The following is a 60,948-nucleotide window of genomic DNA, read 5'->3' on the forward strand; positions in this document are numbered from 1 at the left end:
GGTTCATTAGGTTGGATTTGTTTTGCTGAGGGTTTTATGTTCTCATTGATTTTAGTTGATTAGTTTGCTTTGGTAGCTGATTTAAATTTTTTTTTTGGTTGCTTACATTTATTTGTTAGTGGCTTTATATGCCAAAAAATGATATGTTATGATGGGTTTGATTTACTTTTTTTTTTATGTTTTGTTGATTAGGTTTTTTTTTTTGTAGGGTAACTATAAGAAGGTTGATTTTATATTAGTGGTTAATTTAGTTGCTTTTGTTTTATGTGTTGATTATGTTATTGTTATTGGTTCGATTGGTTAATAATGTTAATTTTATTTTTGGTTGGTTAAGTTGCTTTTTGTTATCTATTTTGGTTGGTTAAGTTGATTCTAATAGTTGTTCACAGTGTAGTTTTTTTGCCAATTTATTGGATCGCACTACACATACAGTTTGAACAATTTTTTAAATCACATCCACACATCATAGACCTCAAACCATATTACAAAAATACAGTGTGGTACAGTGCGATGTGAGTGATTTACACATACCACCAAATAATTTAATAATAATATTATAATAAAAATTCATAATAAAATCCATAACTAAAGAGAAAATGTGATATAGAAGTAACTTTTTTAATTAATAAGGAATATTTCTAGGTTGAAGTAAAACATGTTTTAGTATCTTATTAAACATAATAATTTTTCTAAATATTATGTATATTATACTGTATAAATACATAGCATTAAAATCAAATGTGGTAAAATTAAAAAAATTGATATGTTTAACAATGCGGTGCAATTTAAGCTGCAGCATAATTTGACAAAATGTAATTCATAACTACACCACAAAAAGTTCCACACTACCAATTTTAGTGTAGTATGGACGATTTGTACAATGTGAACGGTTTGATCAATACTCCTAATTGACTTTGTAATTGTTGATGGCATGAAAGAAAATGAACATCAACCAAATCAACTTTTAAAGCGTAGAACAAGCCTTTTGAACAATATCTAAAATATAACAATATATTTTTATTGAATGTCTGTCAACATGTAAATACGTATAATGATACTAATGATTTGATCTTCCATAAAAAAAAGCTAATTATTTTAGTATAATATAACTAATCTAATTAACACTGAAGTTTGGTCAACGGTCACATCTCTTTTCTGATCTCCTCTCTTTTTTTCTTTTTCTTTTTTCAAAAGAAAAAAAAAAAAAAGAAACAGTTACAATATAGCTAGCATATAATTGATTGACAACATATCTCAAGCATCAAATCAAATTAAAGCGATCGAGGATCTAAATATTGACCCCATTTCAAGCTTTAGTAGTATATATGTACAAGAGGAAACTATATATAATATATATATATATATATGAGCTTGATCATATTTAGAGCTCTCCATCGTTCACATTGGGTTGTTCTGAAGAGACGTTGCCGTTTTGCTTTGACACATGAAGCGAAAACTTACACGCGTCTACTGCGTCCTCCACTGACAGATAGAAATTCTCCTTTCCAATCTTCTCTATGAAGTTTGACTGTACGAACTTCTCCATTACCCTAAGCCTCGGGTTCACTATCGTCATCTATCACAATCAAATACCAAAAGATAATTTTATCAAATAAATATATGTTTTCTTTGAAAAATAAATAAATAAATAAAGTTATATAAAGAGCCTGTTTGATAAAAATTTTATTTTTAAATTTTTTAAACACAAAAATAAAAATATTATTTTATTTTTATTTCTTTATTTATAAAAAATAAAAATATATTTGGTAACTATTTTTGTTTTTTGTTTTTAAAAACAAAAAATAATAAATACAATTAATAACTTTAAAATTTTATTTTCAAAATTTAAAAAAATAATAAATAAAAATAAAATTACCAAACATATTTTTTGTTTAATTATTAAAATTTTAATTAATTAAATAAAAAACTATTTTATTAGGTGTTACCAAAGGACTCAACAGCTTCTCATGATTTTTTTTTTTAAATTGAAGAGTCGATAGATTGAATTGGATTGAAACTAAGGGCTTACCTTAATATGTTGTGAAAACAAGGATCTGCAAACCTCGATCAATGTTTCAATGCCAGTCGCATCAATAGTCGCAACTCCTATCAAATATGACAAAATTTCAAATCATGAAACACTGCGTTAGCCAAAGAGATAAATGTGTGTGGGACCTAAAGAAAGACCAAATATTTGTCGTCTTCGTTCTCAACATTTTGGTAGTGGCGGGAGTTCCACCACTAGACCTATATAGATAGATAGACATAGAAAGATATATAGTTCGATTGGAATAAATACTTGGTAACTAATTAAACAAATACACTTTAATACCTGTCAAATCGAGCAAAACATGCTCAATCACATCCCCTGAGTTCGAATTCGACTGCTCGTCTCGGATCCACCTCAAAATCCTAATAATAACACAACACAAGATCCAAGTTCAGCAACTAGTCATAAATATATATATATATATTATACTATATTTTCTTTTTGTTGTTGACTATTACCTTTCCCTTATATAGTTACAATTTGCAAAGTAAATAGGGGATCCTAGTTGCAGTACTAGTATCCCCGGGACAATTGTCGAACCGGGATACTGCTCGGTGTCACGATATAGTGTCGCGTTTTCTACTTTGCCAAGCTTGCAACTGGCGGGTCTAGCCACGTATAGAAGAGCTCTGAGTAAGCCAAGTCCCACCTAATTAAGTAAAGTTAAAAAGAAAAAACTTTGTGAAAAGACTGAAAATGATTAATCTGTATACACAACAACTCAAGTCCAACTTGATCACAACATTACTAGGGGTAGGAAGAATATATATTACTTATATACAAACTTCTATAAAATGACTCGATACACTGGTTATGTTTTGGAATTTAATTGTATAGTACTATTTTAGTTACCAAAGTGTAAATGAATACGAAATGTTTATTAATTAATTTGATGGATGGATAAGATTATAGTACTTACAGAGAGCATGAGGCCGATGTCCATGCTAATAAAGGCAACTCCTAAGAAGCCAACCATGCAAATACAGAAATCAAACTTGTCGACTTTGAAGAGGTGAATAGCCTCTTCGTAGTTGATGAGGCCAAGCATGGCAGACATGATAATGGCTGATAGAGCAACCAGCGGCGTGTGGCTGAACAGAGGAGCCAAGAACCGTAGCGTCAACGCCATAAACACTGCCATTATTACGTTCGACATTGCCGTCTTCGCCCCAGCGTTGTAATTCACCGCCGTCTTCGAAAATGGCCCTTCATTGTATAATATATAGACTCATGTTAAACTATATATATATACATAATTAATTAATTCATTCATTTATGTGTCACCAAAGTAACATAATAATTAGTCCATTTTTATTATTCAGCTCGTAAATAAAAATATGTTTTAAGTATAATTTTATTTATTGATGAAAGATATATATATATTTATACCGGTAGTCAAATAGCATGAAGTGAAAGAGCCAATAATGTTCATGAAGCCAAAGGCAATCATTTCCTTATTCCCATCAACTTGTAAGTTATTCATGATAGCAAAGCTCCTTCCAATAGCTATTCCTTCCTGCAAATATAATTAAATAATTGCTTAATTGACCACTCATCTCTTCTTCTTTATATTTTCTTAATTTTTAGAAAGAAAAAATTACTAAGGAAAATTTAACAATTAGTAGAAATATATTATGCTTACAGCCAAAGCAACGAAACCCGTGACAATCCCAGCTTTCAGAACCGCTGGTAGATATTTGGAGTCAAAGTTCAAATAATGAATGGAAATTGGATTTATGCCTTTCTTCAGATCACCCACCTAAACCAACAATAAAGTTGGAATTGATTGTCAGAAGTGGATATATATATGATGAAAATGATTATCTTTTAAAAAAGAGTGTTGCTATTTGGCACCTTAAGGTGCCCAACACTACATGAGGTGTCGCCTCATGATTGGTTAGCGATACCCCATAATCCTTATTGAATTCAAATAAGTGGAACCCGATATTGGATTGCACCAATAACAGTATGCCACCTACTTGTGGTGTTGGGCACCAGTAGTGCCCCTTAGCAATTCTCTTTAAAAAAGAGCAATCTTATTTTTAGCAATGACTTATTTTGCGAATAAAAAATTTAAGTAACAAAAAAAAATTGCAGCTGTGATTAAATAGAACTTAGTGATAAATTATGACTAAATGTTACTATTTAGTAGAAAAATTATATAGTTGTACTAAATAATACTTTAATTTACATTTTTCTTTTAATTATTGCGATGTAAAATAAAAATTGCCAACTATATATATATAAGTATATTTTTGCAGGTATTGTTTGTAATCATATAGTTTTTGTTGGCATATTTGTAATCATAGTCAATAATATATAATAGTTGAAAAAATTAAATTAAATGAAACCCCCAATATATAACATCAATAATAGCATAAAAGACGTCAACTATGTGATGATTACATTGTTACAAGCTAAACAATTACAAAGCTAATATAATATATGGTCTCATAATTAATTCAAGAGAGTGTTATAATTTCTTGGTGCCTCAAGACCAGACAAGTGTTATCATTTAGAAAGTGGGTACGTAAATTTTACTTCAAAGTTTGGTAGCACATCAATTTAGAGAGGACACAATTCTGTAGTTAGGAATAAATTCATTGTTGCTAGCTATGGTAATAAGAATTCAAAGTTTGATTAGCTTAAAACAAATGTTTTGGTTTGGGGATACAATAAACAAATTGTTTAGAAGGTTCGTCTGAGAGGAATAAGAGGATCACAAAATAACTACCACCGATTTGTTTACCAAACATCATTTAATTTTAAGGGTTTTTTTTTTTAACTTTAACGAAATATACTTTTAAAATAATTAAAAATAAATATTTATTAATTATATTAATATAAATTTAAATTTTATAAAATATCATTATTATAACTAGATAATTATTAATTATATTAATATAAATTAAAATATTATAAAATATCATCAATAAATATTTAATAATTATATTAATATAAATTCAAATGTTATAAATATAATTATAATACAATGTATTAAGAATAAACAAATATTTTTTTCAGGTGTAATGATTTGAATAATTTTATGAATATTTTATAATAATTTGTTATTGTATTATTTTTTTAAAAAAAAACATAAATATTTTTTTTTTAATATATTTATGTTATTCTTTTATATATAATATTATTTATTTATTTAAAATTTATATGATAATCATAAAAATTTAATAAAAAATAATTAATAATTTTTTAAATAAAATTAAACATTGTACTTTGCTTGCTGAATATATTTTATTTATATAGTATTATTAGTAGAATAAAGTAATTTCAAATTAATCACCATATCAAATAAAGACACTTACGGTTTGTATCCCATGCTCCGCTCCATGGATCAAATAAGCAAATACACCGCCAACGATAACGACCACCATAGGGCTCATCGCAGAAACCCAAAATAACTTTGGCTTTTTTTGCTTCTGAAAGTTTGTCGTATATATATATATATTAATGTATAATATAAATATAAATAGTAGAAACATTATTTATTTATATATATTTGTTAAAAGTGTAGAAAGAGCTTACAATATATCTGGTAAATTGAAGAAAAATAAGGAAAATTGTGCCCACTAGTGCACTCTCCCACCTCCACTGCAAAAAGAAAGATTGGCATTAATTAATTGGCAATTATTATTATTTTATAAAAAAATTATTTATAAATTTGTTGGGTAATAGGTAGTAGCTGAATGTTGATTCAAACATAGAATACCCATAAGACTATATATATATATATATCTGCTCACTTTCTAGAACAGTTACGATACAATATTTTTTTTTATCTTAACAAATCTTCCAATTTGTCATGATGGAGTGGGTAATATGGTCATATCATACTATAGCACTAGATCATGTGTCCATATTTCAAGACTTCTACTAAGTACTTTTTGCTTTAGATATAATTATATATTTCATTTAATAATTATATTGTGTACATAGATAGCACATGGTCAATTTGTTTATGGTAAAAAAAATCACATCGCGCCGGGTATAGTTATTCAGTGCCAAACCAACACTTTTTCAAGTTTTGTTTTTACCATAAGCTTCGGATAATTGAAGACAAACAAAAACAAACCTCATGTCGATTAATGATGATTGCATGAACCACAGATACGACGTTGGTTTTGGTCGTGAAATGTTTCAATCCCAAGAAGCCTTTGAGCTGTTGAAGGCAAATTATGATGGCGGTTCCTCCCATGAAGCCAGTAATAGTAGAATGCGATAAAAAGTCCACCAACACTCCCAATCTGCAAAACTTTATTTATTATTAATTTTCTAAAATTATATAGGTAATTAAAAAAAAATATTGGACCACCCCCTTCGTGATTAGGATATTATTATCATTTAAAAATAAATAAAATATAATATTGTTTTTTTTTGCTCAGGAGATAAAATATTATGGTTATTTTTTTGTTTTGCTCAGAAGATAAAAAATATTCTGTTTTTTTTATTAAAATATATATATTTATATATGTGTGTGTGATTGTTTTTACTCGTTAAAATCGGTAATCTGAAATTGTCATTTTTTTAAGGATAAGATACTAGCCTAGTTTTTAAAACTAACCTTAGAAATCCTATAAGTGATTGAAAGATGCCGGTAACGAAGGCGGCAGTAAAGACCAAATGAAGGTACAATGTTGGCTCCAAAACCGGCGACGCCACCTTCCCGATGGTTTCAGCGATGAGCAATGAGCACGCGGCCACTGTCCCCACCGCTAAATGCTTTGAGTCACCGAACACCGCGTATATAAGCGGCGGTACAAAGCTCGAGTCTGTTGTTAATTAATCAATAAAGATAAAATATATATAATTAATATTTAAATCCATATGAATAAACAAATCATAAAATTAATATACTTTTTATGTTGAATTGAATGCACGTGTGTTGAAATTTATATATTAAAAAAAAAAACTTACAAAGACCAATGATGGCAGGAATGTTGGCGAGTTTGGCGTAACTGATTCCCTGAGGGATAGCAAGACTGGTGATGGTGAGGCCAGCAATCAAGTCCATTCGAAAAAGACGCAAATTATAATTCGGAAGCCATTCGAAGATCGGAACGAAGTACTTGGCAACTTTCTTGGCGCGACGGAGCGGCTTTTCTTCGTCGCGAAAGCGGCGTAAGGGGTCGTCGGGAAAGAAGGTCTCTTTCAGATCGGATCGGAGGGTGGTGGCGAATCCTCTCGGCTCAGAGAAGTTCACCTTTGCCGCCTTGTGATCGAACTTTAGTTGAGTTTCCATGTACGGCGAATGCCCTGCTGTATGTGATGAGGACGATCCAGAAAATTAAAGTGAGTATGGCTAAGAGCTGGGCAGGGCTGTTGGAGATGAAAGAGTAGTAGTAGTAGAGGATCGTTTGGGAGTATTTATAAGGAAAAAATAAAACTTTGTAGTGGGTACTGGGCGAAAGAAATACGTGTGTTATGAGGTGGCATTCTTTTCATTTTTGATAAAACTACCCAGAGGTGGCATTACTATTTACTATTGAATAATGATGCGGGTCACATATCCATCTAAACATTAGATATATTTACGTGTCAGTAGGTTAACCAATTATATTTATTAAAATTACTGTAATTTTAATGGGTAATATTTGAGTATAAATTTTAAATGCATATATATTTATTCTTTACTATTTTTGTTTTGAAAATTAAAATGGGTTACTACTTGATTTGGTTTTAGGATAAGTTTAGTAAGATTAGGAATTTTGTTTTCTTTGGACAAAACTAACCTTGAGGAATTGAGTGGAATTCTATCGTGTTGGGATCTGTGAAATATTTTTCTTATTTAATGAAATTAATTGTACTAGGACAATTTAGCCTGGCAGGTAGTTCAATTTGAGTTGGTTTCGTCTAACTGAATAAAATAACATAATATAGATTTTTTTTTCCTTAAAAACAAAAGAAAATAACATAGGTTGGTATTGTTTGGTAATACTTAAAAAAAAAAAATTTTTTATTTAATTAATTAAAAATTTGATAATTAAACAAAAAAATGTATTAGGTAACTTTATTTTTATTTATTATTTTTTAAAATTTTAATTAAAATTTGAAAATAGAATTTTTTCATTTAAAATTTTTTTTTTCTTCTTCAAATCAACACTTCATATTGTTAAACAAAAAATAAAAATAAAAGTAATCAAACGCGTTTATTATTTTTTATTTTTAAAAACAAAAAACAAAAATAGTTACCAAACATATTTTTATTTTTTTAAAATAAAGAAATAAAAATAAAATTTTATTTTCATTTTTGTGTTTAAAAAGTTTAAAAACAAAAATTTTACCAAACGGATCCTTTTATTTTTGAATTTTTTAAACACAAAAATAGAAATATTATTTTATTTTTGTTTCTTTATTTTAAAAAAATAAAAATATGTTTGGTAACTATTTTTGTTTTTTATTTTTAAAAACAAAAAATAATAAACGTGTTTGATAACTTTTATTTTTATTTTTTGTTTAAAAATATGAGGTGTTGATTTGAAGAAGAGAAGAAAATAAAAGAAAGAAAAAGTAGAAAATGGTGTAAAAATTTTAAAAGTGAAAAAAATTATATTTTCAAAATTTAATAATTTTTAATTAAAATTAAAAAAAATAATAAATAAAAATAAAGTTATCAAACACATTTTATGTTTAATTGTCAAATTTTTAATTAAATAAACAAAAATCTATATTTTTTTTAAGTGTTACCAAATGCAACCATGGTAATTCATAAAGGGGAGTTGAAATATTCGGTCGCCAATGTGGTTTTTTTATTTTTAAGTGACACATTCTTATTTGTGTTATGCATAAATAATTAATAAAGTTAATCATTTAAAATAAAATAATATTTCATTTTATTACTGTCAAAACATATTAAAGATGGAAATATTAGAGATATTATGTTGGCATCCAAAATATTACACACTTATCTACTATTAAAAAAATTAAAATAAAATAAATCTTTTGAAAATTATGCATGTTGACGCCGTTTTTCGTCAACAGATAAAAGAAGAGCACAAAAACAATGAATGATAATGGCCAAACGAAACAAACAAATCAAACACACGATTTTTTACGTGGTTCAGCAGTTAAATCTGCCTAGTCCACGAGTCTCTGTTATTAATCTTAAGATTATCTCTGAAAAATTCTTTAGCATGAATTCTCAAGGATCAGAATTTCGGTCCTTTACAATGGTGCATGGCTTCTCTATTTATAGAGAAAGATGCAGAATACTATCCCACATATTTTGGGTAGTTACTCTTTTGTGAATAAAATAAATGACTTTAAATGCCTATAATCAGATATAAAAGGAAACGTCCCTGAAGACCAGGAAACGCATAACTCACCAAATAATATCCCACGATTCTTGGGGATTTGCATTAATAAATGAGGATTACATCTCATATTTATAACACTTGTAAATATTCAAGGTGATTATCGCGTATCTCTAAGGCTTTAGCATCTCAGGTCTCACGTCATTGTTCGAGCTAATGGCATCTCCCGAGATCACGTGTCTTTCGAGATCGTACGTACATCTAGCTCGAGACCCCCGATCCGAAGTCGTCCCCAAAGATGAATGTGTTCTCAGAACTACCTTTCGAGATCGAGATCGTTTCAAGCTCATATATTCGAGGTCATATATCGTACTTTGCAGGCTCGATATACAATCCTGGAGCATACTTCAATCCTTACGAGACCATTTGTTGTGAATCCATCTTAAGGTCATATTTATCATGGCTCGAAATCTGGGTATAACAATGCACATATAGTTTTACGTTCTCCTCCATATTCTTTAAAAATGCATATAAATACTATTTTGGTCTTGAGTTGTGAAAAGTTACAAATTCTCTATTTTATTAAATAATAATTATGACATTATATTTTGCAAAATAAAACAAAATAATACTATAAACACAATTTCGATAAAAAAAAATTCAAATATAACTAAAATACCCCTAATTTTTATTAGTTATTGAATTATAGTTTATATTAAATTAATTTTTAATATTAAAAATTATTATACTATAATCATTATGATTAGAATCTTAACCACGCGGACTAGTTAAAGGTCTTATAAAAAATATATTTTAATTTTAACATATTTAAATAGATCAAATATTTATATTGAAATCTATTTAGTATATTGAATATGAATGAATTTATTTTAATAAAATATATGACAACTATTTTAATCTTTTAATATTTATGAACACTTTATTTGTATAATTTACTAAATATTATGATACAATTTTTCTAATTCACAGTACTTTAAAATATACGGTTTACCAAATACTCATTAATTTTTCGACACACAACTGCAACCTGTTTTTCCCGACAACACAATTGTAGCAAACTAGCCTATAGTATAGGTCCTTCTCTACAAATCAACCTGCCCAACTTAATATCTTAATCTGACAGGTCGTATTAGAGTTTTTTTTTCTTTCTTTTCTCTTAAATCAAACACATTACAGAATAATAATCAAAACTTTAGTTGGGGTGTCCAAATCGAACCAATATTCATTCAGAGAAAAAAAATTGAATAATGAATAAGAGAAAATATATATGTTGGTGAAAGAAAACAATAACACTGTTTCATCATGAACCCAATCAAAGAGGTTGATAGTTTCCTTTATTTAAAAAATAAAAAATTCTCACCCAGAAGCTTTTTAGTTCCTCTAATATAGAGTCCGCATACATTCTAAAATTATACTGTATTTAGTTTTGATAATTTATTTTAGAGTCTCTTGGCAAAATAATTATTTTGTAGTTTAGCTTAGTTTTGATAATTATTTATAAAATAATTTCTAACAATTTAGACAGCTAGTCGAAAATTTTAGACATATGATCGAAAAATTCAGACAGTCAGTCGAAAATTATAGACAACTGATCAATAAACTTAGACAATTGGTCGAATTTTTAGATAGCGATCATTTTACAAAAAATTATTAAAAGTAAACTAGAGTACAAAATCACTTAAAAAATACGTCATTCTCACTTTTTTTTTCTTTATTTTATAGTATGCTTCTCAATTATAATTGGATGGATTTCATTATTAATTATAATACTGTTCTTTGGTGAATAAATTTTCTTGACCAAATAATAACAAAAAAAATTGCGCCCAATATAATGATTATTTTAGCCCCAACATTTAACCGAAATTTCAATAGAGCTTTTTTCATAAATATATATATTTTTTTGGCGTTTTTTTTTTACTTTTTTAAGATTCTTGATTTTTTTTTTCAAAAATATTACCTTAAATTTAAAAAAATACGATTTTCAAAGCTTTTATTTACAAAAATACGATGTCAAAAAAACAGTTAGACATCAACCCACTACATACTCACACATTAAAAAACAACAATTGTACAACAACTATACATCAACACAACAACAGAACAATTATACATAAACTTAAACAACTAAAAAATAACATAAAAATAACTACACATAAACTTTAAAAACTAAAAAATAACACAAAAACAACTAAAAACAACACAAAATATGAAAAACATGCAAAAGGGTAAAAATGTAAAAATTTCCTTAGCAAAATTAAGTGTTTTATGTATTTAGAATTTTTTTTTGTTTTAATTTTTATTTCTGAAATGATCTTTGTGTTTTGTAATCCACTTAAAAATAATCTATTAAGTTTGAATTTGATCAAAATATTTGTAAATTATAACTAAGATAATATTTTGAATTAATGAATTTTATTATAATTCCACATATATACGGGAAGGATACTTTAATTTATGCATTCCCACTCTCTTCAAAACATTTATAATAATTAAAATTGAAAAATATTTGTGATTTTTTTTTAATTTTTTTAAAAGGATATATAGTTGAGAGAAGAATCATTCATATGTACACATGGATTAATGTTGAATTAAATATTTTTCTTTACTTGAGTCCTATTTTTTGTATGGAGAGGTATAATACAACAAAGCTATGTTTATGGCTACAATTTAATATTAGTTGATAATATAAACCGCGCAAATGTGTAAAATAATTCTAATATATATATATATATATATATAATACATAATAAAATTGAAATAGAATAAATTTAAAATCTGATCATATATTACTTAAAATAGAAACTAAGCTTAGCAAAAATTGAAATAATGAGAAAAAAGATAATGATCTCTAATAAAGTGAATAAGATTGTTGCATAAAATAAGTGGAGGATCAAGATTGTGTACCTGCAGTTATTGATTTTATATTGGTAATTTTGATCTACTCACTTTAAATTTGCAAAATAAAATAAAAGAGAAATTCTAAGAATAAATATACTTATAAACTCTCATAACTTTTTTAGATAGCTTAGACTGATACTATATATTTAAATTGGTGAGACTTTCCATGTCAATAAGGATTTGAAATTAGGTAACCTGAATATATATATATATATATATATATATATATGCACGGATGACTTTGGTCATCCTTCTTTTTTGTTTTATTCTTATTTTGTTTTTTTTTTTCAATTTTTTTTTATATTTCTTTAATCCTAAAAATCATCACACGTCTACATATTATGTATTACATTATTTTATCTTTTTACTGAATAAATAAATATTTGACACTTATCTTTTATCGTTAATGTTATTTACTTATTATATTTGTTGTTACCTTATTTTTGTTTTGTCAAGTTTTTTTTCCTGAAGAACCATCATCCACCATGTATTTGTTTTATACTATCATTGTATACTTTTGTTTTTTCTTAAATTAATTACTTAGTAAAATTTACTCAAATATTTCTATTTTTCATTATTATTTTTATTCCCTTTCTTCCCTTATTTTATATTGAGGTTTATTTTTTAATAGTATTTTTTAGAATTAAATAATTAAAATGTGTTATCTTGTCATCATTTAAATAAATATTAACATTATAATATGATATATATTAGTTAATTATTTAATATCATATTAAATATTTTTCAAAATATCATATTATTTTTTTTATAATATTTTCTGTTATCCAATAAATTAGCATTTGTGACGTGGCAGATAATTCTCTTGACACGTGGCTGATACCTGGAAGGCGTCTGCTAGAGTATCGACTAGTATGCACAGCAGAAGCAGAACCAGCCTATCTTACCCACGACCAGTCTGGTCGGTGGTTCCGCAGCCAAGGCAACAATTATGGAAGATCTTTGTGAATCCCGAATTTATCTCATGCAATCTTCTGGATATCCGATTTATTCAGGGAGTAATATCTGTAACAATATTTTGTAACCCTCCTTGAGCCTATAAATAGCAAGAGATAGCTCAAGGGAAGGGAACCTTTTTTTTGGACTTTTTGGCTTCTGAATCAGAGAGATATAGAATTTCTCCTAGTAAATTTGTATTGTTTGTTGGAAGTGTTGAAACTCATTGAACTCAAGTTCTCTGATCATATTTTTGGTTCGTTATTAATATCATTCGAAGTGGACGTAGGTCATTACCAGATCCTGGGGCCGAACCACTATAAATCACTGTGTTTTCTTTACTTTTGTCATTACGTTATTCTCTATACATTCGTCTATATCATTCATATTTTGACTCCGTGTCAGTTGGCCAAATCGTGGGTCAACATTCTGGTGCTTTCATTGAGAGGACGATTCATTGCTATAAAAAACTGATGGCGAAAGCAGGAAGGAAAGTTGGCCAGACTGCCGCCGCTGCACCGTCGAATCCACCACCTCCTCCTCCACCTGCAAGCATGGCGGAAGATGAGCCGCAACTAGATTTTGAAGAGGAGGAAATGGACGATGCAACGCTGAAGAGCACCCTGGGCGCGTTGCAAGAAGAATTGGCTAGTCGGAGGGCTAATCAAGAGACTGCCGCAGAAGTTATGGCGCGACAGCAGCAGGAGCTTGATCGTCAGCGGGCGGAGTTGAGCGAGAGACAAGCAGAGGTGGACCGCTGCCAGACTGAGGCCATGGCAGCCCTCGAAGCAGCCTTGCTGTTGGCAAGAAATTAGGCCGCACCTGCCTCGCAGCCTAACCAACCTGAAAATGGGCCACCTCAGAAGGGTCCCAATCCTAGCCCACCAGTTCAGCCTTCAAGTCCGCAAAGGCCTGAACAGCCCCAGACGCCCCATGACGATGTCCCACTGGACCCCGAGGCAAATCCACCATCCCAAGCTGCTCGGGGTAATCCTCCACAGCAAAGGCAGAATAGGGCCGAGCGTCAGCCTCGTAGTCCTAGGCGCCATGAGAATGATGGGCCAAACCAAGCAAACAGAGGTCACTACCCTCCTGGTAACAGGAGGGACTCGGAGCTAGGCTCTGCGGTCCGTGGACCCCCGCGATATAACGATGCACGGGGACACCGCGACCAGCGCAGGCCACCCTCTAACGCTCGGGGCGTTTCTGCCAGAGACGGCAACAGAGGGAACAGTCAGTCTCACCACAGCCATTCAAGGTTCAGAGATGGTCATGGGTACAATGAGGCCGACTCAGGCAAGGGCAATGCTGATGGGAGGAACGGAAATAGAGGAAAAAGCAGGAGCCAAGTACCTCAAGGTGACCAACCGAATGGACAAGATGCTGGGGGGCAGCCCAAGCAAAATAATGTCTTCAACCGACTCGGAGGTAGCGAGCAACAAAGAAGAGAAGAAGACCTGAGAGATGTACTCAATGATCGTCGCGAGAAGCACGGCGAGAACATCCCCCCAGCCACAGAGGCCACCACAATTCCTGCCGCAGTGCAGGCCCAGATAGACGCACTTAATTAGGCTGTGCAGCAGTTGGTCGGAGGAAGGACTTCTTACATCGACCACGACAGGAGGAAAGGTACTCCTTTCGTCCAGAGGATAGCTAACGCCGAAACTCCCAGCAAGTTCAAAATGCCTACGCTCTCGAACTTTGATGGATATGGGGACCCAATCTCGCATGTGAATAAATTTGAGATTCAAATGGACATTCAGAAAGTGTCCGAAGGCGCTCGGTGCAGGATCTTTCTTGCAACACTTTCTGAAGCAGCACAGGAGTGGTTCTTTAAGTTCCCCCCTGCAAGCATAGTTTCTTGGGAAATGTTCGTAAGGGAGTTCTACGGACAATTCTATGCGGGTCGTGTGCACCCAACCGAAGCAAACCAGCTGGTTAAAATCCGCCAGCAGGATGGAGAATCCCTGAAGGATTACATCCAGCGCTTTATGCGAGCAGCAGCTGGAGCAAAGATAGTCGGAGACGAAGGAAAAATGATGGCTATAACCGTAGGAGTGAGACGCCGTTCTCCTCTATGGAAGATACTCCGTAAGGACGGGGTTAGAACCACCCAGGAGTTCTTGGACCGAGCTGATCGATATATCAAGCTCGAAGAGGCCATTGCTGATGATGGAAAATCCTCGAACAAGGGGAAGAAGGCCGCTGAACCCGCCAAAGCCGCCAATGGTTCCAAACCTGATGGCAACGGCAAAGGCGACAAGCGCAGCAACGGTAATGGCAAGAACGGTGGAAAACGGCCGCACAATGAGCCTTCCACCTCCGACAATAAACGAGCCAAGGGTAATCGTTTTGAACCTAGATTCACTAACTATACCGCCCTCATCGAGTCTCGGGGAGAGGTTTACCAGGCCACAAGCTCTAGAGTGCCTTACAAGAAACCTGGACCCATTCGAAAATACATTTCGAAAAGAGACACTACCAAGTTCTGTCGTTACCTTAACGACTACGGACATGACACTAATGAATGCAACCAGTTAAAAGACGAAATCGAGTTCCTTATTAGACAAGGACACTTGAGAAGGTACGTACGGGCCTCGGGAACTTCCCAATGAGAAGCTCCAAGTGGCAACGAGCAGACGTCCACACGCCAACGCTCGCCACCATTACAGCCTGCCCCTGTAGCCGGAACACTCTTAACCATCTGTGGAGGCCCGCACCTAGCGGGAAATAGCGGAAAGGCTAGAGAACGATATGCTCGGACTCTACGTCACGACCAGGACATCGAGATGATGACTGTGGAGGACCGTGCACAGAAAAAGGCTCGCTCAGAGGAATATGGGATAACCTTCTCCGAAGGCGATGCCCAGCACGTCCGGTTCCCACATTCCGATCCGCTGGTCGTGGACATCCAGATGGCTAATATGATGGTAAAAAGGGTACTGGTCGATACAGGAAGTTCAGTGAACATCCTGTATAAGTCAACACTGGAACGCATGAAGTTGTCCGTAAAAGACCTGGAGCCCTGCAATCAAACCATATACGGCTTCTTTGGAGAAGGACTCGCCCCAGCCGGAATGATCAAACTCCCAGTAACCACAGGTACAGTGCCTGCCTCAAGGACATTACTCACCACTTTTGTAGTGGTTGATTGTCCTTCAGCATATAACGCCGTTATTGGAAGGCCCATACTGGTTGATCAAAGGGCCATCATCTCCATGTGGCACCTAGCCATGAAGTTTCCAACGGACGCAGGGGTAGGGTGCGTCTTAGGAAACCAAAGGGAAGCTAGGGAGTGCTACAACGCCTCGATCACAAAGGCAAAAAGCGGAACATCGAAGAGCGCTACCCCAGACCGATTGCAGATGACAGAAGACAGACAAGCCCAATCAGGTGGTAACGTCACCAAATAGGGTGTTGCCCAAAGTGAGGATATAGATTTGGATCCTCGCTTTGGGGATTTTGAAGAAAATGTTGGACCCGTCGAGGACCTAGAAGAGGTCCAACTCGATGAAAAAGACCCGACCAGAGTCGTGAAGGTTAGGAAGAATTTAGAGCCTACCGCAAAGCAGGCACTGATGGAATTCTTACAAGAAAACCAGGAAGTGTTCGCCTGGTCGCATAAAGACATGGTTGGGATAGATCCAGCAGTGATCAGCCATGTCCTGAACATAAACAAAGCCTTTCCACCTGTGCAACAAAAAAGAAGGCTGCTCGATAAAGACAGATCAAAAGCCTTAAAAGAAGAAGTCGAAAGACTTAAAGAGAATGGGTTCATCAGGGTGGCATTTTATCCATCGTGGGTCTCCAATCTGGTGCTAGTCCCCAAGCCTAACGGCAAATGGCGGACCTGCGTGGATTTTACAGATCTCAATAAAGCCTGCCCAAAAGACTGTTTCCCACTCCCAAGGATCGACCAGCTGGTCGATGCTACTGCAGGACATGAGATCCTCTCGTTCATGGACGCGTATTCAGGTTACAACCAGATCAGCATGCATCCCCCTGACGAGGATCATACCAGCTTTCGGACCGATACGGGCTTATATTGTTACAAAGTAATGCCCTTCGGGCTGAAAAACGTAGGTGCGACTTACCAACGACTGGTCAACCACATGTTCAAGGAGCTGATCGGGGTAAGCATGGAGGTATATGTGGATGACATGCTAGTAAAGTCCAAGAAGGCAGAAGGACATGTGAGGGATTTGCAAGGATGCTTTGGTGTGTTAAACAAGTATCAGATGAAATTGAACCCCCTCTAATGTTCCTTTGGAGTCGGATCAGGGAAGTTTTTGGGGTTTATAGTAAATTCAAGAGGAATCGAGGCCAACCCTGACAAGATAAAAGCCCTGATCGACATGAAGTCGCCAGAGAGAATCAAGGACGTACAAAGCCTGACCGGAAGGATCGCTGCCCTAAGTAGATTCATCTCAAAATCAACTGACAAGTGCGTTCCATTCTTTAATCTACTCAGGGGGAATAAGAAATTTGAATGGACGGAAGACTGCGAACAAGCATTCCAGGCCATAAAAACACATATGTCGCAACCTCCCATCCTATCAAAACCAATCGAAGGAGAAACTTTGTATATTTATCTGGCGATTACCGAAGTTGCGGCTAGTGCGGTACTAATACGGGAGGAAGAAGGCGTACAGAAAGCTGTTTACTATGTCAGCAAAAGGCTTATCGGTGCAGAATTGAAATATCCACCAATCGAGAGATTAGCATATTGCTTAATTCTAGCCTCCAGAAAGTTGCGTCCATACTTCCAAGCCCATCCTATCACAGTTCTGACCGATCAGCCCCTTCGGCAAGTCCTCCAAAAACCTGAGGCGGCTGGACGACTGTTAAAATGGGCAGTCGAATTAGGACAGTTCGATGTAACTTATTCATCGCGAGCAGCAATAAAAGGACAAGTCTTGGCCGATTTTATTGCGGAGTTCACCGAACTGCCCAGCAGTGAGCTGGGCAAACAGCCTGAAGCGCCCATGCCTCAAGACAAAACTCCTTCGTGGAAACTATTCACGGATGGTTCATCCAATGAATCCCACGCTAGAGCAGGAGTGATATTGATAACGCCCGAAGGGCATCGATTTCACTGCGCAATCAGGTTTGACTTCGCAGCATCAAACAATGAAGCAAAATACGAAGCGCTCCTCGCTGGACTGAGAATGGCCAAAGATATGAGCATAAAAACGCTTGATATTTACAGTGACTCTCAGTTGGTCGTGAATCAAGTCCTGGGAGAATATCAAGCGCGAGGATTGAAGATGATGGCCTACCTTAATAAAGCGAAAGATTTGCTAGCCCAGTTCACAAAGTACACCCTCCAGCAAATTTCGCGAGACCAAAATTCGAATGCAGACGCCTTAGCTAAACTCGCAAGTGCGAAGGATGCTGACACCTTGAACATAGTCCCGGTAGAAAGATTGAGTAAGCCAAGCATTGAAGTGGCCGAAGCCAACATGGAGATTCGTGCGGAAAATACGTGGATGACGCCTTACCTGGAGTATCTGACAAATGGAACATTGCCAGCAGATAGAAACAAGGCCAGAAATCTGCAAAGGCGGGCTGCTAGGTACATACTGCTCGACGGTGTTATGTACCGAAGAGGATATTCAATGCCACTACTCAGATGCATTACGTCAGAAAAAGCTAAGGAACTCATGAAAGAGGTGAATGAAGGCTTCTGCGGAGATCACGCTGGAGGGCAGAGTTTGGCGAAAAAAGTTCTAAGACAAGGCTACTTCTGGCCAACAATGAACGAGGATTCAATGGAGTACGTACGAAGATGCGATAAATGTCAAAGGTTCTCCAAGATCCCACGAGCAGCTCCAAACGAGCTAAAGCAGAAGCAGAGCCCATGGCCTTTCGCAATATGGGGAATAGACTTGTTTGGATCACTGCCAACAGGAAAAGGAGGAGTAAAGTACGCAGTCGTGGCAGTCGATTATTTCACAAAATGGGCCGAAGCTGAACCACTCGCAACCATCACAACCAAAAAAGTTCTTGACTTCGTCATCAAGAACATTGTATGCCGGTATGGATTGCTCAGGAAGATAGTTTCAGACAACAGGACCCAATTTGACAGCGACCTGTTCACCGATTTCTGCGAGAGGCACGGAGTTATTAAGAGCTTTTCTTTAGTCGCACACCCCCAAGAAAATGGGCAAGTCGAAGGTGTAAACAAAACTCTCAAGGACACCCTGAAAAAACGACTTGAAGAAGCTAAAGGAGCATGGCCAGAACAGCTGCCTGAAGTCCTCTGGTCGTATAGAACATCTCATCGAACAGTGACAGGGCATACCCCATTTTCTCTAGCTTACGGATATGAGGCAATGTTACCTGTCGAGTTAGATCCCCCCTCACATCGGCGTTTGACCTACGACCAGGACGTGAACAGCCAGTTGATGATGGAGTCCCTAGACTCGATCGATGAGATAAGAGAAAAATCTCAACTCCGAATTGCTGCTTACCAGCAAAAAGTCGCCCGGTACTTTAACTCCAAAGTTAAAGAAAGAAAATTCAACGTCGGAGATTTGGTGCTACGACGAGTTTTCTTAAATACCCGCGACCCCACTGCTGGAGTGCTCGGACCTAACTGGGAAGGGCCTTACCAGATTGAAGAAGTCCTTCACCCAGGCACCTACAAACTTGCATGCTTAAACGGAGATCTCGTTCCGCGCTTTTGGAATGGAGAACACCTGCGCAAGTATTATCAATGAACAACCCTTTTTAAAGGACTGGCTTGTCTAAATTTCTCTTTTAATTTTTACAAGTTTTGCAAAGAGGGTTAGCCACGATGTATGGCTGACTGCTCGTATATGTAAGATTCTATTTCAGAATCACTCGTAAAGACATGTTTAGTCCATTTTTAATACGAGATTATAAGGGACTGAGCTCAGCCAGTCATTCTTGCCAACCTTTGTGAATTTATATTTACAAGTATTTGTTCATTACGTGTGTTATTTTGCTGTATTACAAGTATCAGTTTTACTACGAACTGGAACGTTCGAACAGGTTATGGTCAAGGCAAGTGACCAAGGACCTAAAGCTCCTCGATCACTTGCAGGGCATATAAGACACATCGATAGCAAAGCATACTCTTAAGGTATGTAAACACATGAACAAAATAAGTGAAAGCATGCTACAGTACTTAGAGTATTTTTCAAAATTTATGTTTTGTTAAATCATGCCAAAGTACTATGCTAAGTCCGGTCATACGGATAAATGTTATAATAAAATATTATAGCACCAAGAGTTAAGCTTTTACACCGCAAGCGTCGCTGCTTGGATGTAACTGTTCAAATAATAAAAAATAAAAAAAAAAACAAATAAGAATTCAAGAGGCATTCGGGGCTGGAGGATCCTGAGCAGCATCCTGGTTAGTCACGTCCTCAACAGCATCTTCTTCTTCCAAACCAGCGACGCTTGGAGTGGCAGGGGTCGCGACTCTTGCCTCCTCTTCGGCCAGTTGGGCAGCACATCGGGCCAGCTCCGCAGTTCTGACTTCCTCTGAAAGGTAACTAAAGTCAGCACCCTGATTGTGTTTCCAGAAATTGTAGAAACATCGGAGTGTTGTCCTCTTATACTTTTCCAGATTCTTGGAGTTGTCGAGCTCCAACTGCTTCACTTTGCCCTCGAGGGAGAGAATAGCCTTATTCTTGGTCTTGGCTACCTCCCCCAGATGCTTGATTTCGCAGAGCTGGGTTCTGCTGATCTCCCGGTACTCTTGCCTCAACTTGACCGCTGCTTCCTTCGCAGCTTCAGCCTCGGACAACTTAGTCACTGCTGCATCCCTCTCTCGGATCACCGCCTCCAACTCCTTATCATACTTAGCCTCAGCAGCCGAAAGCTCCTCGGTCGCTTTCACCTGGAACCTCTCGATGGCTGTTGCCTCGACCTGCTCGATATAAGCCTGGGCTCGGGTACGGGCAGTAATGGCAGAACGTAAGGCCTGTGCACAAGGAAAAAGGAGTCAAAACTTATCACGAAGATTAAAAAACTAAAGACTCAAAGAATAAAGAAGCACTTACGCTGGAGATTTCGTTCAAAGCCCTGTTCATGAGCTGATCGACTGACAGCTCTTCAGCTTGAACCATTGCGGCCCTAACACGCTCGCCTTTACCAATGCGATCGAGGCGGTCCCGGGCGGATCGGATAGCATGGCTCATAAGTCTGGCCCCATGAGCTTCTTCACGAGAAAGATGCTCCCTCGCAGGCGCAGCTGGAGGATTCGGCCGAACAGGAGTAGTTTGCTGTTCAGAAGGAGCTGGAGGAGGAGTAGGAGTTCGCCCAGTTGGTGCAGGACTTTGCCCAGTTGGCGTGCCCTGAGGAGGGTCTTCTGGTCGACTTTTCTTGGCTGGAGGGCCCCGACTGGATTCACCAGTTCTCTTTTTTGGCTTCCGTGTGAGTTGGGGGGTTTCTTCTTCTTCCTCGGCCTGATACATGTCGAAGATGTTGGGAGTCGACATATCTGCATGATAGTAAACACAAGAGGTTAAACAGAAAAGAGAAAGGTGAAAGTAAGTAATACAACAGAAAGAAGATAACAAAGTAAATACCCGAGCTACAACTACTGGTCGCTACACTATTGACTCTATTAGTCATATACTCATTTTCTGGCATGAAGAAGTCTGGCCCTAGATTTGGAGCATATGTAAAGTTACCATCCCCATCAAACATATGATAGGGAATCGGCAAACCATTTAAAAGAGAAATAACGTTACCATTGTCATCAGAAGATTCTCCCAAGTCAACAACAGGCTCTGTGGCCTTTTCTTTCCCCTTTCCTTGGGGAGCTGAAGGCCTTTCGGCAGAAGGGCTACCCGTGGGTTCCCTGATCGTAACTCCTGTTGGCCTCCTCCTAGGAAGAGGCACAGGAGGTTGCTACTCGGGAACCCCCTCGGCAGTGGCATCGCCCACCACGGGCCCTCTATTTTCATGGCGAGGAGCCAGGAGGCCAGACGACCTCAAGTTCTTTTCAAGTGTCAGGGTCTTGACACATTTTTCTGCATCAGACATCCTGGCCAGAGTATTAGACCTCGACACCATGCTTGGTTTGGGTCGGATGTAACCAAGGGCCTGAAAAACAGATCAAGTTTGAGAGAAAATAAAAGGAAATACTCCATGTTAAAGTGTCTACCAAGGCAAAGACAAGTTTGTACCTCCTCTCGCAAAGGCCAAGTTGTCACTGGTTATGTCCGGAGTAAAGAAGTACTCCTTGTTGTAATTCCCCACGTTTGATATATGGGTTGTACCACTCAAGAACGTCCGGCCGGTTTCCTGGTGGCAGAAGTGGAAAAAGCCTGTCCCGTTGTGCTGAGGGTTGGACTTGAGGTCAAAAAGATAGTTGACCTCATGGGGTGAAGGTTCTGGCCATTTGTTAAGTTTGTACAGAACATAGAGTGCGGCCAGCATCCTATATCCGTTGGGAGTTATTTGAAAGGGAGCGACGCCGAAATAATTGGCCACCCCCACAAAGAAAGGATGAAGAGGGAGATAAGCTCCTGCCTCAATGTGATACCGGGACCAGGCGCTGTTCGCCCCTCCTGGACGGTTAGCCCTCTGGTCCGCGACGGGACGTGTAATGGTTACCCCCGTGAGGGGGAATTTCCTGAAGCAGTTAGCAACCATTCGGATGGTCACTGAACTGGGTGGAGGAGTATACCACTCAACATCAGGCGGATTGCGATGACGAGGGCGAGCCCTAGTTTGGATATTAGGGTCATGAACAAGATCTTCTCGACCACTGGTCGAGGGAGCCCTAGCCTGCGAATCAGGCTGGCCAAGGGAAGTAGTGTTACTTTCAGACTCGGGCCTTTTCTTGCCAGAAGATTTGGAGTGGGCCATTGGAGGGGAAGGGTGTGTTATGAAAGAGGATAGCGAGAAAGGTATCTGATGGATACGATCAACTGGTTGTTCTTCTCCCTCGAGCAACTGAGCGAGGAGGTCGTCGTCGATGGGTCTCTCACCTCCCCACAAATCTGGCATTAAAATCTGCAAACAGAAGAATGGGGAGGTAAGGTTATAGAACTTTAGAAGGTTTTTTGGAATAACGCTGGTCGAGTATAAAAGTTAAGCTTTTATACAACAGCATTCTAAGAAGAAACTAAATCTTTCTATGCGAACAGTTTGAAAAACGGATTAAAGAGTGAAAGTGAAAAGTTTTCCTGAAAAACTTTTTTCAACTCCCCTTAGGGCGGGAAAAATTATTTTTTCGCCTAGCTTAAAAATCGAAATGTTACTTCGGTTTTATGTCCTAAAAAGCATGATCCTGGGTTTCAAACTAACTCGTGAACCTACTCTGCCTACAAAACGTTCTATCTACAAGCACCTAAAACCAGAAGCCGAGAGACTTAAACAGTACGCCATGAAAAACATGCACCATGAGAAATTAGAAGAATGGGGTTTCAGGAACTCACCAAGAATAGTGGTCGTGAAGGTGGAAGAGAGGTCTTCGGAGGTTAAGGAGCCCACCGTCTGAGTCGTGAAAGGCGCAAGAGAACGTTCGCCGGAGAAGTTAAAGCTCTGGTTTTTAGGGTTTTTGGCAGAATAATGGCGTGTGTGAAAAATAAAAGAGATGGTTTTGATGGTCTTATATAAGTTTGTCTCTGATACTAAAAAGGTGTAATCATTTTTTTTCCTTTTTCGAAGTATGGGGGAACGTGATAGCCGTCGAAAATCATCTCTGGGGAACTGAAAAGTCCTGATTAGACAGAAGTGGGTTGCTTTTTTCAAAAACACACGAAGGGTTTTGACACATCAGGAGGGGTAACCGAAGAGTCGCTCGTTCAAAGTTTATTTACTGTTCGTAGTAAATAAACTTTGGGGGGCAAATGTTATCCAATAAATTAGCATTTGTGACGTGGCAGATAATTCTCTTGACACGTGGCTGATACCTGGAAGGCGTCTGCTAGAGTATCGACTAGTATGCACAGCAGAAGCAGAACCAACCTATCTTACCCACGACCAGTCTGGTCGGTGGTTCCGCAGCCAAGGCAACAATTATGGAAGATCTTTGTGAATCCCGAATTTATCTCATGCAATCTTCTGGATATCCGATTTATTCAGGGAGTAATATCTGTAACAATATTTTGTAACCCTCCTTGAGCCTATAAATAACAAGAGATAACTCAAGGGAAGGGGACCTTTTTTTTGGACTTTTTGGCTTCTGAATCAGAGAGATATAGAATTTCTCCTAGTAAATTTGTATTGTTTGTTGGAAGTGTTGAAACTCATTGAACTCAAGTTCTCTGATCACATTTTTGGTTCGTTATCAATATCATTCTAAGGGGACGTAGGTCATTACCAGATCCTGGGGCCGAACCACTATAAATCACTGTGTTTTCTTTACTTTTTTCATTACGTTATTCTCTATACATTCGTCTATATCATTCATATTTTGACTCCGTGTCAGTTGGCCAAATCGTGGGTCAACATTTTCTTTTTAAATTTAATAAATAAAATATGTACTCTTTATGTCATATTTAAAAAAAAAAACATATTAACATTATGAAGTGATATATGTTATTTAATTATTTACTATCATATTTTATATTTTTAAAAATATCATATTACAATATCTAGCAAAATTCTCAAAAGATATCCACCAAACATAATTTTGTTTAAGATTATTGTAAATAAAATCATACTATTTGTACAAAAAAAAATATTAGTTTCATATTAATTATAAACAAATATATTACAACTTTATAGAATTATTTTCTAAATAATAAAGAAGAAATAGTATTTTATGATTATTTTTTTTAAGACAAATGTGATTATTCATTTTATTTATATGTTATTGTTTTCTTTTTCTTTTAATTTAATTATTTTTACATTATTAAAACTATGTATGTGTAACGCCCCAAACTCCAGGGACCGTTACGGTGTGCCTTGTAAACAGTGCTAAACTCGCTAACCGAGTCATTTTGCCAAAATCGTGAACTAAGTATGATTAGCAGTTTAGGGATTAAACATTTTGGTTAAGAGGAAACGTTTCACTAGAACGTTTAGCATATACATTGGGATCCCGAAAATAAAGTTTCAGAGTTTATTACAGAAAATATTTACAACAGGCCGTTCTAAGCGGCAAAACAGGGTTCAACCCTAGTTCCACTTTAAACCTCGGCCGTGGCGGACGAGCAGCTGCATATGTACACGTCATCACCTAAGCTCTCCAACTCAAGGGTGGTCCAGCTTCCTCTTGCCTTTACCTGCACCACGTAGCACCCGTGAGCCGAAGCCCAACAAGAAAACACAATATAGCATGATATAATATCAACTATAACCATAGTAACCATTTGGAACCAATGGTCCATCCAGATAGGTGACAATAGCCAAAAGTCACAATAACGAGCATCGCTCCCTCTAGCCACGTGACAATAGGGTCACCATGGCTCAACTGATAAGTGTTTCTTTCATAAGATTGGTTAGGATAGGTGCATGGTGATTAGTCACCAACATAACCTTCCTCACGACTCTAGAGTCGAAACTATGGACAACGTCCCTTAGCCATGTGACAAACGGTCACCGGGGTCATATACCTTGGCTATAGTCATCTGGTCGTAGACCAGACAAGCGCTTATAGTTCTCATTGACCTTCCGGTCGGTCTAGCATTAATACCCCATATGAGTCATTCAATGCCGACCTCGATTAGCTCCAATCTTTTATCGGCTCGGTGTTCACAATGCACTGCCACTTCTGACCCTTGGGTCGGTAAAATGCGACCAGTGCACAGCCCGTGGTGAACTTAACTGATAAGTCACAGCTTCACAGACGGATCTGACACCATTGTCGATTCTGACTAATAAGTCAGCGCCATACACAGGTAAGCCATGCCACCAAACATATATCACATGTCCAATGTCCATAAACAAGGTATTTAGCATGCTTACTAACAGATACCAGTACAATTAGGACTATGCAACAACACAGAGACTCAAGCTCTGAACAATATCATACCCAATATACAAAGCATGTCCTAATCACCTGTTTCTCATGCATCATATACAATACATCCAGCAATCTAACATGCACCAATAACAGCCATGCATGTCACGTTTAATAACCCGCCAACATGCATCAAGAATAGCCATGCACGTCATACATAATAATCAACCGACATGCATCAATAATAACCACGCATGTCACATATACACAGGGTGCAACTTTCTTACCTCCGGTTCGAGTGAGAGTTAGAGTAAGAACGACCCCTGAGAACGATCGATCCTTAATCCTTTAACGGTCACCTAGTCATAACCAAAACAATCTCCAATTAATGAAAATTACCAAAAACAGGGTCTTAACCTAAACCCCACTCTCGGGACCTCAAAACACGCCCACACAGTGAGTAGATTCGATCCCGGGCCTTAAGGATTGAAACCCCAAGCCAAAAGCCCTTAAAAACACCCAAAACAGGGTTATGAGGAAACAGGGTAGCGCTACAGCGCTGCCCTTCTAGCGCCCCAGCGCTCAAGACAGAACCACAACCGCCCTGCTGAAACCCTGTGTAGCGCTATAGCGCCCTCTGATGGGCGCTGTAGCGCTACCCCCAGACAGCACCACCCCTGAAACTTCCTTCTTCGATTTCCTCAATTCTAACTCGATTCCAAAGCTTCCAAATCCCATTTTTGGTGCCAAATGAACCCAAAAACCATCCCCACATGTCCTAGGGACCACAACCCCAAGAACCCTAGCCAAAACTCCAACCAATTCCCAAGTTTCCAACTCAAAAACCAGCTGAAACTTAACTTAGAAAACAGAGTAAGACCAAGAGTTCTAATGGCTAGAAACTCACCTTAATCTTGGCAACACACCCTCTTCAATGGTGGAGCACAGCCCTAGCTTGGCTAAGCTTGGTTCCTTGGCTTAATCCCACAAACTGAGCTTGAAGATCCAAAGAGAAAAGAGGAAGAAAATCCATCGGGAGAGAAGGAAAAGAAAACTCTGTTTTTTTATACTCTTCAACAGCCTCAATGGCTGATATATATCTCTTAAGGTAAAAAGACCTAAATACCCTTAGGTCTAAAATAAAACCTTGATAGCCACCAAGGGCAAAACCGTCCTTTTGCACCTATTTCATTAATCACATTTAACACCCTCCAATTCCCACTATTCTCAATAACCACAAACACCAAAAATCCATATCCCATTACCCTTTAATTCCCGGTAATGCTCTAATCATTAAATTCACCCCGAGACTCACCCCGAGCCCCGAACTTATACCCGTTATGACTAGACCGAACTCTCGCATCTCATGATCGTCTCATGTCGACTAGCTCGAACCAATCCACCTTATAATGTGGCTATATTAATTAATCACAATCATGCACCCAAATTATGCAATTACTCCCACAGCGGCCAAATTACCAGAATACCCTCACAATAATAAATTCTCCCATATGCATGCATCCACCATCATATAATAATATAATTCACGTAAACATGCATATATTCATTAAATACTATAATAAATCAATTATGGCCCTCCCGGCCTCCTAATCAAGGTCTTAAACCTTATTAGGAAATTTGGGGCATTACAGTATGAGTATTAACTTTTGCTAGATATGTCTCTATTGTATGTGTATTATTAACTTGTTGACGTCGTTTTTCGTCAACTTGAAATGTAGAGCACGTAAACAGTAAATAGTTATGGCTAGAAAAATACGATAAAACAAGGAGGATTTTTACGTGGCTCAGCAGTTAACTCTTCCTAGTCCATAAGTATTTTTTATTAGAACTTAGGAAATTTCTGGAAATTCTTCAGAGATGAATTCTCCAGAGTTTCTCTCAAGATCACAAAATTTCGGTCCTTTACAAAGGTACAAGACTTCTCTATTCATAGAGGAAGTCTTAGGATACTATCCCACACGTTTCTGAGAGGTTATCCGTTACATTAATAAATTTAATGGCTTTAAAAGCCTGTAACTCCTATATACAAGGAAACGTCCTCTGAAGACTAGGGGGCGTATAACTGACTAATAAATATCCCTTTATTATAGGGAAGTTACAACAATAAATGTAGACTGCGTCTCTCCAAGTGACTCACTAAGATGTTCGAAGTCAGCAATCAACATCGCCAGCATCGTACCAGCCCAACTCTCTGATTGACTTTCGAGTTGTATTATTTTCTCCAAGACCACATAGTTTCGAGCTCATACTTATGTCAGGCTCGGGACTTTTGATCCGAGGCCACCCGAGAATAGACGTACCCCGATGTATGTCTTTCGAATTTGTAGGACTTCGAGGCCACCCATATTCGAGGTTGCCACCTGCCTTGTAGGATCGACGCCTAGGTTGCGAACACGTATTCTAGATATTGCGAGCTCACACCTGACGAATCCAGCTTTCGATATCACAATTCTCAAGGCTCGAAATCTGGGTGTAACATTTTGCCCCCTCAAGAGTATTTGTTCGAATCCTATGAGAAGGAAACTTTTGAACTACTTTCATCGGGAACTGTACCGTCACACATGTTCGAGTATGGACACGTGCCAGTTGGGTATTGCTCATTCAAGGTACTCGAGTACCTTGGAAACCTGCCCACGATCGTTCGCCTGCCACCTTTTCGGCGCCATCTTGTCTTTTGTCCCTGACCGTCAGATTTGATAAGAATCCTAACCAATGGCTCGGATTAATCCCTTTTATCCACCTCTGACTGTCTATATATAAGGCTCTAGTCATCTTCCTCATTTTACTTTTACGTTCATCAGACGAAAGAAAGAAAAGAAAAAGAAAAACTAGAGGATATCCCAGAAAACCCTTGCTTTTGCATGTTTTCCCAGCCAAAGAAGCAAAATCCCGCCAGCTTGCTCGAGACCGTGGGACTATACTTGCAGCCTCTTCTTCAATCAATGATTTCTCTGCAACCGTTGTCTTCATTGCGTAAGTATCTGATGTATATATATATATATTTTCTTTATCAGTCTCTGGCTTTGCTGTTTTTTAGTTCCTGGGAATGCACTGGTTCACTTTGTAGTTTTGACATACTAGGACGCTTTGACCAATAGGTGTCTAGGTTTAGGTTTCCCCATTACTGGTTCTGAATTCAGTTTATATGTAGAACAAACCCAAACATGGTCTCTTTTTTCTAGGTTTTCAAAATTTAAAATACGTATCTTGCACACCAAGACATTGGGTACAAAATCTCGATTTTAAAGAGTGCACGATATCCAAGATTTCCATTTTTGAACAACCGCCACCTTTTTCCCTGATATTTCAGGATTCTCAAAGATTAGACCCACTTCCCTCCTTTTTTTCATAGAATACACGTTCTGACCCTTAATCGGGTTTCCAGGATCGAGCTCGTCTCGTACCCAAGCACTTTCCGAGCTTGTTTCACCAAGCTCGTTATTCTTGACTCCTTGCATGCATGGCCCTCACCATTTTTTCTTTCTCGCTAGATGTCACAGAATCTGGAAAGACAGTGGGGGTCATTGCTTGCCATCCCGTATTCGCCAAAAACTCTGAGCCCAGAATCACTGTTTGCTTGGAACCAACGTCTGATTCGTGAATATGATCTCGCGCGCGAACAGGAAGAAACCCGAGCTCATTATCGCCGCCAAATCGTCGAGGTCATAGAAAAGAAGAGAAGAATCCTTCGAGAGGCTCTTTGTCCGGAATCTGGTTCAGGGCCCAGACCGATCCCCCTTGATCCTAGGTTAAAAGTGACAATGGCATACAACCCGAGAGAGCTTCAATTCTCACTGATGGGGGAGCCCTCTACCTTGCAGCCAAGGAGGGAGTTTTTCGAGGCCGAGCACTATTGGAGCTCGGTTACCTCACTAGGTCAGATAAACCATATCTTGGCCTTTCATGGTATCAGATTGTCAGGCTCATTAAGGTGCCGAGCCCCTACTTCCAGCGAGCGAAGCTGCTACGCCCCAGGAGATGGAAATCGTGACAACAAGCTGAGGTATGTGACTTGGAGCCAGGAACATATGAAGGCAGGAGCGATACTGCCTTTGGAGTCTTTCTTCAAGGACTTCACGGACTTCGTTGGGTTGGCTCCATTCCAGCTCAACACCAATTCATACAGGGTTTTGTCTGCCCTGAGGTCGATATACCACAAGCTGAAGTAGGAAGGACCGACGCAAGCGGAGATCCTATATCTCTTATGTTTGAAAAGCAATCCCTCCCGAGCTCGGGGAGGAGACGACTTCTATTACCTCTCAAGCTACCCGAAGGAGAAAAAGATGTTCGAGGATCTTCCCAATCATCCTCCTGATTTTAAGAAGGCCTTCTTCTGGACGGATGGCCTGTCTCCATCACGATGCTATTTGTTCAGACGGATCCGTAAGTACCCCACCTCCTTTATCTCTGTGCTCGAACTTTTGTTTATAGTCTTGTACTTAGTTGAAATGTATTTTTTTTTCCAGCCAACTATCGTCATCCCACTCCCTCTGCCGAGATGAAGGAGCGTAGGGAGACCCTGCTCCGACTCCCTTATGGCAGGAGATCACTCTCATACCTTTTGGACGAAGGTAAACTTTGAGCTTGCGGGCTCTTGGGAAATGGCCAGTCCACCTCGGAATGGTCCAACTAAAAATACGACCGCTGGGAGCTCGTGCCCCAGCCAACAGGCATCCTCACCCCGAGGAGAGAGGTGAGGGCCCCGCTGCCAGTTCGCCGAAGGAGCCCGCAATCAGGGAACGGGGCCAACGATGAAGCCTCGAGTTCGGGCTCGGATGATCAAGGTATAGTCATCCTAAGCTCGTAAATGTGGTCCCCCACTCTGTTAAAGCACAAACCCGATAGGCTAGTCCTGTGCAAAGACGATAGGAACCACTTTTATGTGTGGACTTGGGTAGATGAACGGGTTCAAAGGTTCGATAGCTGGCTTGGGCAATACGATACTATGTACATCCTGGATGAGGTATGGAACGGAATAGCTGTCCAATACGGGACCAATGACTATAGGGACCTTTCGAGGTTAACGTCCACATATAGGGAAGGTACTCCCCCCGCCTCTTCTGAAGATGGGGGAATTTCATGGTCTCCGAGCTCAAGCTCGGAGGAGAGTTCCAGTTAGGTTTTTCTCCACTTGTTTTTTTTTTTTTTTTATATCTTCTAAGTTTGTTAGCACCATGCTAAACCTTGATTGCAACTGTGCAGGTGCTATGGACTCCAACCTTGATGCCGTGCTCTTCAGTGGCGAGGGAGCTCAAAAAAGTAAGCGCCTGAGAGGCTCGTGGAGGTTAGACCGACCCTCTAAAATCCCCAAGCGCACCGAGAAGACTCCACTAGCTCCAACTAATGCGAGCACAGCTTGGGACCCGATGCCCAGGTCTACACATCCGTCTCGACCGCACCTGCCACGCTTCCTCCAGCTACAATTCCTCCAACACTCGGCCAACCTCCGAAGAAACCCTCAACCTCCAAGTCACTCCTACCGTCGGCCCGACCTCATGTTGATGAGTTCGTGCTCGATAGTACCGCTGGGGCCCACGGAGCTATACTTGGCTCGGATATCCTCTCTCGAGTGGGTCAGAGTCTTACGGGATTCGACACTAGTCATTGGGAGATTATGAACAAGGCCCGAGACAACAATACTCTTTATGATAAGAGTATTGAACTTACTGCCGCGGTAATTTTTGCACTCTACTTTTAATTGCTTATGTCTTGGCCTTATGTTCTAATTCAATCTCTTTGTGTTTCAGGCCCTCGTCGTCTCGGCACAGCTTAATTATAAGCTGACCAATGAGGTGCATACGAGCATGTCTCTGGCCCAGGAGTTGAGGGATCTCTAGCTTAAAACGACTGATGAACTCAAGGACTCGAAGACAGAGCTTGAAAAGGTGAAGGCTCGTCTTGCGGAGCTAGAGAAAGCTAATGCCAAGCTTGAGGAGGAGAAAGTTGCCACTTTCAAGATAATCGAAAATGAAAAGGCCTGCCTCCTTAACGAGTTCAAAGAGAAGAAAGACAAAGCGGTCGATCAAGCCATGTACAAGATTTGGGATAACAATGCTGACCTCGATACCAGCTTCCTAGGTCCTCTCGAGGCGAAGCTCGTAGATCAGTGGAATGCTCGACTTGAGGTGGAGGAGGCTGCTCGAGAGGTTGCTCAGGAGGCTGCTCAGAAGGATAGTCATGCTATTCGTCCTGAGGATTCTAGTGCTGCTGGTGCTGAGAAGGCCAAGGAGACTGCTCCTTCTTGAATCTCACCTCGGGGCTGCGTCCCTTTATTTTTGTAACTGCTTTATTCTATGCCCGTAGGGCTGATACAATTCCTTTTTCTTTTCTTTTAATACTTATGCTTTACATTTCTTGGTTCGAAATATTTTGCACATTTTATATTAAAGAATCGCGTATGTTTGTTTATTCGCACAAACATAGTTTGGATTTAGGCTCGAGGTTCAATGCATTCATGCACAGTTTGCTCGAATTATCCGCTTCCGATCTCGTTATTCGTCAAGGTCGGATATTACTTTAACCATGAACCCGAAAGTACTTGTATGGTGTGTAATGCGAATGGTTTAGTTATATCTTATTTTTTAGTTACTTTTTTCTCGTCCTCGGTTATCTCTCCGAGGTTATGAGTTCGAAACTATTTTTTATAATATACTCCAGCCTCGATCTTAACTTAACTCGAAGTGGACTTGTGTTCCAACTTATCGTCAATTAGTTTTAGCTGGTTTGCTCCAAACATTTTAAGGTCGTGATTGGTTTTTAATCCACACTTATATGTTTTTTGATAATTTGGTTTTATCCAAATTACCTTAGCTCGCGCATTTGGTTACATCCAAACACTTATGTTTTTAATAATTCGGTTATATCCAAATTACCTTAGTTCGCGCATTTGGTTACATCCAAACACTTATATGTATTTCGTATATCTTAATTTATTTTTCAAGCTGGTGGTATTTATATATATACCAATGATGCCCCCTTAATATCCTATGAATGTGACCATAGGTTATTAGATTAAGAGAGATTGCAAAAATAAATCATATCAGACGAAATGACTCTTTATTTGATCAAATCCAAAAGTAGGCAAAACAGTACAAATAGACAAGCATGGTTACATGCAAAATCCTTCCTACACTATTGATAGTAAGGTCTTAGGTGTTTGCCATTCCATGCTCGCGGTATTAGGCTCCCATCCAATCTTGCTAGCTTGTAGACACCGGATCGGATGACTGACTCTATCTGGTAGGGTCCTTCCCAATTCGGTCCGAGCATGCCAGCTGCCGGATCTCGCGTTGCCAAAAATACACGCCTTAGCACCAAATCTCCCACACCGAATTTTCGATCTCGAACCCTCTTGTTGAAGTACCTGGTAGCTCGCTGTTGGTAGGCAGCGTTTCTTAGCTGAGCTTCGTTTCTTCTTTCCTCAATCAGGTCTAAGGTTTTATAACTTAAATAAAATTTAATTAAACTTAAACTCACTTATTAGAATAATATCATATTAAACATATAATATAATTTATTGTCAATTAACAACAAATTACTTTTTAAAAAAAATATCAAGGAACTTAAATTTAAAATCCACATATAATATTTAATATTACATTAAACATATAATATATAATATCTTGTTGTCACTCCCAAATTCAAAAACTAGAATAAACATAAACAAAAATAAATAAATTATTTAATTAAAGTAGGAATATTTATTTGAAATTTATATGATATTTATATAAATTTAATAAAAATAATTAATAAATTCTATAAATAAAACTAAGCAAGCGTGTATATTGCACGTTATTTGTATCTAGTGTATCTAAAAAATGTGTAGATAATGGAAATTATTGGTTTTAACGGTGTTGACGCCGTTTTTCATCAACTTATTAGATAAGAAGAGCACTACACATTGAATTAAGAAAACTAATAAAAAACATACGAGATTTTACGTGGTTCGACAGTTAAAATCTGCCTAGTCCACGAGTTAATATTATTGAATGGTGGAATTCTCTCAAAGCTTTTAGAAAACAATTTTCGCAGAGTATTCTCAGTACCAAATTGCATGTCCCCACAAATAAAATTCTTCAGTCTATTTATAGACTGGTTTATAAAATATCTTCCCTCTTATTTCAGGAAGTTACAATTTTGATTTGAAATAAATACAAATAAATGTGTTGACGCCGTTTTTCGCCAACAGTGAAAGGAGAGCACGCAAACAATAATCAGTAATGGCCAATAAAAATATGACAATACAAACATTTTTTTACGTGGTTCAGCAGTTAAATCTGCCTAGTCCACGAGTCTTTCTTATTAAGACTTAAGAATATCTCTGAAAATCCTTCAAGGATGAATTCTCCAGAGTTTTCCTTAGGCTCACAAAAGTTCGGTCCCTTATAGTAGTGCATGACCTTTCTATTTATAGAGAAGATTGCAGAATACTATCCCACATATTTCGAGTAGTTACTCTATATTTGCAAATAGATTAAATGGCATTAAATGCCTGCAATCCGATGTAAAAGGAAACGTCCCCTGAAGACCAGGGGGCGTATAACTAATCAAATAATATCCCCTGATTGTAGGGGATTTTCAGCAATAAATGTAGACCGCGTCTCTTTATAGATGACTCATTAGGATATTCCAAGTTATTATCCCATATTATCAATGCCATATTCTCCCAGGTTTCTTACTGGCTTTCGAGCCATAACACATCCCGAAGTCACATTGCTTCGAGCTCGTACGCGCATCAGGCTCGGATCCCCTGATCCGAGGTCTTCCTCGAGAACAGATGGACCTCGGGGTCTACCTTTCGAACTTGTGAGGATTTTAAGGCTACCATCTTCGAAGTCGTCTCGGCTTCGCCAGCTCGATGTTTATATTTCGAATCATATTCCAGACCTTACGAGTTCATCCATTATGAACCAAAATTTCGAGGTCACAATTTTCATGGCTCGAAATCTGGGTATAACATCTTGCCCCCTCAAAAGTATTCGTTCGAATCCTATGAGAAGGAAAATTTTGAACTACTTTCTTCGGGAACCGTACCGTCACATACTTGAGAATGGGCACGTGTCAATTGGGTATTGCTTATTCAGGGTACTCGAGTACCTTGGAAATCTGCCCACGATCATTCGTCTGCCACCTTTATGGTACCATCATGTCTGTAATCCCTATCCGTTGGATCTTGCAAGGATTTTATTCAACGCCCCAGATTAATCCCCTTTTACCGTCTATATATAAGACCTCATTCTTCGTCTTCCTTCTATTTTTCGTTCATCAAAGGAAAGAAAAAAAACAAAACCAGAAAACTCTCCCTGGGAACTTCTTGCTTGTGCATGTTTTCTCAGCCGAAGAAACAGAGGACTGCCAGTCTGCTCGAGATCGTGAGCTCATATCTGCAGCCTCTCCTTCAGTCAACGATTTCTCTGCAATCGCCATTATTGTGTAAGTGTCCAATTTTTATTTTCCCTTATACCCGTTTCTGTTCATATTGTTCTTGTTATTTCTGTGAATGTACTAGTTTATTTTCTTAGTACGATACGTTAGGGAATTTTTGACCAATAGGCTTTCATGTTTAAGTCTCCATACTGGGTTTACATCACTGGTCCCATGCCCAATTTTGGTGTTGAGCAAGATCTCTTCTTTCTGGGTTTTAAAATTTTAAAAGACATTTCTTGTACACCAAGATATCGGGTGTAAAACCTTGGTTTTAAATAATGCACGATACCCAATGTTACCTTTTCTGAATAATCGCCACCTTTTTTCCCTGATATTTCAGGATTTTCAAAAAGTTATGTCCACTCTCCTCCTTTTCCCCATAGAATACACGTTCTGACTCTTTAATAGGGTCTTAATATCGAGCTCGCTTTGTTCTTAAACTCCGAGCTTGTTCTGTCAAGCTCGTAATTCTTGGACTCTTGCATGCATGGCCCTCACCATTTTTTCTTTCTCGCTAGATGTCACAGAATCTGGAAAGACGGTGGGGGTCGTTGCTGGAAATCCCTTACTCTCCCAAAACCCCAAGCCCGGAGTCGCTATTTGCTCGGAATCAACGTCTGATTCGCGAGTACGATCTCGAGCGCGAGCAGGAGGATATCAGAGCTCATTATCGCCGCCAAATTGATGAGGTCATAGAAAAGAAGAGGAAAACTCTTCGGGAGGCCCTTTATCCAGAGTCCAATTCAGGGCCTAGGCCGATCCCCCTCGACCCCGCATTAAAGGTCACCATCGTGTATAGTCCAGGAGAACTCCAATTTTCATTGATGGGGGAGCCTTCTTCCTCGCAGTTGAGGAGAGAATTTTTTGAGGCCGAGCACTACTGGAGCTCGGTCACCTCAATAATTTAGGTAACAGACATCCTGGCATTACATGGCCTTAGGTTGTTAAGCTCCTTGAGATGTCGAGCTCCAACCTCTAGTGAACGAAGTTGCTGTAACGACCCGGATTTTCAAGACTCGATAATCGGAAATATAAATGTTTTCATTTAACAAAATGCCTCAAAAACCCACAGATAAAAAAACTTTTTAAAAAGTCGTATGGCCATACTTAACATTTAGTTACAAACATGTTTTATAAAGAGTAGAGCGAGCCTTGTTTAGGAAAATTACACAACATTTCCAAAAATAAAACGGCTTCCCAAAAGGTCGGTCCACATGTACATTTGCAAGGAAGACTCCAGCGCTCACTGCTCTGCCCTGCCCTTGCCCTTACCTAGAACATGAAACAACTAGGTAAGCGAAAACGCTTAGTAAGATCAACTTTCAAACAAAGCAGATAGAGAAATAGGGATCCGGACCCATCCGGACCCTACACAATCAATTTCAAGAACGCTAAAGCGTCCTGGCAAACTTATGGTCATGCCTGATAACCAAGGATAAATTAATTCATATCTAGATAAAAATCCTGCACTCAGAAAAATCCTAGAACAAGCAGATATATTATATCACAACTATATCTTATCAACAATTATATCCCTGCACTCAGAAAATCCCAGAGCAAGCAGATATATTATATCACAACTATATCTTATCAACAAATATATCCCTGCACTCAGAAAATCCCAGAGCAAGCAGATATATTATATCACAACATAATTCAAGACCAACGCTCGACAATTTCCAACAATTCATGCGTAACGCGCCCTCCAACATAATTGCTAATCTGTAAAAGAGAACCGAGTCCCCACACTAAGATCTAGCCAATAAATACTCTCATCAATGGTAACTATCGTGTTACCTAGGGCATCGCTACTTATACAAGAGTGTAATCCAATTTACACGGTTTTATAGAGACTTCTAAGTTAATCAGTGGTGCTGGTGAGCAGTTGCCCCTAGGGTGTTCAGCCTCACTCAATCTTGGCAACCCCTAGTATCTCTAGGCACTCTCACTGCATGGCCAATATTCACGGCTGCTATCCGGGAATAACTTATCAGATCACTTGCTCGGATTCTAACCGTCCAATGATTAAGTAAGCATGAGGGCCCCTAGGTCCTATTTATCTTGGCGCCCCTAGGTTTAACCAGCTTATCCTCATCTCATGGCCACTCGTCGCGGTAATGAACCGGACATAAATAAAATCAAGCAGTGTGACAGGGATCAACCGTCTAGGATATGACGGACATCTACCGTTCATATTTTCTAAATCAGCACTCACTAGACTAACGGCTCTAAGCAACTTTCTATGACAGCCTATATATGTGCATGTATCCCTATACTAACATACAAGACAATAATAATTTCATGTTGCAGCCATACAATATAAGTTGACTTACTTGGAGTCCTTAGCGCTCAGCAGGTTTTCACCCTCCAACGTTCAGTCCAGTTACGCTTAGCCAATACTATAGTTATTCATACAGTATACTCGGATTAATTATGGCACTCATAATTCATTATTATTATTTTGGGCAGTTTGGTCATTTTAATAAAAGTCATTTGTAAGGATTTATAATCCTTATTTGGTTTTAAACCTATTAAGGAAAGTCATACAAAATATTCGAGACTAAACCCTAAGTCTCCGGGAGACCTATCCTAAGGTCTCGATACCTAGGCTGGGGTATCACAATGGTATTTCCCCACAACCCGCTAAAAATCTTATTCTTTCAAGGTATCGCTATTAACCCGCACTTTCGACTAGTCGGTTAAAATATGTAAGATTTTAGCCGGTATTATATCCAGAAAATACAAATAAATTCTTTAATTATTTTTAAAGAAAATAAACTCTTTAAATTTTCCTTTATTTTTCTTAAGGTTTTAATATCTAAAAACCGTTTTAAGAAAATTGCCTAATTTGTCTTAATTAGGAAAACCGTTATAAATTTCTCATCTTGACTAATTAATTTTCCAAAAGCAATTTATCAATTTTACTTACTAGAAAAATAATTCATTTAATTATTTTATCAAAATATAGGGTTTTAAACCCTCTTTTAATTTATTAACTAATAATAAATTAAATCTCTTATTTTTAAAAAGAATTAAAAGCTCCTTAATAAAAATAATTCATTTAAACTCAAAGGGGTAATTTTAGTAAAAATATGATTTTAAGACTTACCATTTTATATCTTGAAATAAACAAAATTTTACTTTTTACCTTATGTTCCAAAATCTCATTTTTACACTAAGTGTGAAAAACCTATTTTTCACATTATTAACTACATACTTCGTTAGTTCATAACTTGAAATTTACTTACTCAATTGTTACCAAAATTTCCCAATTCCATTTTTGTTATGCCATTTAGTCTTTGTAAAATCTTAGGTCAAAATGAGCATTTTTGATCGGTGAAATCATTTTCCAACAATGAGGTAAAAATGACATTATTTTTAAGTCCTTATTTTTTCCAAACTTTGACAGTTAATAACTTTCAAACCGTTCAATATTTTCTTACCAAATTTTACAGTGGAATAATAGGTTATGCCAGCAATATGTCCACAAAATTGTAGAAAAAACTGGGTTCATTTGCCCTATACAGTGGCTGTCCAAACTTGGTTCCGAAAATAAGAATACGAAAAAACAGTTTTTTACCTAAACTTTGAAATAGCATAACTTACTCATTTCTAAACATTTTTTAGTGTTTCAAAAGCTCAATTTTATGTACTCAATCTCAACAACATCACATTACAATTTAAATTTTACAAAAAAAAATATACAGTGGCTGCTTGACCTCTTGGAAGTCACAGCTTAAAACATGTTTTGTTTTAGGGTATCCTACAAAACCCTTGGGGGTTTTGGTTCCCATTTTCAAAAATCAATACACATGAATCATAAAAATTATTAAACAACTACCATAACCTTATTACATCACCAACAAGAAACTTTAAGCATTAAATATACAAAATAATGCTTAAAACTAAAAACCCTACAACAAAATCATCAAAAGTAAACTTTTTACCTCTTTGGTGTTCTTGCTTAAGGTTTTGACCTTCCTATTAGCTTTGGCTCCTCCAAAACCTTTCAAAAACCCTAACCAACTTACCAACAACATAGTTAATTAGCTATTTGAAAATCTATGCTTAAAACTTTACAAAAGCCTAGATTAGTGAAGCTTTACCTTAGGGAAAATACTTCCTAGACCAAGACTTAGCCTCAAAGTTTCCTTGGTGTTCTTGGGGTTGAAAAATGGAGAGAACACTTTGAGAGGTCTTCAAAAATCAGATGAGAGTGAATGAGAGAGTATGGGGATCGGTTTGGGGGTTAGAATAGCTCACAATACTCTTCAAAATATCACAAAACACTTGAGTGCTTTTCTACCCACTTGCCCACTTGACTTCTTAATTAAATGAGATTTGAATTTTATAAAATTGGGTTCACACAACTCTAAAAGACCACATGGCCGGCCACCCTTGCTATATATATGATCATTTCATATATATATATATATATATATTTTTTATAAATGTTAATAAAGGTTTCATAAGAAGAAAAGTCCAAATTGGCTTTTGACACATTTTTTCACTCTTATTAAGTTTTAATCACCAAACTTAACATTAATTAATTAAATTAAATGTCTCTCATATTTAATTTAATTAATCACATAATAAAATTTAACCTAAGGTCCATTCATGGAATAAAATTCTCCATTTCGGTAAAATTAGGCATTTAACACAAAATGCCCTAAAATTTCCATTTTCTTTTAGGTTTATTATTTTTTACCAAACTTTAACTTTTATGAATTAATTTATGCCTAAAATATAATTGCCATGATTTTTCGTTTTATTTTCCGAGATTTTTACCTGATCAGGGTTTTTGTGTCGGTCCAGGACCGAAAGTCTTATCTTGACTTTTAAAATCACAAAATTCATATTTTGGCTAGAAATAACTCATGGAATACTTAAAAACAAAATATAATATTATTTAAAATAATATTCTTAACCCGGGGGAAAAAAGCCTGACTCGAGTCTTTTAAAGGTACCCAAAAACGTAGGACGTTACAGCTGCCATGCTCCAGGGACTGGAAACCCTGACAGTAGGCTGAGGTATGCGGCATGGAGCCAGGAACACATGAAGGCGGAAGCGCTACTGCCTTTGAAGTCTTTCTTCAAGGACTTCACGGACTTTGTTGGGTTGGCCCTGTTCCAGCTCAACACCAATTCTTACAGGGTCCTGTCAGCCCTAAGGTCGTTATACCACGAGCTGAAGTGGGAAGGAACTTCACCACAGGAGATTTTATATCTCTTTTGTCTAAAAAGCAACCCCTCCCGAGCTCGGGGAGGAGACGACTTCTACTATCTCTCGAGCTATCCCAAAGAAAAAAAGGTCTTCGAGGATCTCCCTAACCATCCGCCAGACTTTAAGAAAGCCTTCTTCTGGACAGATGGCTTGTCCCCGTCTCGATACTACTCATTCAGACGGATTCGTAAGTATTCCAGCTTTCTTTATCTCTGTGCTCGGGCTTTAGTTTTTAGGTTTGTACTTAGTTAAAATGTCTTATTTTCCAGCCAATTTTCACCGTCCTACCCCCGACATCACGATGAAGGAGCATAGAGAGACCCTGCCCCAACTCCCTTATGGCTGGAGGTCTCTCTCGTACCTCTTACATGAGAGTAAGCTCCGAGCTTGCGGGCTTTTGGGAGATGGCCAGTCCACCTCGGACTGGTCCAACAAGAAGTATGATCATTGGGAGCAGGTGCCTTTGCCCACAGGCATCCTTCCCCCGAGGAGAGAGGTGAGGCCTCCACCTCCAGCTTGCCGAAGGAGTCCACCGTCGGGGAATGAGGCTAATGATGAAGCCTCGAGCTCAGACTCAGATGAAGAAGGTAAAGTCATCCTTACCTCGAGAATGTGTTCCTCCACCTTATTAAAGCATAAAACTGATAGGTTAGTTTCATGCCCGTATGATAGATACCACTTCTACATATGGACTCGGGTAGACGATCGAGTTCATAGGTTTGATAGTTGGCTCGGGAAGTATGACACCATGTACAGTCTAAACGAGGTGTGGAACGGGATAGCCGTCCAATTCGGGACCAATGATTATAGGGACCTTTCGAGGTTGACGCCCACCTATAGGGAAGGTACTCCCCCCGCCTCCTCTGAAGATGGGGGAATTTCATGGTCCCCGAGCTCGAGCTCGGGGGGGAGTTCCAGTTAGGTTTCTTCTATCACTGCTTTGTATATCTATGCGATCTTGAATCACCTTATATACTATTCCCACTTTTTGTTATGATTCACATTGTGGTGTGACTGTGCAGGCAAGATGGACTCCGACCTCGACAACATAATCGAGAGTGGTGGCGCCAAAAGGAGTAAGCGTCCCCGGGCGGGGTCGCGAAAGGTGGACTGGCCTGCCAAAGTCCCCAAGAGGACCGAGAAGACACCTCCTCCCCCAGCTCCGCTTGTTACCAGTTCCATCACGGCGCTGTCTTCGCAGGTCGGTGCCTCAACCGTGGCACCGACTTCGCAAGTCGATGCCTCTATCATGACCGGGCCCCAACTTCCTGTAGTAGTTCGGCCGACACTCGGTCCACTTCCTAGAAAGCCTTCTGCTTCTTGAACTCAGAAGCTGTCAGTTTCTACCCACATGGAGGAGTATGTAATTGACAATGCAGCTGGGTCCCATGGGTCTACGCTGGGCTCGAATGTTATGTCCCAAATCGGACAGAGCTTTAGCAGTCTCGAAGCTCCTCAATGGCAATACCTGAACAACGCTCGAGATTGCACTGCCCTCTATGAGAAGAGTATCGAGCTCGCTGCCGCGGTTAGTTTTCTTCTACTTCTTAGTTATATTTACACAGTCCTGACATTAATGACGTTTCGTGTTTTTTTTTTTTTAGTCTCTTGCCTTCACTGCCCAGCTCAACTACAGGTTGAACAACGAGATCCACTCGAGCAAGTCTTATGCTCAAGAGGCAAAGGATCTTCAACTCAAGGCGAGTGACGACCTGAAGGCAGCAAACGACAAGCTTGAGGCAGGAGCCGAGGAGCTTAAGGCCAAAGCGTCTGAGCTTGAGAGGCTGAATACTAGACTCACGGGGCTCGAGAAAGAGAATGCCAGGCTCGCGGAGCTTGAGAAGGAGAACGCTCGGCTCCAAGAGGCTAACAAAAAGCTCAAAGAAGATCAGGCCACTACCTTTGACATAATTGAGGGCGAGAAGGCTCGTCTCCTTGCTGAATATAAGGAGAAGAAGGATCAGGCGGTTGACTCAGCCATGTACAGAATGTGGGCCAACAACGAAGACCTGGACACCAGCTTCTTAGGTCCTCTTGAGGCGAAGCTTCTGGATAAGTGGAATGCTCGGCTCGAGGCGGAAGAGGCTGCTCGGGAGGCCGCCTCCGAAGGTGCTCAGGAGGATAGTCATGCTATTCGTCCTGAGGGGTCCAGTGTTGCTAATGATGAGAAGGCCAAGGAGACTCCTTCTTCTTGAATCTGATCTCGGGGAAATCTTATCTTGGGGATGCGTCCCCTTATTTTTGTAATTACTTTAATTTATGCCCACATGGCTGATACAATTTCTTTTTATATTGACTTATATATGCTTTACACTTCTTGGCTCGAAATATTTTTCACATTTTATATTGATGAATCATTTATGTTTATTTATTCATATAAACATAGTTTGGATTTAGGCTCGAGACTCGATGCATTCATGCATCGCTTGCTCGAATTATCCACTTCCGATCTCGTTATTCATCAAGGTCGGATATTACTTTAACCATGAACCCGAAAGTACTTGTATGGTATGTAATGTGAATGGTTTAGTTATATCTTTTTGCTTAGTTACTTTTTCTCGTCCTTGGTTTTTACTCCAAGGTTAAGAGTTCGAAACTATTTTCCTTTAAGATATTCTAGCCTCGATCTCTACTTATCTCGAAGTAGGTTTAGGTCCCTACTTATCGTCGATTAGTTTTGGCTGGTTTGCTCCAAACCTGTTAAGTTTGCACATCTGGTTAAATCCAAACATTATTATCTTTTGATAATTTGGTTGTCCAAACTATTTAAGCTCGCGTATCTGGTTACATCCAAATACTTTTATGTTTTTGATAGTTCGGTTATGTCCAAACTATCTAAGCTCGTGTATCTGGTTATATCCAAATACTTTTATGTTTTTGATAGTTCGGTTATGTCCAAACTATCTAAGCTCGCGTGTCTGGTTATATCCAGATACTTTTATGTTTTTCGTGTATGTTATTTTATTTTTTAAGCTGATGGTATATGTACCAATGATGCCCCCTTAATATCCTATGAGTGTGACCATAGGTTATTAAATTAAGAGAGATTGCAAAAATAAAAAGAGATAACATATTGAACGAAATAGATCCTTATTTAATGGAATTCGAAAATAGACAAATTAGTACAGAAAATCAATCATGGTTACAAGCAACACACTTCCTATACTACTGATAGTAAGGTCTAAGGTGTTCGCCATTCCATGCTCGCGGTACTAGGCTCCCGTCCAATCTCGCAAGTTTGTACACACCGGACCGGAGCACACCAGCTGCTGGATCTCGTGTCGCCAAGAATACGCGTCTTAACACCAGATCTCCCACACCGAATCTTCGATCTCGAACCCTCTTGTTGAAATACCTGGTAGCTCGTTGTTGGTAGGCAGCGTTCCTTAGCTGAGCCTCGTTTCTTTTTTCTTCGATCAAGTCTAAGGTTTCTTCGAGATGAGTGTGGTTTGAGTCTTGGTCATAAATTTGAGTTCGGACTGTTGGAATTTCGACCTCAATAGGCAACATAGCCTCACATCTGTATGCTAGATAGAACGGGGTATGTCCCGTTGAAGTTCGAGCAGTGGTCCTGTAACCCCATAGGACTTGGGGCAATTCTTCGGGCCAACGTCCCTTCGCTTCCTCCAACTTTTTCTTTAATGAATTCTTGAGAGTTTTGTTTACGGCCTTGACCTGGCCATTTTCCTGAGGATGAGCCACTGACGAAAAACTCTTTATTATTCCATTCTTTTCACAAAAGTTGGTAAACAAGTCGCTATCGAACTGGGTTCCGTTGTCGGACACAATCTTCCTCGGCACCCCATATCGGCATACAATGTTCTTTACCACGAAGTCAAGGACTTTTTTGGAAGTTATTGTTGCCAATGGTTCAGCTTCCGTCCACTTTGTGAAGTAATCCACCGCGACTACAACATATTTTACTCCACCTTTGCCAGTTGGGAGAGAGCCAATGAGGTCGATTCCCCATACTGCGAATGGCCATGGGGATGTCAACATGGTCAGCTCGGATGGTGGAGCTCGAGGAATCGTGGCAAATCTCTGGCATTTGTCGCATTTCTTTACATATTCGAAAGAATCTAACTTAATAGTGGGCCAAAAATATTCTTGGCGTATGATTTTCTTGGACAAGCTATGCCCCCCAGTATGGTCTCCACAGAACCCTTCGTGAATTTCTTCGATGATCCTCATGGCTTCGGGTGGAGTTACGCACCATAGTAATGGCATGGAATACCCCCTTCTATATAGCTTTTCGTCCATCATGGTGTATCTGGGAAGTTGATACATTAACTTTCGAGCCTGATTCTGGTCTTTTGGAAGGACACCGGTCTCGAGATATTCCACTATCGGGGTCATCCATGTTGGCTCGGACTCGGTCATACATACGTCCTCCTCCTTCGGCTCGTTAATGCTAGGTGCCGAGAGGTGTTCTATGGGGACAACGTTTAGTTCATCATTCTCAGCGGAGGTAGCAAGCCAAGCTAAAGCATCTGCATTTGAGTTCCAGTCTTGGGGAACCTGTTCGATCGTATAAAATTCGAAACATTCTAATGCGGATTTTGCCTTCTCTAAGTAAGCTGCCATCCTCGTGCCCTGAGCCTGGTATTCTCCCAATATTTGATTAACCACGAGCTGGGAGTCACTGTAGCAATGTATAGCTTTGGCTTTGAGCTCTTTTGCTACACGAAGTCCCGCGAGTAAAGCCTCGTAGACGCTTTGAAGTCGAATCTCAAGGCAGAATGAAATTTGCTTCCTGCGGGGGTAATCAAAATGATTCCTGCCCCCGATCCATTTTCATTGGACGAGCCATCGACGTATAGTTTCCACAGCTCGTGGGCCGGGGTTATGACTTCGTCGTTGGTCATACCAGTACATTCCACTATAAAGTCCGCCAACGCCTGCGCCTTGATGGTTGTTCTCGGGTGGTAGGTGATCTCGAACTGTCCGAGCTCAACAGCCCATTTAAGAAGTCGACCTGAAGCTTCTGGTTTAGACAAGACTTGCCTAAGTGGTTGATCAGTCAACACATGAATGGGATGTGCTTGGAAGTAGGGGCGGAGTTTACGAGATGAATGAATTAGACTAAGCGCTAGCTTCTCCATCAGGGGGTATCTCGACTCTGCCCCCAGTAATCTTTTACTGATGTAGTAAACGGGTCTTTGTACCTTATCTTCTTCTCGAACTAGTACTGCACTTATTGCGTGTTCGGTGGTGGAAAGGTATAGGTACAGTACTTCTCCCGTTTCAGGTTTTGACAAGATAGGGGGTTCGGCGAGGTGCTTTTTAAGTTTCTGGAATGCCAGCTCGCACTCCTTTGTCCATTCAAACTTCTTTCCACCTCTCAAAAGGTTAAAAAATAGGAGACAACGGTCCGTAGACTTCGAAAGTTTGAATGGACGGAGGAGTGCGAGCAGGCTTTTCAAGCACTAAAAGCTCACATGGCGTAACCACCCATCCTGTCAAAGCCAGTCGATAAAGAAACTTTGTTCATCTACTTGGCGATCACGGAATACGTTGCAAGTGCCGTTTTAGTAAGGGAGGAAGAAGGCGTGCAGAAGGTTGTTTACTATGTGAGCAAAAGGCTAATTGGAGCAGAACAACAGTACCCGCCCATCAAGAAGCTAGCCTATTGCCTAGTTTTGGCCTCCAGGAAGCTGCGGCCTTACTTTCAAGCACACCCAATTACGATTTTGACTGACCAGCCTCTACGACAAGTCTTGCAAAAACCAGAGGCTGCAGGTAGATTGTTGAAATGGGCAGTTGAACTTGGGCAGTTCGATATATCTTACTTGTCGCGAGCAGCGATAAAAGGGCAAGCCCTGGCTGACTTCATTGCAGAATTCACTGAGCTTACAGATAACGAGCAGGTTGAAGAGCCTAATGAGCCTGAGTGTCAGAACCAAGCTCCCACGTGGAAATTATTTACAGATGGTTCTTCTAACGAGTGCCACGCTGGAGAAGGAGTAATCTTGATAATGCCAGAAGTGCATCGATTTCACTGCGCAATCAGGTTTGACTTCACTGCTTCCAACAACGAGGTCGAGTATGAAGCATTACTCGCTGGGTTGCGGTTAGCCAGGGACATGAATATAAAAGTGCTTGACATCTATAGTGATTCTCAGCTGGTGGTGAATCAAGTCAAGGGAGAATACCAGGCGAGAGGTTTAAAGATGGTTGCCTATCTGAACAAAATAAAAGATCTACTGGCTCAATTCGACAAATACAGCCTCGAGCAAGTACCTCGCGACCAGAATTCCAATGTTGATGCTTTGGCCAAATTAGTAAGTGCAAAGGATGCTCATACTCTAAATATAGTGCCGGTTGAGCGGCTAATAATGCCAAGCATCCAAGCAGAGGAGACCGCTATGGTGATCCAGATGATGGATGCATGGATGACACCATATATAGAGTATCTGACGCAAGGCATATTACCAACGGACAGAAACAAAGCCAGGACCCTTCAGCGACAGGCTGCTAGGTATATCCTGGTCGATGGAATCTTGTACCGAAGAGGATACTCAATGCCACTCCTCAGGTATATTTCGAAAGAGAAGGCCAAAGAATTGATGAAAGAGGTACACGAAGGCTTTTCTTGAGACCACGCTCAGGGGCAAAGCTTGGCAAAAGAGATACTGAGGCAAGGATACTTTTGGCCCACGATGAATGAAGATTCGATGGAGTTTGTACGGAGGTGCGACAAATGCCAGAGGTTCTCCAAAATCCCACGAGCAGCCCCTAATGAGCTTAAACAGATGCAAAGTCCGTGGCCATTTTCAGTTTGGGGCATAGATCTAATTGGATCTTTGCCCACAGGAAAGTGCGGCGCCAAGTATGTCATGGTTGCCGTCGACTACTTCACTAAATGGGCCGAAGCCGAGCCACTCGCAACCATAACGACCAAGAAGGTGTTGGATTTTGTGATAAAAAACATCGTTTGTCGCTATGGATTGCCAAAGAAGATCGTCTCAGATAATGACACCCAATTTGATAGTGATTTATTCACAGATTTTTGTGAACGGTATGGCATTATCAAGAGCTTTTCTTCAGTCGCTCATCCCCAAGCAAATGGACAAGTTGAAGCAATCAATAAAATGCTAAAGGATACACTGAAGAAAAGACTAGAAGAAGCTAAGGGGACGTGGCCAGAACAATTTCCTAAAGTCATTTGGTCGTACAGAACTTCCCATCGAACAACAACGGGCCACACTCCATTCTCTTTAGCTTATGGATATGAGGCTATGTTCCCTATTGAGTTAGATCCGCCTTCGCATCGCAAAATAACGTACGATCAAGGCTCGAATAGCCAACTATTGATGGAATCCCTCGACTTGATCGATGAGAAACGTGAGCAAGCCTAACTCCGAGTAGCTGCGTACCAGCAAAAAGTCGCCCAGTATTTCAACTCTAAAGTACGAGAAAGAATGTTTAGCGTTGTAGATCTTGTAATCCGAAGTGTTTTTCTAAACACCCGCGACCAAGCTGCTGGAGTGCTCAGACCTAATTGGGAAGGGTCATACCAGATTGAAGAAGTCCTTCACCCAAGCACCTATAAACTTGCTCGCTTAAACGGAGATCTCGTTCCTCGCTATTGGAATGGAGAACACCTGCGCAAGTACTATCAATAAACAATTCTTCTTAAAGAGTTGGCTTGTATTAATTTTACTTTTTACAAGTTTTCATAAAGGATAGGTCATTTTATGTGACTAATCTCTTATAAGTGTAAGATCTTATTGATCACTCGTACATACATGTTTCGTCCATTTATTACGAGAAATATAAGGGACTGTGCGCAGCCAGTCATTCTTGCCAATTATTGTATTTATTACAAGTATTTGCTGATTACGTATGTTGTTTTGCTGTATTATAATTATAATTATTTTGCTCCGAGCAGTAATGTTCGAACAGGTTTTGGTCAAGGCAAGTGACCAAGGACCTAAAGCTCCTCGATCACTTGGGGGGGCATATAAGGTACTAGTAAGCAAAGCATATCGAAAGGTATGTAAACACATGAGCAAAATAAGTGAAAGCATGCTAGGGTACTTAGAGTATTTTTCAAAATTTTGTATTTTGTTAAATCAAACCAAAGTGTTATGCTAAGTTCGGTCATGCGAACAGATGTTATAATAAAATGCAAATATTATAATATCTTAAGGAAACCTTTTACACCTTGAGCAGCTGTTACTCGGATGTAATTGTTCAATTAAAAGTAAAAGCTGCCCATGCAGCAATAAAATTTTAACTAGAAAATTAAATTGACTTTACATCACGACCCATAGGTTGTGTAATTAAAAGATTAAAAGATAGGAAGGGAAAAGACTAAAAGGCTGGAGGGTCTTGAGGAGCGTCCTGGTCGACAGCTGTGCCAGCTTCATTATCTGCACCATATATCCTTGTTGCCAAAGAGATCTCTGGGGATGCAGGAATATTAGCCCTCTCTTCTTCCTCTAGGCGAATGGCACACTGAGACATTAGAGTCCGCCTCAGGCATTCTGACAGGTAGATAAAGTTAGCCTTTCGGTTGTGCTTCCAAAACTTCTCCAAGTTCTTGGCTTCGAGTTCCTCAAGCTCCTTCACGCGCTTTTCCAGCTCCTTCGTCTCCTGCCTATTCGCAATCAAATCAAGCTCGAACTGTTTGTATTCTTGGTAATTGATTTTGGCACTTTCCCTGAATTTTTCTCTATCTTCATTAGATTTCTTCAGGGCATCCCGACTCTCCAGCAGCTCCTCGGTCAGAGTGGCTTTTTGCTGGAGCAGTTCCTCTTTTTGCTTAGACAGTTCCGCACTCTTCTCAAGCAACTCGTCGTTCTCCTTAGTTAGCTCATTGTTCTTATCGAGCAAGTCAGCATTTTTCCCTTCAAGCGCTTTCTTAGCCTCAGCAAGCCTGGTGTCTAAAATTTTGGTCTGGGACACCATTGCACCCGCACGGTGCAGCCAGCGGTCATGGTCAACAATCCCTGCAATCAGATGAAAAGGGTAAGGCGATGGTAGAAAATCAAAAGCAAATTATTCAGCATCAGGAAGTAACTTACGCTAACTATCTCATTCAGCCCTCGGTTGAGTATTTGGTCAATTTCCATGGAAATGGTTCCGTCAATGGCCTCTTGACTGTGTTTGTGTTTAGAGAGCTTGTATATCCTCTCCCTGGCTGAGCTGTACAGGGAGCCTTCGGGCTGAGTGCGCTGTGTTTGGCTGGTAGGGTCCTGAGGAGTAAGGTGCTGGTCGACAGGTGTTGGAGGAGTGGAATGCTGGTCAACCGGAGGAGTTGAGGCCGGCTGCTCGAGTGGCGATGGAGGTGGTGTGTTCTCCTTCATAGAGACAGTGGCTAAAGGGTCTTCAGTTCGGGCCTTCTTTGAGGCGGTTTTACTGCTCTCCCCCCGAGTCCTCTTGTTGTCCTTCTTCCTTCCTGAAGATGCAGCGGTAGCCTTGTAATGCTCGAACACATCTTCAAATGACATATCTGCATTAAAAGAAACAACACGAGCAGTGAGACAAGATATATAAACTGAACTAAAAATGATTGTAAAGAGATTATAAGTAAAGTACCCGTGCTACAACTACTGGTCGCTACATTACTTACAGAACTACTTTCTGCCTGGAAGAAATCTGAACTTAAGTTTGGAGAATACTTAAAGTTGCAGTCCCCGTCAAATAAGTGACAGGGAATTGGCAAACTATCTAAGAGCGAGAGATCAGTACCGTTCTCATTTGAAGATTCATCTATGGGAGTGGGAGGTTCGGTGGCTTTTATTTTACCCTTTCCCAATGGGGCGGGGGGAGCGGAAGCTCGCAGGATGCTAGAGGGTTCCCTGATTGTCACTCTAGTCGTCCTCCACCTTTGAGGTTGCGACACGTCTGGGTGCTGTTCGGGAATCTCCTCGCTACTGGCATTTCCCGCTGTTGACTCCCTCTTATCCTGGTGAGGAGCCAAAAGCCTGACCATCCTTAGGTTAGCCTCTATGACTAAATGCTTGATGCTCTTCTCCACGTCAGTCATACTGGCCAAGAGGGCTGATCGAACCTCCATGTCTAGAGTTGGGTTTGGTCGCAACCATGGGCCTGAAAGGTTTTATATTATTTCATATAATATAATATTAGATTAAATAATGTGACAAAATGTGATTTGTCACACCTTGTAACATATTATTGAGAGTCACAAAATTGGACACATGTGTGTGCCCAAATGTGACATATTTTGGAGTTACAAAATCATTTACAAATTTGTAACTCCCAAATATTACCCAATAATGTGTATATTATATGTTACACATTTGAGATTGGATTTCACAAAGTCATGATGATATATGATTGTTGGAGACATGTTTTTAACTCCCAATAGGTGTTTGGAGGTTACAAAATCATGTGGGAAAGGATTTGGGACGTTTTGGAACGTTTTGGAAAAATCACATTTTTGGCTGAAAAAAGGTTGTGGCCGCGGCCTGGGGGACAAAGGCTAGTGGTCGCGGCCACTGATGATCCTGGCCGCGGCCAGTGAGGCTGACAGCCTATGAGGATTTTCAGTTTTTTCCAAATTGAACGGTCAAATAACTCCTAAATCTCCATTTTGATTCCATAAACATCCAATTAAACATTGGTAACAACCATGGGGGTTGGTGGAATTTGAAATTCAAAGGGGTATCTTAAACTCTATAAATAAGAGTCTAATGCTCACTTGTAAGACACACCATTTTCCATCCACAAAGCACTTGGCTGGAAAATACACCAAAAGACTTGATAATTCCAGAGAGCTAATTCCTAGAGAGATCCCTTAGTGCTTAGAGAATAGGGGAAATAAGCTTTTGGACAATGGTCTTGGACCTTGTTCAAGTTGGTGATCCCCACTACTCTACACTTTGGTTGTGTGAGAGTTTGTTTGTATTTTCATTCTTTTGTTCTTCTTATTTACTTGTATTATTATAGTATTGAGTTTGTAATCTTCTTATTCTACATCTTTCTATTTACTTGTATTTTGAGCAATTGAGTTGTAATATTTATTTAATCAATTATCTTGTCCATTGTATTTTTGCATAGAGTTGTATTTTGGTTTTTCCATATTTCCATTGCGCAATAATACATATTCTCTAACAAAAGGCACTAAAAATCTAAGAAAAGTGCAGGAAAAAATTGAAGAACTGAGGGGGAAGCCTCAGCTTCTGCTTGAGTCAAAGCAAACACTCGCGCTGGGGCCGAGCTGTCTGCCTTCCTGGGCTCTTCCTTTCTTGCCTTAGGGCAATCCTTTTTCAGATGACCCACTGCTCCACAAGAGAAGCAGGCCCTTGCTTTACACTCTCCCAAGTGATGCCTCTTGCATCTAGGACACTCGGGATAAGACCTCCAGGCTTCACTGCCCCCAGGATGACCTGTTGTAACACCACGAGGTCTCTTGTCAGGACCTGGAACTGGGAAGGTATCAGGAACCTTCCTCTTCTGATCGCTGGGGCCAACACCCCTACCAGAACCCACAAATGAAGGACCTGGCCTCCTGAAATCCCTTCTGGCTGCACTTTCACGCCAGATCTTAATCTCTGCAGTTTCAGCTGTAAGCGTAGTCTCCACCACCTGTGAATAATTAGTCACTCCTGCCACAGTGGTGATGCGCACATCTCGGGCTAACCTGGGCTGTAGCCCCTGTAAGAACCGCTCTCTCCTGGTCCCATCAGTGGGCACCAAATCCTTGGCAAACTTTGCCAAACAGTCAAACCTTAAGGCATACTCGGTTACTGATAAGTTTCCCTGAAGTAGCCTCATAAATTCATCAGCCTTCGCCGCTCTAATGGCGTCATTATAGTACTTTTCATTGAACAAAATCTGAAATTCCTCCCAACTCAGGAGATTAACATCCTTGGTCTGACCAACCACTTCCCACCAAATCCGGGCATCTTCCCGAAACATATAGGCAGCACAGGCCACCCTCTCAGTACCAACAACCTTCATAAAATCCAGAACAGTGGTAATCATGCTCATCCATTGCTCAGCTTTGGTGGGATCAGCACTGCCTTCAAATACAGGAGGTTGTTGTTTCCTGAACCGCTCATAAAGAGGTTCCAATCTATTTTCAACCCCAGGTAGTGGCCCAATAATTGGCACCGACACAGAAGGTGCCTCTGCAACACTGGCAACTACAGGCACTTGCTGCTGTCTTAGGAGACGAAGCTCCTCTCCCTGTTTTAACACTGTAGCCTGCAAATCATCAAACAACTGTTGCGAGTTTGCAGGTGCTGGCTGTGGAACTTGAGATTGGTCATTCTCTTGACCCTGACTGTTATTATTCTGGCCTGGATCACTCTGGCCAGCTGACATGTCTGTCTGTCCTGAGTTCATTCTGTCACTGATACCTTACTGAAACAATAACCAATACGGCCAGTCAGGTAGTAATAACTAAACCTCTTGCCGCCTCACGGTCCAAGAACAACAGACAACTATCACATTCCACAGTCACTCAGTATTCACAAGCAGATACATGTTTATGGCACTCAGCACTCAGCATGTATCACATAATAACTCATAAACAACCATACTAATAAGCAGGCGCCAGCAATCTCAGTACTAATCAGTACACATTTGCTGAAGATATAATATCTCAGGGCATAAGCTCAACATAATATCTCATGCACACAGATAAAGCATACATAACACATTTAAACAATTATACATGTAACCACTTAGATAGTTACCAAACCATGAGTCGAGCTTGTCTTCGGTGATGTGTGTACATACCCAGCCAGTCTACAGGAACCCTAACATTGGCATTGCTCTGATACCAAGTTGTAACGCCCTGGTTACCCCAGAACAGTTACGGTGAACGGTGAACCGGAAATTTGACCCGTTACCCGAGTCCTTTGGTTAAAAACGTGATCTAAGTGTTGTTATCAGGTTAAGGTGTAAAACCGGTAAAAAGGAAAGGGTACATTTCATTAAGTAAATAAACTGCTCATGAGCCTTTCAAAATGTTTACAAGTAGTTCATAATACAAAAGAGTCGCTACAGTTCCAAATTTACAAACTCCGCCGGCCTAAGCGGCAAAAATAGGGTAAACCCCTAGTCCCTCTAAGAACTCCTTGACCGTGGCGGTCAAGCGGCCTTGTATGTACATCACACCGCCCAAGCTCTCCACTCAAGGCTGGCCAAGCTTTTCTTTTCCTTTACCTGCACCACATAGCACCCATGAGCCAAGGCCCAGCAAGAAAACATAATTAAACATGATATAATATCAACAAGGATCATAATAACCATTCAGGACTATCAGTCCAACAAATACGTGACAATAGCCAAAAGTCACAATAATGAGCATCGCTCCCTCTAGCCATGTGATGATAGAGTCACCAGGGCTTAACTGATAAGTGATTCTCTCATAAATTGGTCAGGATAGGTGTATGGTGACTAGTCACCAACATAACCTTCCTCACGACTCTGGAGTCGTAACTATGGACAACGTCCCTTAACCACGTGACAAACAGTCACCGGGGTCATATACCTTGGCTATAGTCTTCTGGTCGTAGACCAGGCAAGCGCTTATAAGTTCTTCGACCTTAGGGTCGGTCCCACACTAATGCCATAGAGCCATTCAATGCGTGATCATCGACTTTAGAGTCAGTCCCTGACTAGTCGGTGTCTTAAACAGGTAATCAGCATTCATTAGCATTTAATATGCAACCCACACTCACATTTATCAACCAGCATGCCTCAATATCAAACCATGCATGTCATATACATGTACAGGGTGCAACTGTATCCATACACTGTTTTCTCACCTCAGGTTCGAGCGAGAAGTATAATAAAGACGACCCCTGAGAACGATCGATCTTTTAGTTCCTTAGCAGTTACCTAATCACAACCAATTATAACCTCCATTAATGAGAATCCACAATAATAGGGTCTTAACCTAAGCACCACCCTCGGGACCTCGAAACATGCCCACACGGTGAGTAGATTCGATCACGGGCCTTAGGGATTGAAACCCCAAGTCAAAAACCCTTAAAAAACACTCAAAACGGGGTTTGGAAGGAACAGGGTAGCGCTACAGCGCTCAACCCCTAGCGCCACAGCGCTCTACACAGAGCCTCCCAAGCACCAAAAAGCCTCCTGAGGAGCGCTATAGCGCCCTAGGGTGGGCGCTGTAGCGCTACCTCCAGGCCCAAACACCCCTGAACCGACCTTCTTCATCTCCTTCGATTCTAACTTGATTTCCAAGCTTCCAAAGCCTATTCTTGATGCCAAATAAACCCAAAAACCATCCCAACACACCCCAAACATCACAAGCATGGGAACCCTAGCCAAAACTCCCAACAAAAAAACCATGAATTCACCCTAGAAAACTCAGCTGCAAACCAGAACCAAAACAGAGCAAACCAGAGAAAACCATGGTTAGAAACTTACTCAAAGCTTGGCTTGTGATGGTCTTCAATGGTGGAACACACTCCCAAACTCCCAAGGCTTGCTTCCCAAGCTTGAATCCTCAAAATTGGTTTAAAAACCACAAAGAACAGTGAGGAGAAGAAGGTACGGGAGAACTCTAAAGTGTACTCTGTTTTCCATCACCTTTCTCAGCTATCAAGTGTTATATCTATCCTAGGGGTGAAATGTCCATTTTACCCCTAGGTCAATTAATACTTTCTAAAGGCTCCCAAGGGCATTTTTGGTACTTTCCCCTTAACTCGATAATCATAATTAACGCTCTCCAACCCCGCTATTCACAACAATCTCGAACACCAATAATTCACATCCTGTTACCCTTTATCTCCCGGTAACGCCCTAATCATCAAAATCACCCCGAGACTCAACCCAAGTCCCGACACTTAAACCTGTTGTGACTAAACCGCTAATCAATATTCTACGATCGTCTCATGTCGAATAACTCGAACAAACCCACATCATAATGTGGTCTCAGCATATATCACTGACATGCATACAATTAACATTATATTATAATATAATTCTTATAAACATGCACAAACACATTTAATGGCATAATTAAACAGTTATGGCCCTCCCGGCCTACCAACCCGGCCGTTAACCAGAATAGGGAATCCGGGGCATTACAAGGGTCGATGGAGTGTTTGAAGTTGCGCGAGAAAAGGCAATTTCAGGTATTAGTAACAACGGTTGCTCCTCGTCCTCGAGCAATTGAGCTAGCAAGTCATCATCGATGGGTCTTTCACCTCCCCACGGATCTTGCATGAAAAGCTGCGAATAGAGAAAGGGGGAGGTGAGAACGTAAAGCCTAAAAATATGTGTTGAGAGTTAGAATAACGTTGCTCGTGTATGAAAATTAAGTTTTATACGGCCAGCAGCATTCTAACAAAAACACTAAGTTCTATACGAGCAGTTTCAAAAACAGATTGAAAAGCCGAAGTAAAAAGTTTTTTGGAAAAAATCTTTTTCGACTCCGAAGGGGCGGGAAAAACCCAATTTTTCAACTAGCCTAAAAATCAAAGTGATTTTACGCCCTAAATCTACAATCTCGACTACCAAACTGGCTCCTAAATCCTACGAAACGTTGCTTCGCTATCCTATCAAGCATCGATCAATATGCCCATTACCCCAAAACAGTTTCGGTCAAGAACAGTCAAGAACACAGATTTGAATACATAAAAAACAGTTTTGCATGGCATCTCAAACGTCCAAGGGGTTCGTAAAACTTACTTGGATGGAAAGAGGGGTCTGAAACGAAAGCTTTGAGCTTCCGAACGGAGGATCCTCAGAACAGCGATGAAAACTCCTCAAATTTTTTGGGCTCTGAAGGTCGAGGTTCTTAGGAGTTCTTGACAAGAAAATGGCGAGTGAAAAGTAAAAAGTAAAAATATGGATTTGGGGTATTATATATAGTGACTGCGACACGTTAAAAGAGGTAATCATAAAGGGTAACTTTCCAAGGCATGGGGAAGTGTGATAGCCATCAGAAAAGTTATTGGGAAACCAAAGAAACTTGATTAGACATGATTGATCACCTTTTTTCGAGAAAGCATGGGTGACTCTGACAAATTTCGTGGGGTATTCGAAGAGTCATTTTCCTAAGTTTACTTATTGCTGGTCGCAATAAATATACTTGCGGGGCAAATGTTTACCCAAAAAATGGTTGCTGATGATGTGTCGAGGATTTCTCACACGTGGCGGAAGTGTTGTTCGGCTATCGACCAGAAGCACATCGCTTCGTCATGGTTAATTTTTAGATACAACCAGGCTGGTCGTATAACCTGATTTATTTCCTTCTAAAACTGTAATCTTATAATAATTGCATTGAATATTTCTTCATTATTATCTTGGTACGCGATTATTAAGGAAAGATAGGGCACGTTGGCATATGTAACCCTCCATGAGCCTATAAATATACATGCAATAGCTCAAGGAAGGGACTTTTGATCCCGAAATCTTTTTGCTAAATACTGAGAGAAAGAGAGCTATAGTGAATTGTTCATCGCTTTATTGTATTTCTTCCAAAGTTTGTGAAACTCAAGAACCCTAGTTCTTTGATCACTGCTTTGAGATTCAATAATAAAAATAGCACTAAGTGGACGTAGGTCCTTACCATTCTTTGGGGCTGAACCACTATAATTCCTTGGCGTTTTCTTCCTTTCTGTTAGATTATCTTTTTCAATTGTCGTTCTATCTTTTGTCATATATTTGACTCCGTGTCGTTGGCAAAATCGATGGTCAACAGTTTCTATTTTCTACAGCTTTCACAAGTAATATATATCCTTTAGGTCAAAAGACCAAAATGCCCCTAGGTCATTTAAAATCCTCTTAAGGCCACCAAGGGTAAAACCGTCCTTTCCCGCCTATCTCGTTAATCATAATTAACACCCTCCAATTCCCGTTATTCCCAAATGCTACTAAATCATATCTGTAATGCCCTGGTTAACCCAGAACAGTTACGGTGAACTGGAAATTTAACTCGCTACCCGAGTTCTTTGGTTAAAAATGTGCTTCTAGGTATTATTAACAGGCTAAGGTGGAAAACCAATAAAATAGAAAGGATATATTTTATTTAATACAAAAAACTGTTCATGGGCCCATCAAAAACATTTACAAGTTATTTGCAACTCAAAATGGCATTACTGTTTAAATTTACAACCCGCTGACCTAAGCGGCAAAAATAGGGTAAACCCCCTATTTCCTCTGAGAACTCCTTGGCCATGGTGGTCAAGCAGCCGCATATGTACACATCACCACCTAAGTTCTCCACTCAAGGCTGGGTGAGCTTTTCTTTTCCTTTACCTGCACCACATAGCACCCATGAGCCAAAGCCCAACAAGAAAACATAATAATGCATATAGATATTAACAAATGATTATTATTATAATCACACGAAGCTTATAGCTTTGAACAGATGAGAGAATATCACTTGAGGTTCTAGTAAACCATAATGAGTGATTGACAAGCAAGTCACTAGCTTAAACAGATGAGTGACTGCTGGGTAAGTCACTTGCTTAAACAGATGAGTGACTACTGGGTAAGTCACTAACTTAAACAGATGAGTGACTGCTGGGTAAGTCACACGGGCTCAACACCCATAGCCATGTGACCAAATAGTCACTATGGCTCTAAGTAACTAGCCTTTGGCTAGACAAGCGCTTATAGTATTCATCGAACTTGAGGTCGGTCCGGCATTAATGCTCTTCTGAGTCATTTAATGCAGATGTCGATTAGATCTAATCTTTGTTGGCTTGCGTTGAATACGCTAAGGACGTTCCTGAATTATGAGTCAGCACTATGTGACCAATGCCCAGTACCACTGCCGAACTTGACTAATGAGTCACAACGTCACAGTTGATACTGACACCTTTGCCAATTCTGACTAATTAGTCAGTGCAACGCACAAGTGAGAAAGATTTGCTAAGCATTCAATAATCAATCCATGTCCACATTTACACATTCAACATGCCTCATGAATAACCATGCATGTCACATATGGGGTGCGATTTTCTTACCTCTGATTCGAGCGAGAATGAATAAAAGAACGACCCTTGAGAACGATCTCACTTTTAGCCATTTAGCGGTCACCTAGTCATAACCAAATATGGGACACCATCAATAAAATGAATAACAAAAGTTCCCAAACCAAGATCTAGCCTCCAGGACATCAATCCCCACTAATCCGGGTAATAGGAACAATCCTGAGGCCTAAAACCAAGTTCCAGAGGTCAAAACACTCAAACGACCTCAACACCACCTAAGATCCGCGACCCTAGCACCTTGAGCCACGGCCCCCAGCCACATCAGGAGCAAGGGCCGTAGCACCCACTACCCAGTGCCGCGGCGCCCATCAAGGCCAAACTCCACCAGCTGCTTCTTTGAGCTTGGGCCGCGATGCCCAAGAACTAGGGTTAGGCATGGGTTGGGTTGGCCGGGTTGGGGGTGTTTGAATGAGCCAACCCAATTACATCGGCCTAGAAAATTCTAACCCATTTAAAACATTTTTAATATGTAACCCAACCCTACTAATTACATTAAGGTTTGGATTGAGTTGGGTTATAACCCATTTAAAAAAATCTATTCAAAATGCAAACAATAATGTAGAAAAAATGATCAAATTAAAATCTAAATGAAGAAAATATGTCTTAGTAGTTTCTACTACTAGTTAGTACTTAACAACTTAAATATTACGGTCATCCAAATTCGAAATACAAGTCTTAAAATCATTACAATCATCCATAAAAGTAAGTAGATAGTTCATAGAAATTTAAATAGAGTAAAAAAAAGCTTGAATCCATCAGTAAACAATGGCGATGGGTGCATTGGTCTTCTCCTTTGTTATCACTTTGTCCTTAAGTTTGTTATCTACAATTCAAAAACCAAATTTAAACACTTATTGAAAATAAAAAACAATAAAGTAAGAACATTATTTAAATTTCACTACTTATACTAGTGGTGGAAACAATGAGTCTATAGCTATATTTTCTTCTTATTTATACTATAAATTTAAGTGGAAATATATATATGCAGCTGATATTGGTGGTGCAACCAAAAAACAAACACTGAAAATTTATATGTTGATCAAAGCAAAAATGTCTCTCTCTATATATATATGTCCTTCTCAATCATTGATTCAAAGAAAAAAGAAACCAATACTATACACGTTTATATTACTAAGGCGCGTACACTGAGATATTAATATTCAAAAAGAAATAAAATGTCTCTATATATACAGATAAACGATAGTGACATTTAACAGTTAGTTTATATATATATATATACTTATAATACATTAGTTTATATATATATACTTATATTACAGATAATACATATACATATACAAAATATACATATATATATTTAGATAATATATTACATTATATATATAATATATACCTGGAGAGTTGGAGCTAGAGCTTCGTGCCGCCGAGGAGCTTCGCCTGGAGCTGGAGCTGGAGCTTCGCCTGGAGCTGGAGCTAAAGCTTCGCCGAGGAGCTTCACCGTGTCACCTTAACCGACGACGACGACGTGAGCTTGCTTGCTGCTGGAATGGAGAACCAGTGGACTGATCGATGACGACGTGAGCTCGCCTGCTGGACTGGAGAACCAGTGGACCGGCGACGTGAGCTTCACCTGCTGGTGGAGGTTTGCCGAGGAGTGGACCAATGTGTGAACTTTGGTCTGGACTGGAGTGCTGGTGGAGCAGCCAAAGAGAAGAGAAGGCAAGGGAGGCAGGGGTGTCTAATGTGTTTATCTTTTATATGTATGTAATATGTATTATATTTAGGGTTTACGGTAGGTGGTCGGGCTGGGTTGGGTAGTATGGGTTAGGATTGTATTGGGCCATGGCCGACCCAATTAAAATCGGGTTGTTACATTAATTGACCGAATGGGCTTCGGCCTGCAATTGTTGGGATTGGTCGGCCCATTTTTGGGTTGGGTTGGCCGGTTTGGTCGGCCCAATCTCAAAAATGCCCAGTCCTACAAAGAACAGGGTCGCGCCCCCCCACCAAGAACCAGCCAAGAACTCGATTTCCTTCATCCCAAACCCTCCAAAAACATACCTAAACACTTCCAAATCCAAAAATCAAAGTTCCCAAACTCCCCAATGATCCAAAACCATCAAATCCCGAGGCTCAAACAAACCAAAAACTCAGCGATTCACAAAATCCAATTCAACGCTTAGAAACTCTAAAAACTCAAAACTTAAGACTTAGATTACCTATGATTGGGTTGTTTTCCGTCAAATCCTTCGGTCAAGAAGCTTCTAATCTTTCCTAGGATC

General features: G+C 39.5%; 2 protein-coding genes and 1 long non-coding RNA gene across 3 annotated transcripts; all 3 read right to left on the reverse strand.

Annotated features, from left to right (window-relative positions):
- Positions 1 to 1,197: 1,197 nt before the first annotated feature.
- LOC133797010 (probable sulfate transporter 3.5) lies at positions 1,198 to 7,401 on the reverse strand. The gene is made up of 12 exons (XM_062234760.1): positions 6,983 to 7,401; positions 6,630 to 6,837; positions 6,141 to 6,312; positions 5,594 to 5,659; positions 5,374 to 5,487; positions 3,693 to 3,809; positions 3,440 to 3,566; positions 2,970 to 3,256; positions 2,509 to 2,699; positions 2,333 to 2,412; positions 2,030 to 2,106; positions 1,198 to 1,576 (listed from the first exon to the last, which is right to left on the reverse strand). The coding sequence occupies exons 1-12, from the start codon at positions 7,305 to 7,307 to the stop codon at positions 1,382 to 1,384; spliced, it is 1,959 nt and encodes a 652-aa protein (XP_062090744.1). The 5' UTR covers positions 7,308 to 7,401; the 3' UTR covers positions 1,198 to 1,381.
- Positions 7,402 to 36,631: 29,230 nt separating this feature from the next.
- On the reverse strand, positions 36,632 to 39,739 carry LOC133793747 (uncharacterized). The gene is made up of 3 exons (XR_009874933.1): positions 39,637 to 39,739; positions 39,478 to 39,556; positions 36,632 to 36,802 (listed from the first exon to the last, which is right to left on the reverse strand). It is a non-coding gene; the product is annotated as an uncharacterized LOC133793747 (long non-coding RNA).
- A 9,331-nt stretch (positions 39,740 to 49,070) lies between these two features.
- Positions 49,071 to 50,778, reverse strand: LOC133795328 (uncharacterized). The gene is made up of 4 exons (XM_062232781.1): positions 50,451 to 50,778; positions 49,918 to 50,211; positions 49,329 to 49,708; positions 49,071 to 49,214 (listed from the first exon to the last, which is right to left on the reverse strand). The coding sequence occupies exons 1-4, from the start codon at positions 50,776 to 50,778 to the stop codon at positions 49,071 to 49,073; spliced, it is 1,146 nt and encodes a 381-aa protein (XP_062088765.1).
- Between the last annotated feature and the right edge of the window lie 10,170 nt (positions 50,779 to 60,948).

This window comes from Humulus lupulus, chromosome 8, assembly GCF_963169125.1.
Source record: "Humulus lupulus chromosome 8, drHumLupu1.1, whole genome shotgun sequence".
Lineage (NCBI taxonomy): Eukaryota > Viridiplantae > Streptophyta > Magnoliopsida > Rosales > Cannabaceae > Humulus > Humulus lupulus.

Bases quoted from the DNA above. Each gene is read 5' to 3' on its own strand.
- LOC133797010 (XM_062234760.1), bottom strand. From the start codon at position 7,307: ATGGAAACTCAACTAAAGTTCGATCACAAGGCGGCAAAGGTGAACTTC. The intron at 6,838-6,982 runs GTAAGTTTTTTT...AATTAACAACAG, and splicing joins TCCTGCCATCATTGGTCTTT to ACTCGAGCTTTGTACCGCCG. The intron at 1,577-2,029 runs GTAAGCCCTTAG...TGATTGTGATAG, and splicing joins TGTTTTCACAACATATTAAG to ATGACGATAGTGAACCCGAG.
- LOC133795328 (XM_062232781.1), bottom strand. From the start codon at position 50,778: ATGGAGGTTCGATCAGCCCTCTTGGCCAGTATGACTGACGTGGAGAAG. The intron at 50,212-50,450 runs GTACTGATCTCT...CTTTTAATGCAG, and splicing joins TGAATCTTCAAATGAGAACG to ATATGTCATTTGAAGATGTG. The intron at 49,709-49,917 runs GCTCCCTGTACA...ATCTGATTGCAG, and splicing joins ACAGCGCACTCAGCCCGAAG to GGATTGTTGACCATGACCGC.